Here is a 56,680-nt window from a genome sequence, read left to right on the forward strand (position 1 = left end):
ACGGACCTGTGACAGAAATTACGGCGTTGTTTCTATCATCTGTGACGTCACGGACCTGTGACAGAAATTACGGCGTTGTTTCGACCATCTGTGACGTCACAGATCTATTAGAGCCGTTACTGCGTTGTTTTTCTATCATCAGTGACGTCACGGACCTGTGACAGAAATTACGGCGTTGTTTCGACCATCTGTGACGTCACAGATCTATTAGAGCCGTTACTGCGTTGTTTTTCTATCATCTGTGACGTCACGGACCTGTGACAGAAATTACGGCGTTGTTTCTATCATCTGTGACGTCACGGACCTGTGACAGAAATTACGGCGTTGTTTCTATCATCTGTGACGTCACGGACCTGTGACAGAAATTACGGCGTTTTTTCGACCATCTGTGACGTCACAGATCTATTAGAGCCGTTACTGCGTTGTTTTTCTATCATCTGTGACGTCACGGACCTGTGACAGCAATTACGGCGTTGTTTCTATCATTTGTGACGTCACGGACCTGTGACAGAAATTACGGCGTTGTTTCTATCATCTGTGACGTCACGGACCTGTGACAGAAATTACGGCGTTGTTTCTATCATCTGTGACGTCACGGACCTGTGACAGAAATTACGGCGTTTTTTCGACCATCTGTGACGTCACAGATCTATTAGAGCCGTTACTGCGTTGTTTTTCTATCATCTGTGACGTCACGGACCTGTGACAGCAATTACGGCGTTGTTTCTATCATTTGTGACGTCACGGACCTGTGACAGAAATTACGGCGTTGTTTCGACCATCTGTGACGTCACAGATCTATTAGAGCCGTTACTGCGTTGTTTTTCTATCATCTGTGACGTCACGGACCTGTGACAGAAATTACGGCGTTGTTTCTATCATCTGTGACGTCACGGACCTGTGACAGAAATTACGGCGTTGTTTCTATCATCTGTGACGTCACGGATATGTGACAGAAATTACGGCGTTGTTTCTATCATCTGTGACGTCACGGACATGTGACAGAAATTACGGCGTTGTTTCTACCATCTGTGACGTCACAGATCTATTAGAGATGTTACGGCGTTGTTTTTCTATCATCTGCGACGTCACGGACCTGTGACAGAATTTACGGCGTTGTTTCTATCATCTATGACGTCACGGACCTGTGACAGAAATTATTGGCGTTGTTTCTATCATCTGTGACGTCACGGACCTGTGACAGAAATTACGGCGTTGTTTCTATCATCTGTGACGTCACGGACCTGTGACAGAAATTACGGCGTTGTTTCGACCATCCGTGACGTCACAGATCTATTAGAGCCGTTACGGCGTTGTTTTTCTATCATCTGTGACGTCACGGACCTGTGACAGAAACTACGGCGTTGTTTCTATCATCTGTGACGTCACGGACATGTGACAGAAATTACGGCGTTGTTTCTATCATCTGTGACGTCACGGACCTGTGACAGAAATTACGGCGTTGTTTCGACCATCTGTGACGTCACGGACCTGTGACAGAAATTACGGCGTTGTTTCTATCATCTGTGACGTCACGGACATGTGACAGAAATTACGGCGTTGTTTCTATCATCTGTGACGTCACGGACCTGTGACAGAATTTACGGCGTTGTTTCTATCATCTCTGACGTCACGGACCTGTGACAGAAGTTACAGCGTTGTTTATATCATCTGTGACGTCACAGATCTATTAGAGACGCTACGGCGTTGTTTTTCTATCATCTGTGACGTCACGGACCTGTGACAGAAATTACGGCGTTGTTTCGACCATCTGTGACGTCACGGACCTGTGACAGAAATTACGGCGTTGTTTCGACCATCTGTGACGTCACAGATCTCTGAGTGACATTACGGCGTTGTTTCTATCATCTGTGACGTCACGGACCTGTGACAGAATTTACGGCGTTGTTTCTATCATCTATGACGTCACGGACCTGTGACAGAAGTTACGGCGTTGTTTATATCATCTGTGACGTCACAGATCTATTAGAGACGCTACGGCGTTGTTTTTCTATCATCTGTGACGTCACGGACCTGTGACAGAAATTACGGCGTTGTTTCGACCATCTGTGACGTCACGGACCTGTGACAGAAATTACGGCGTTGTTTCGACCATCTGTGACGTCACAGATCTCTGAGTGACATTACGGCGTTGTTTCTATCATCTGTGACGTCACGGACCTGTGACAGAAATTACGGCGTTGTTTCGACCATCTGTGACGTCACGGACCTGTGACAGAAATTACGGCGTTGTTTCGACCATCTGTGACGTCACAGATCTCTGAGTGACATTACGGCCTTGTTTCTATCATCTGTGACGTCACGGACCTGTGACAGAAATTACGGCGCTGTTTCGACCATCTGTGACGTCACGGACCTGTGACAGAAATTACGGCGTTGTTTCTATCATCTGTGACGTCACGGACTTGTGACAGGAATTACGGCGTTGTTTCGACCATCTGTGACGTCACGGACCTGTTACAGAAATTACGGCGTTGTTTCGACCATCTGTGACGTCACAGATCTATTAGAGCCGTTACGGCGTTGTTTTTCTGTCATCTGTGACGTCACGGACCTGTGACAAAAATTACGGCGTTGTTTCTATCATCTGTGACGTCACAGATCTATTAGAGCCGTTACGGCGTTGTTTTTCTATCATCTGTGACGTCACGGACCTGTGACAGAAATTACGGCGTTGTTTCTATCATCTGTGACGTCAATGATCTATTAGAGACGTTACGGCGTTGTATCTATCATTTGTGACGTCACGGACCAGTGACAGAAATTACGACGTTGTTTCGACCATCTGTGACGTCACGGACCTGTGACAGAAATTACGGCGTTGTTTCTATCATCTGTGACGTCACCGATCTATTAGAGACGTTACGGCGTTGTTTTTCTATCATCTGTGACGTCACGGACCTGTGACAGAAATTACGGCGTTGTTTCTATCATCTGTGACGTCACAGATCTATTAGAGACGTTACGGCGTTGTTTCTATCATTTGTGACGTCACGGACCAGTGACAGAAATTACGGCGTTGTTTCTATCATCTGTGACGTCACAGATCTATTAGAGCCGTTACTGCGTTGTTTTTCTATCATCTGTGACGTCACGGACCTGTGACAGAAATTACGGCGTTGTTTCTATCATCTGTGACGTCACGGACTTGTGACAGAAATTACGGCGTTGTTTCGACCATCTGTGACGTCACGGACTTGTGACAGAAATTACGGCGTTGTTTCTATCATCTGTGACGTCACAGATCTATTAGAGACGTTACGGCGTTGTTTCTATCATTTGTGACGTCACGGACATGTGACAGAAATTACGGCGTTTTTTCTATCATCTGTGACGTCACAGATCTATTAGAGACGTTACGGCGTGGTCTTTCTATCATCTGTGACGTCACGGACCTGTGACAGAAATTACGGCGTTGTTTCTATCATCTGTGACGTCACGGACCTGTGACAGAAATTACGGCGTTGTTTCTATCATCTGTGACGTCACAGATCTATTAGATACGTTACGGCGTTGTTTCTATCATTTGTGACGTCACGGACATGTGACAGAAATTACGGCGTTTTTTCTATCATCTGTGACGTCACAGATCTATTAGATACGTTACGGCGTTGTTTTTCTATCATCTGTGACGTCACGGACCTGTAACAGAAATTACGGCGTTGTTTCTATCATCTGTGACGTCACGGACCTGTGACAGAAATTACGGCGTTGTTTCTATCATCTGTGACGTCACGGACCTGTGACAGAAGTTACGGCGTTGTTTCTATCATCTGTGACGTCACGGACCTGTGACAGAAATTACGGTGTTGTTTCTATCATCTGTGACGTCACAGATCTATTAGATACGTTACGGCGTTGTTTTTCTATCATCTGTGACGTCACGGACTTGTGACAGAAATTACGGCGTTGTTTCTATCATCTGTGACGTCACGGACCTGTGACAGAAATTACGGCGTTGTTTCTATCATCTGTGACGTCACCGATCTATTAGAGACGTTACGGCGTTGTTTTTCTATCATCTGTGACGTCACGGACCTGTGACAGAAGTTACGGCGTTGTTTCTATCATCTGTGACGTCACAGATCTATTAGAGACGTTACGGCGTTGTTTTTATATCATCTGTGACGTCACGGACCTGTGACAGAAATTACGGCGTTGTTTCTATCATCTGTGACGTCACGGACCTGTGACAGAAATTACGGCGTTGTTTCTATCATCTGTGACGTCACCGATCTATTAGAGACGTTACGGCGTTGTTTTTCTATCATCTGTGACGTCACGGACCTGTGACAGAAGTTACGGCGTTGTTTCTATCATCTGTGACGTCACAGATCTATTAGAGACGTTACGGCGTTGTTTTTCTATCATCTGTGAAGTCACGGACCTGTTACAGAAGTTACGGCCTTGTTTCGATCATCTCTGACGTCACGGACCTGTGTCAGGAGTTACGGCGTTGTTTTTCTATCATCTGTGACGTCACAGATCTCTGAGAGACGTTACGGCCTTGTTTCTATCATCTGTGACGTCACGGACCTGTGACAGAAGTTACGGCGTTGTATCTATCATCTGTGACGTCACGGACCTGTGACAGAAATTACGGCGTTGTTTCTATCATCTGTGACGTCACAGATCTATTAGAGACGTTACGGCGTTGTTTTTCTGTCATCTGTGACGTCACGGACCTGTGACAGAAATTACGGCGTTGTTTCTATCATCTGTGACGTCACGGACCTGTGACAGAAATTACGGCGTTGTTTCTATCATCTGTGACGTCACGGATCTATTAGAGACGTGACGGCGTTGTTTTTCTATCATCTGTGACGTCACGGACCTGTGACAGAAATTACGGCGTTGTTTCTATCATCTGTGACGTCACCGATCCATTAGAGACGTGACGGCGTTGTTTTTCTATCATCTGTGACGTCACGGACCTGTGACAGAAATTACGGCGTTGTTTCTATCATCTGTGACGTCACCGATCCATTAGAGACGTTACGGTGTTGTTTTTCTATCATCTGTGACGTCACGGACCTTTGACAGGAATTACGGCGTTGTTTCCACCATCTGTGACGTCACAGATCTATTAGAGCCGTTACGGCATTGTTTTTCTATCATCTGTGACGTCACGGACCTGTAACAGAAATTACGGCGTTGTTCCTATCATCTGTGACGTCACGGACCTGTGACAGAAATTACGGCGTTGTTTCTATCATCTGTGACGTCACGGACCTGTGACAGGAGTTACGGCGTTGTTTTTCTATCATCTGTGACGTCACAGATCTCTGAGATAAGTTACAGCGTTGTTTCTATCATCTGTGACGTCACCGATCTATTTGAGACGTTACGGCGTTGTTTTTCTATCATCTGTGACGTCACGGACCTGTGACAGAAGTTACGGCGTTGTTTCTATCATCTGTGACGTCACGGACCTGTGACAGAAATTACGGCGTTGTTTCTATCATCTGTGACGTCACGGACCTGTGACAGAAATTACGGCGTTGTTTCTATCATCTGTGACGTCACAGATCTATTAGAGACGTTACGGCGTTGTTTTTCTATCATCTGTGACGTCACGGACCTGTAACAGAAATTACGGCGTTGTTTCTATCATCTGTGACGTCACGGACCTGTGACAGAAATTACGGCGTTGTTTCTATCATCTGTGACGTCACGGACCTGTGACAGGAGTTACGGCGTTGTTTTTCTATCATCTGTGACGTCACAGATCTCTGAGATAAGTTACAGCGTTGTTTCGATCATCTATGACGTCACGGACCTGTGACAGAAATTACGGCGTTGTTTCTATCATCTGTGACGTCACCGATCTATTAGAGACGTTACGGCGTTGTTTTTCTATCATCTGTGACGTCACGGACCTGTGACAGAAGCTACGGCGTTGTTTCTATCATCTGTGACGACACCGATCTATTTGAGACGTTACGGCGTTGTTTTTCTATCATCTGTGACGTCACGGACCTGTGACAGAAGTTACGGCGTTGTTTCTATCATCTGTGACGTCACGGACCTGTGACAGAAATTACGGCGTTGTTTCTATCATCTGTGACGTCACGGACCTGTGACAGAAATTACGGCGTTGTTTCTATCATCTGTGACGTCACAGATCTATTAGAGACGTTACGGCGTTGTTTTTCTATCATCTGTGACGTCACGGACCTGTGACAGAAATTACGGCGATGTTTCTATCATCTGTGACGTCACGGACCTGTTACAGAAGTTACGGCCTTGTTTCGATCATCTGTGACGTCACGGACCTGTGACAGGAGTTACGGCGTTGTTTTTCTATCATCTGTGACGTCACAGATCTCTGAGAGACGTTACAGCGTTGTTTCGATCATCTATGACGTCACGGTCCTGTGACAGAAGTTACGGCCTTGTTTCGATCATCTGTGACGTCACGGACCTGTGACAGACTTTACGGCGTTGTTTCCATCATATGTGACGTCGCGGACCTGTGACAGACGTTACGGCGTTGTTTCGATCATCTGTGACGTCACGGACCTGTGACAGACGTTACGGCGTTGTTACGGACGTTACGGCGTTGTTTCCAGCATCTGTGACGTCACGGACCTGTGACAGACGTTAAGGTGTTGTTATGGACGTCAGGGACTTCAGACGGACATTACGGCGTTGTTACGGTCGTCACGGACGTGTGACAGACGTTACGGCGTTATTTCGATCATCTGTGATGTCTCGGAGCTGTGACAGACGTTACGGCGATGTTACGGACGTTACGGATGTTCGACAGACGTTTCGGATGTTCGAGTGAGGTTACGGCACTCTTACGGACGTAAGACAGACGTTATGCATGTTCGAGTGATGTTACGGCACTTTTACGGACGTTAGGTAGTTGCGGCGATATTACGGACGTTATGGAAGTTCGAGTGAGGTTAGAGCACTCTTACGGACGTTACAGCGGTTTACTGAAACTATAGCACCTAGAAGAACGGGACCGGACTCATGGGTGAGCTCTCGTTGCGCCCTCTAGGCGGATTTTTTTTTGTCCAGATCGGACCAATCATGTACGAGTGAAGTCTACAAACGATCTATATATAGTTTGGAAATTCTTCAGTCAACGCCATCTATGAGTCAATGGAAAATCTTTCCAATCAACTACTTGTACGCTAATGGCGTAATGTATAATTGGAATTGAATTATTTCTGGATTTACAAAGAAAAACAGCAAGACTTGCCGCAGCCAAAAGTATATCAACCGCTTTTATAGCTTCGCAAAAGAAAGAATCATCATCCTGGACAATCAAGAACCAATGGATCAGATTTTTTTCACCAAAACATTTTTGTATGCATTGAAAAAGGTCAGTTTTTATTTCACGTTGCATGACACACATAGCTATAACTTTTATTAATTTCTTTTTATTGTAGAAGTCAAAGTTACTTCTATGAAAGAATTACGAAACTTCTTAATTTCTGTTATCGTATTTTGTTGGAGATAGTTCTTGATCGATAAAAAAAGAGGCTATACGCGAAGCGTGTGACGTACAGTATGAAGAAAAGAATTGTGAAGCTGTGACAGATGAATGTCCAAAAAATAATCTTTTATAGGACCAAATCTTTCTGTAATAATTGGAGCATTTAAACCCGCAAAAATTGTCGGTATGTTTCCATCGTATATATTTCCATTTTAAACTATGCATTAACTTTCAAAAACCAGAAATAGCTACGTTACTTATTAGGTATTCCCAGAGGTTTGAAAAAACTTGTTTCCTCAAAAATGAAGAGTCTACGGTACACAGAACTTATATATTATATTATATAGAAATCCTTGGAATGCGCCACTTCTGAGTCTATTAAAAGTCTTTACAATCAATTACTTACCATACATGGCAGTAGTGTAATATAAATTTGAATGGAATTATTTCAGGACTTAGAAAGGTATCATAATCGGATATATGTGTAATCGTCTTTAATATGAATGGGTTTTTGATATAATTGTACTTTGGACGGCTCATGCTTCCTTATCGAGTGCCTCTTTGTCAAGAGTTAACAAAGTTTCATTTCAATTTAATCTCGATATCGTTCTTTGTTTTATTTCAATAATCGATTCGTTTACCCTTTCTCTCTCTCTCTCTCTCTCTATATATATATATATAGTATATAATACATAACAGAAATGAGTAACTAAGGGTTTACAAAAAAACATTATCATATACATATTCATATACGCCTCAATGCAATTACGACTTACATCTTGCATCGAAAAATGACAATAGTCGACTATAATTAGTGAATTTCTTAATCAGTGGTATTACATCTTACGTTGATACATTTATGAAGAGTTTTGTTATCTACGGCCAGTTGAAAGGCATTTTAACTATTAACCGAAGTATTGAAATCTTTTATCAAAAGTCTTAACGTTAACGACAAACGAATAAAAGATTGTATTAGAGTTTAATTCGATATCTTCCATTGTATCTTCCAATATAATAATGTAAAGTTTATTAACGAGAAGTAGAATCATATATCTAATTAAAAATAAACAACTAATAGATTTCGTTCCATTACACAAATGTATATACATACATTTATGCGTACACATTAAAAGTATTGCTAATAAAAAATCAATGGAATTATAGAAAACATTTCATTGTAAATTGATGCCGAAAATAACAAATACCCTTCAATAATGTGTAATTTTTTCTTTTTCTATCAAGTATTAATTTCTTTTTAATCAATTTAAACATTTTTAGTTCATAATGTATCAATAACAATATCAGATATTTAATTTTGGCTCATTGCAGAACAAAGGTTGCTCGTTACTGTCCATACAATATAAGAAAATCTCAAGCAATACCCAAGAGAAAGACTACTGTATACTTTGCATATGTGTGTGTGGGTGTGTATATTATGTATCTAGTTACGTACATATGTACATATACACATATGTATCTATTTACAAATGTATGTTTGTATGGGATCTTCCAACATTCCACCTCGGTGGTTGCCGAAAGACTGATCTCATACGATATTCGACAGAAAGTAAATAACATAAGTTGTATTTAGATATTTCAGCTTATATAGAAACATATAAACATTGTAATAAGATTTGCTTTGTATACGTCAGCTAGTAAATGGTATAAACATTCTCTTTTTCTTTCAGTGTAATAATATTATATATATATATATATATATATATATATATATATTAAAATTTTTATAATTTAATTAGTTAATTAATCAAAATCAAAAAATAAAAGAAAGCAACAGGAATACAAAAATACGAGACCTCATCGAAAACTCCGTTTGTTAGGACAGACGTCCTTCCTCGTAAACAATGAACTTTCATCTCTCTCTCTCTCTCTCTCTTCCTCGCTCTATTTTGCTATTTTTTTCTTAATTTTTTTGTATGCACGTGTACGCGTATGTACGTAATACGTATATGCCTTTCAACAAATGTAATATCGTTTGGTATCGATATATTTTATATATAGAAAGATCGTCGACGATCGAACGTGATGCGTGTACCTGATCGTGACACCCTTATTTCAATATTGTAAATTTAATTTGTCAACGAGGTATAAATTCTATATTCATTTAAATACACATACATTGATATGTGTATGAATAATGCATATTAATCATAATACGCATTAAATGACACGTTTAAATAAAATCCCACATTAAAATTTACATTGTACTAGATACATATACTACATAAGAACAAGAAAGCAAAATTGAATATACCAAGATACTTTATTCTTCTTCTTCTTCTTCTTCTGCATATTATTGTTGTTGTTATTATTGTTATTATTATCCTTATTGTATTTAGAAATCTATCATAATTGAAGATATTGGGAAATAAAGATGAGATTTCTTTCTTATTCTTCTTAACTGTTTTTTTTTTTCTTTTTCTTTTCTTTTATATGAATAATAAGAAATATAAGGTATCATAATCAGATACATATGTAATCTTCTTTAATTTGAATGGGTTTTTGATATAATTGTACTTTGGACGCCTAATGCTTCCTTATCGAATGCCTTTTTGTCAAGAGCTAACAAAGTTTCTTTTCAATTTAATCTCGATATCGTTCTTTGTTTTATTCAAATTCTCGATTCGTTTACCCTTTCTTTCTCTCTCTCTCTCTCTCTCTGTATATATATATACATATTATATATAATATATATATATATATATATATATCTGTATATATCTCAATCTGTATCAGAAATAAACTCAGGGTTTATAAAAAAACATTATCATATACGTATTCATCTGCGTATCAATGCAAATACGACTTACATCTTGCATCGAAAAATGACAATAGTCGACTATAATTAGTGAATTTCTTAATCAGTGGTATTACATCTTACGTTGATACATTTGTGAAGAGCTTTGTTATCTACGGCCAGTTGAAAGGCACTTTAACTATTAACCGAGGTATTGAAATCTTTTATGAAAAGTCTTAACGTTAACGACAAACGAATAAAAGATTGTATTAGAGTTTAATTCGATATCTTCCATTGTATCTTCCAATATAATAATGTAAAGTTTATTAACGAGAAGTAGAATCATATATCTAATTAAAAATAAACAACTAATAGATTTCGTTCCATTACACAAATGTATATACATACATTTATGCGTACACATTAAAAGTATTGCTAATAAAAAATCAATGGAATTATAGAAAACATTTCATTGTAAATTGATGCCGACAATAACAAATACCCTTCAATAATGTGTAATTTTTTCTTTTTCTATTAAGTATTAATTTCTTTGTTAATCACTTTAAACATTTTTAGTTCATAATGAATTCTATCAATAACAATATCAGATATTTAATTTTGGCTCATTGCAGAAGAAAGGTTGCTCATTACTGTCTACACAATATAATAAACCTCAAGCAATACCCAAGGAAAGACTACTATATACTTTGTGTATGTGTGCGTGGGTGTGTATATTATGTATCTAGTTATGTACATATGTATCTATTTACAAACGTATGTTTATATGGGATCTTCCAACATTCCACCTTGGTGGTTGCCGAAAGACTGATCTCATACGATATTCGACAGAAAGTACATAACATAAGGTGTATTTAGATATTTCACCTTATATAGAAACATATAAACATTGTAATAATTTTTGCTTTGTATATGTCAGCTAGTAAATGGTATAAACATTCTCTTTTTCTTTCAGTGTAATAATATTATATATATATATATATATATATATATATATTAAAATTTTTATAATTTAATTAGTTAATTAATCAAAATCAAAAAATAAAAGAAAGCAACAGGAATAGAAAAATACGAGACCTCATCGAAAACTCCGTTTGTTAGAAAACAATGTACTTTCATCTCTCTCTATCTCTCTCTCTCTCTTCCTCGCTCTGTTTTGCTATTTTTTTCTTAATTTTTCTGTATGCACGTGTACGCGTATGTACGTAATACGTATATGCCTTTTAACAAATGTAATATCGTTTGGTATCGATATATTTTATATATAGAAAGATCGTCGACGATCGAACGTGATGCGTGTACCTGATCGTGACACCCTTATTTCAATATTGTAAATTTAATTTGTCAACGAGGTATAAATTCTATATTCATTTAAATACACATACCTTGATATGTGTATGAATAATGCATATTAATCATAATACGCATTAAATGACACGTTTAAATGAAATCCCACATTAAAATTTACATTGTACTAGATACATATACTACATAAGAACAAGAAAGCAAAATTGAATATACCAAGATACTTTATTCTTCTTCTTCTTCTTCTTCTGCATATTATTGTTGTTGTTATTATTGTTATTATTATCCTTATTGTATTTAGAAATCTATCATAATTGAAGATATTGGGAAATAAAGATGAGATTTCTTTCTTATTCTTCTTATCTGTTTTTTTTTTCTTTTTCTTTTCTTTTATATGAATAATAAGAAATATAAGGTATCATAATCAGATACATATGTAATCTTCTTTAATTTGAATGGGTTTTTGATATAATTGTACTTTGGACGCCTAATGCTTCCTTATCGAATGCCTTTTTGTCAAGAGCTAACAAAGTTTCTTTTCAATTTAATCTCGATATCGTTCTTTGTTTTATTCAAATTCTCGATTCGTTTACCCTTTCTTTCTCTCTCTCTCTCTCTCTCTCTCTGTATATATATATACATATTATATATAATATATATATATATATATATATATCTGTATATATCTCAATCTGTATCAGAAATAAACTCAGGGTTTATAAAAAAACATTATCATATACGTATTCATCTGCGTATCAATGCAAATACGACTTACATCTTGCATCGAAAAATGACAATAGTCGACTATAATTAGTGAATTTCTTAATCAGTGGTATTACATCTTACGTTGATACATTTGTGAAGAGCTTTGTTATCTACGGCCAGTTGAAAGGCATTTTAACTATTAACCGAAGTATTGAAATCTTTTATCAAAAGTCTTAACGTTAACGACAAACGAATAAAAGATTGTATTAGAGTTTAATTCGATATCTTCCATTGTATCTTCCAATATAATAATGTAAAGTTTATTAACGAGAAGTAGAATCATATATCTAATTAAAAATAAACAACTAATAGATTTCGTTCCATTACAAAGATATATATACATACATTTATGCGTACACATTAAAAGTATTGCTAATAAAAAATCAATAGGATTATAGAAAACATTTCATTGTAAATTGATGCCGAAAATAACAAATACCCTTCAATAATGTGTAATTTTTTCTTTTTCTATCAAGTATTAATTTCTTTTTAATCAATTTAAACATTTTTAGTTCATAATGTATCAATAACAATATCAGATATTTAATTTTGGCTCATTGCAGAACAAAGGTTGCTCGTTACTGTCCATACAATATAAGAAAATCTCAAGCAATACCCAAGAGAAAGACTACTGTATACTTTGTGTATGTGTGTGTGGGTGTGTATATTATGTATCTAGTTACGTACATATGTACATATACACATATGTATCTATTTACAAATGTATGTTTGTATGGGATCTTCCAACATTCCACCTCGGTGGTTGCCGAAAGACTGATCTCATACGATATTCGACAGAAAGTAAATAACATAAGTTGTATTTAGATATTTCAGCTTATATAGAAACATATAAACATTGTAATAAGATTTGCTTTGTATACGTCAGCTAGTAAATGGTATAAACATTCTCTTTTTCTTTCAGTGTAATAATATTATATATATATATATATATATATATATATATATATATATATTAAAATTTTTATAATTTAATTAGTCAATTAATCAAAATCAAAAAATAAAAGAAAGCAACAGGAATAGAAAAATACGAGACCTCATCGAATACTCCGTTCGTTAGGACAGACGTCCTTCCTCGTAAACAATGAACTTTCATCTCTCTCTCTCTCTCTCTCTTCCTCGCTCTATTTTGCTATTTTTTTCTTAATTTTTTTGTATGCACGTGTACGCGTATGTACGTAATACGTATATGCCTTTCAACAAATGTAATATCGTTTGGTATCGATATATTTTATATATAGAAAGATCGTCGACGATCGAACGTGATGCGTGTACCTGATCGTGACACCCTTATTTCAATATTGTAAATTTAATTTGTCAACGAGGTATAAAGTCTATATTCATTTAAATACACATACATTGATATGTGTATGAATAATGCATATTAATCATAATACGCATTAAATGACACGTTTAAATAAAATCCCACATTAAAATTTACATTGTACTAGATACATATACTACATAAGAACAAGAAAGCAAAATTGAATATACCAAGATACTTTATTCTTCTTCTTCTTCTTCTTCTGACTATTATTGTTGTTGTTATTATTGTTATTATTATCCTTATTGTATTTAGAAATCTATCATAATTGAAGATATTGGGAAATAAAGATGAGATTTCTTTCTTATTCTTCTTAACTGTTTTTTTTTTTCTTTTTCTTTTCGTTTATATGAATAATAAGAAATATAAGGTATCATAATCAGATACATATGTAATCTTCTTTAATTTGAATGGGTTTTTGATATAATTGTACTTTGGACGCCTAATGCTTCCTTATCGAATGCCTTTTTGTCAAGAGCTAACAAAGTTTCTTTTCAATTTAATCTCGATATCGTTCTTTGTTTTATTCAAATTCTCGATTCGTTTACCCTTTCTTTCTCTCTCTCTCTCTCTCTCTCTCTTTCTCTCTCTGTATATATATATATACATATTATATATATATATATATATATATATATATATATATATATATCTGTATATATCTCAATCTGTATCATAAATAAACTCAGGGTTTATAAAAAAACATTATCATATACGTATTCATCTGCGTATCAATGCAAATACGACTTACATCTTGCATCGAAAAATGACAATAGTCGACTATAATTAGTGAATTTCTTAATCAGTGGTATTACATCTTACGTTGATATATTTGTGAAGAGCGTTGTTATCTACGGCCATTTGAAAGGCATTTTAACTATTAACCGAAGAATTGAAATCTTTTATCAAAATTCTTAACGTTAACGACAAACGAATAAAAGATTGTATTAGAGTTTAATTCGATATCTTCCATTGTGTCTTCCAATATAATAATGAAAAGTTTATTATCGAGAAGTAGAATCATATATCTAATTAAAAATAAACAACTAATAGATTTCGGTCCATTACAAAAATATATATACATACATTTATGCGTACACATTAAAAGTATTGCTAATAAAAAATCAATGGTATTATAGAAAACATTTCATTGAAAATTGATGCCGAATATAACAAATACCCTTCAATAATGTGTAATTTTTTCTTTTTCTACCAAGTATTAATTTCTTTTTAATCAACTTAAACATTTTTAGTTCATAATGTATCAATAACAATATCAGATATTTAATTTTGGCTCATTGCAGAAGAAAGGTTGCTCGTTACTGTCTGTACAATATAATAAATCTCAAGCAATACCCAAGGAAAGACTACTATATACTTTGTGTATGTGTGTGTGGGTGTGTATATTATGTATCTAGTTATGTACATATGTACATATATACATATGTATCTATTTACAAACGTATGTTTATATGGGATCTTCCAACATTCCACCTCGGTGGTTGCGGAAAGACTGATATCATACGATATTCGACCAAAAGTAAATAAGATAAGGTGTATTTAGATACATCAGCTTATAAAGAAACATATAAACATTGTAATAAGATTTGCTTTGTATACGCCCGCTAGTAAATGCTATAAACATTCTCTTTTTCTTTCAGGGTAATAATATTATATATATATATATATATATTAAAATTTTTATAATTTAATTAGTTAAATAATCAAAATCAAAAAATAAAAGAAAGCAAGAGGAATAGAAAAATACGAGACCTCATCGAAAACTCCGTTTGTTAGGACAGACGTCCTTCCTCGTAAACAATGAACTTTCATCTCTCTCTCTCTCTCTTCCTCGCTCTATTTTGCTATTTTTTTCTTAATTTTTCTGTATGCACGTGTACGCGTATGTACGTAATACGTATATGCCTTTTAACAAATGTAATATCGTCTGGTATCGATATACTTTATATATTGAAAGATCGTCGACGATCGAACGTGATGCGTGTACCTGATCGTGACACCCTTATTTCAATATTGTAAATTTAATTTGTCAACGAGGTATAAATTCTATATTCATTTAAATACACATACATTGATATGTGTTTGAATAATGCATATTAATCATAATACGCATTAAATGACGTTTAATTGAAATCCCACATTAAAATTTACATTGTACTAGCTACATATACCACATAAGAACAAGAAAGCAAAATTGAATATACCAAGATACTTTGTTCTTCTTCTTCTTTTTCATATTATTGTTGTTATTATTATTGTTATTATTATTCTTATTGTCTTTATAAATCAATCATAATTGAAGATATTGGGAAATAAACATGAAATTTCTTTCTTAATCTTCTTAACTGTTTTTTTTCTTCTTTTTTTCTTTTATATGAATAATAAGAAGTATAAGGTATCATAATAGGATACCTATGTAATCGTCTTTCCTTTGAATAGGTCTTTGATATAATTGTACTTTGGACGGCTAATGCTTCCTTATCGAATGCCTTTTTGTCAAGAGCTAACAAAGTTTCCTTTCAATTTAATCTTGATATCGTTCTATGTTTTATTCAAAATTCTCGATTCGTTTACCCTTCCTCTTTCTCTCTCTCTTTCTCTCTCTGTATTTATATATACATAATATATAATATATAATATATATATATATATCTGTATATATCTCAATCTGTATCAGAAATGAGTAACTCAGGGTTTATAAAAAAACATTATCATATACGTATTCATGTACGTATCAATGCAATTACAACTTACATTTTGCATCGAAGAATGACAATAGTCGACTATAATTAGTGAATTTCTTAATCAGTGGTATTGCATCTTACGTTGATACATTAGTGAAGAGCTTTGTTATCTACGGCCAGTTGAAAGGCATTTTAACTATTAACCGAAGTACTGAAATCTTTTATCAAAAGTCTTAACGTTAACGACAAACGAATAAAACATTGTATTAGAGTTTAATTCGATATCTTCCATTGTATCTTCCAATATAATAATGTAAAGTTTATTAACCAGAAGTAGAATCATATATCTAATTAAAAATAAACAACTAATAGATTTCGTTCCATTACAAAAATATATATACATACACTTATGCGTACACATTAAAAGTATTGCTAATAGAAAATCAATGGAATTATAGAAAACATTTCATTGTAAATTGATGCAGAAAATAACAAATACCCTTCAATAATGTAAAATTTTTTCTTTTTCTATCAAGTTTTAATTTCTTTTCTAATCAATTTAAACATTTTTAGTTCATAATGAATTGTATCAATAACAATATCAGACATGTAATTTTGGCTCCTTGCAGCACAAAGGTTGCTCGTTACTGTCTATACAATATAATAAAATCTCAAGTAATACCCAAGAGAAAGACTACTATATACTTTGTGTATGTGTGTGTGGGTGTGTATATTATGTATCTAGTTATGTACATATGTACATATATACATATGTATCTATTTACAAACGTATGTTTATATGGGATCTTCCAACATTCCACCTCGGTGGTTGCGGAAAGACTGATATCATACGATATTCGACCAAAAGTAAATAAGATAAGGTGTATTTAGATACATCAGCTTATAAAGAAACATATAAACATTGTAATAAGATTTGCTTTGTATACGCCCGCTAGTAAATGCTATAAACATTCTCTTTTTCTTTCAGGGTAATAATATTATATATATATATATATATATATATATATATATATATATGTATATATATATATTAAAATTTTTATAATTTAATTAGTTAAATAATCAAAATCAAAAAATAAAAGAAAGCAACAGGAATAGAAAAATACGAGACCTCATCGAAAACTCCCTTTGTTAGGACAGACGTCCTTCCTCGTAAACAATGAACTTTCATCTCTCTCTCTCTCTCTTCCTCGCTCTATTTTGCTATTTTTTTCTCAATTTTTCTGTATTCACGTGTACGCGTATGTACGTAATACGTATATGCCTTTTAACAAATGTAATATCGTTTGGTATCGATATATTTTATATATTGAAAGATCGTCGACGATCGAACGTGATGCGTGTACCTGATCGTGACACCCTTATTTCAATATTGTAAATTTAATTTGTCAACGAGGTATAAATTCTATATTCATTTAAATACACATACATTGATATGTGTATGAATAATGCATATAAATCATAATACGCATTAAATGACACGTTTAAATAAAATCCCACATTAAAATTTACATTGTACTAGCTACATATACCACATAAGAACAAGAAAGCAAAATTGAATATACCAAGATACTTTGTTCTTCTTCTTCTTCTTCATATTATTGTTGTTATTATTATTGTTATTATTATTCTTATTGTCTTTATAAATCAATCATAATTGAAGATATTGGGAAATAAACATGAAATTTCTTTATTAATCTTCTTAACTGTTTTTTTTCTTCTTCTTTTCTTTTATATGAATAATAAGAAGTATAAGGTATCATAATAGGATACCTATGTAATCGTCTTTCATTTGAATAGGTCTTTGATATAATTGTACTTTGGACGGCTAATGCTTCCTTATCGAATGCCTTTTTGTCAAGAGCTAACAAAGTTTCTTTTCAATTTAATCTCGATATCGTTCTTTGTTTCATTCAAATTCTCGATTCGTTTACCATTTCTTTCTCTCTCTCTCTCTCTCTCTCTGTATATATATATACATATTATATATAATATATAATACATATATATATATGTATATATCTGAATCTGTATCAGAAATGAGTAACTCAGGGTTTATAAAAAAACATTATCATATACGTATTCATGTACGTATCAATGCAATTACAACTTACATTTTGCATCGAAAAATGACAATAGTCGACTCTAATTAGTGAATTTCTTAATCACTGGTATTACATCTTACGTTGATACATTTGTGAAGAGCTTTGTTATCTACGGCCAGTTGAAACGCATTTTAACTATTAACCGAAGTATCGAAATCATTTATCAAAACTCGTAACTTTAACGACAAACGATTAAAAGATTGTATTAGAGTTTATTTCAATATCTTCCAATGTATCTTCCAATATAATAATGTAAAGTTTATTAACGAGAAATAGAATCATATATCTAATTAAAAATAAACAACTAATAGATTTCGTTCCATTACAAAAATATATATACATACATTTATGCGTACACATTAAAAGTATTGCTAATAAAAAATCAATGGAATTATAGAAAACATTTCATTGTAAATTGATGCCGAAAATAACAAATACCCTTCAATAATGTGTAATTTTTTCTTTTTCTATCAAGCATTAATTCCTTTTTTAATCAATATAAGCATTTTTAGTTCATAATGAATTCTATCAATAACAATATCAGATATTTAATTTTGGCTCATTGCAGAACAAAGGTTGCTCGTTACTGTCTATACAATATAATAAAATTTCAAGCAATACCCAAGAGAAAGACTACTATATACTTTGTGTATGAGTGTGTGGGTGTGTATATTGTGACTAGTTATGTACATATGTACATATATACATATCTATCTATTTACAAACGTATGTTTATATGGGATCTTCCAACATTCCACCTTGGTGGTTGCCGAAAGACTGATCTCATACGATATTCGACAGAAAGTAAATAACATAAGGTGGATTTAGATATTTCAGCTTATAGAGAAACATATAAACATTGTAATAAGATTTGCTTTGTATACGTCAGCTAGTATATGGTATAAACATTCTCTTTTTCTTTCAGTGTAATAATATTATATATATATATATATATATATATATATATATATATATATGAATATATATATATATTAAAATTTTTATAATTTAATTAGTTAATTAATCAAAATCAAAAAATAAAAGAAAGCAACAGGAATATAAAAATACGAGACCTCATCGAAAACTCCGTTTGTTAGGACAGACGTCCTTCCTCGTAAACAATGAACTTCCATCTCTCTCTCTCTCTCTCTCTTCCTCGCTCTATTTTGCTATTTTTTTCTTAATTTTTCTGTATGCACGTGTACGCGTATGTACGTAATACGTATATGCCTTTTAACAAAAGTAATATCGTTTGGTATCGATATATTTTATATATAGAAAGATCGTCGACGATCGAACGTGATGCGTGTACCTGATCGTGACACCCTTATTTCAATATTGTAAATTTAATTTAACGAGGTATAAAATCTATATTCATTTAAATACACATACATTGATATGTGTATGAATAATGCATATTAATCATAATACGAATTAAATGACACGTTTAATTGAAATCCCACATTAAAATTTACATTGTACTAGATACATATACCACATAAGAACAAGAAAGCAAAATTGAATATACCAAGATACTTTATTCTTCTTCTTCTTTTTCATATTATTGTTGTTATTGTTGTTCTTATTATTGTTATTATTATTCTTATTGTCTTTAGAAATGAATCATAATTGAAGATATTGGGAAATAAAGATGAGATTTCTTTCTTAATCTTCTTAACTGTTTTTTTTCTTCTTCTTTTCTTTTATATGAATAATAAGAAGAATAAGGTATCATAATCGGATACATATGTAATCGTCTTTCATTTGAATGGGTCTTTGATATAATTGTACTTTGGATGGCTGATCTTTCCTAATCCAGTGCCTCTTTGTCAAGATCTAACAAAGTTTCTTTTCAATTTAATCTCGATATCGTTCTTCGTTCTATTCAAATTCTCGATTCCTTTATCCTTTTTCTTTCTCTCTCTCTCACACTCTCACTCTCTGTATATACATTTATATATATATATATATATATATATATATATTATTTTATATGTATATATCTGAATCTGTATCAGAAATGAGTAACTCAGGGTTTATAAAAAAACATTATCATATACGTATTTATCCCCGTATCAATGCAAATACGACTTACATCTTGCATTGAAAAATGACAATTGTCGACTATAATTAGTGAATTTCTTAATCAGTGGTATTACATCTTACGTTGATACATTTGTGAAGAGCTTTGTTATCTACGGCCAGTTGAAAGGCATTTTAACTATTAACCGAAGTATTGAAATCTTTTATCAAAAGTCGTCACGTTAACGACAAACGAATAAAAGATTGTATTAGAGTTTATTTCCAATTTTCCAGCTCGGTGGTTGCCGAAAGACTGATCTCATACGATATTCAACAGAAAGTAAATAACGTAAAGTGTATTTAGATATTTCAGCTTATATAGAAACAAATAAACATTGTAATAAGATTTGCTGTGTATACGTCAGCTAGTAAATGGTATAAACATTATCTTTTTCTTTCAGTGTAATAATATTATATATATATATATATATATGTATATTAAAATTTTTATAGTTTAATTAGTTAATTAATCAAAATCAAAAAATAAAAGAAAGCAACAGGAATAGAAAAATACGATACCTCATCGAAAACTCCGTTTGTTAGGACAGATGTCCTTCCTCGTAAACAATGAACTTTCATCTCTCTCTCTCTCTCTCTTCCTCGCTCTATTTTGCTATTTTATTCTTAATTTTTCTGTATGCACGTGTACGCGTATGTACGTAATACGTATATGCATTTTAACAAATGTAATATCGTTTGGTATCGATATATTTTATATATAGAAAGATCGTCGACGATCGAACGTGATGCGTGTACCTGATCGTGACACCCTTATTTCAATATTGTAAATTTAATTTGTCAACGAGGTATAAATTCTATATTCATTTAAATACACATACATTGATATGTGTATGAATAATGCATATAAATCATAATACGCATTAAATGACACGTTTAAATAAAATCCCACATTAAAATTTACATTGTACTAGCTACATATACGACATAAGAACAAGAAAGCAAAATTGAATATACCAAGATACTTTGTTCTTCTTCTTCTTCTTCATATTATTGTTGTTATTATTATTTTTATTATTATTCTTATTGTCTTTATAAATCAATCATAATTGAAGATATTGGGAAATAAACATGAAATTTCTTTATTAATCTTCTTAACTGTTTTTTTTCTTCTTCTTTTCTTTTATATGAATAATAAGAAGTATAAGGTATCATAATAGGATACCTATGTAATCGTCTTTCATTTGAATAGGTCTTTGATATAATTGTACTTTGGACGGCTAATGCTTCCTTATCGAATGCCTTTTTGTCAAGAGCTAACAAAGTTTCTTTTCAATTTAATCTCGATATCGTTCTTTGTTTCATTCAAATTCTCGATTCGTTTACCATTTCTTTCTCTCTCTCTCTCTCTCTCTCTGTATATATATATACATATTATATATAATATATAATACATATATATATCTGTATATATCTGAATCTGTATCAGAAATGAGTAACTCAGGGTTTATAAAAAAACATTATCATATACGTATTCATGTACGTATCAATGCAATTACAACTTACATTTTGCATCGAAAAATGACAATAGTCGACTCTAATTAGTGAATTTCTTAATCACTGGTATTACATCTTACGTTGATACATTTGTGAAGAGCTTTGTTATCTACGGCCAGTTGAAACGCATTTTAACTATTAACCGAAGTATCGAAATCATTTATCAAAACTCGTAACTTTAACGACAAACGATTAAAAGATTGTATTAGAGTTTATTTCAATATCTTCCAATGTATCTTCCAATATAATAATGTAAAGTTTATTAACGAGAAATAGAATCATATATCTAATTAAAAATAAACAACTAATAGATTTCGTTCCATTACAAAAATATATATACATACATTTATGCGTACACATTAAAAGTATTGCTAATAAAAAATCAATGGAATTATAGAAAACATTTCATTGTAAATTGATGCCGAAAATAACAAATACCCTTCAATAATGTGTAATTTTTTCTTTTTCTATCAAGCATTAATTTCTTTTTTAATCAATATAAGCATTTTTAGTTCATAATGAATTCTATCAATAACAATATCAGATATTTAATTTTGGCTCATTGCAGAACAAAGGTTGCTCGTTACTGTCTATACAATATAATAAAATCTCAAGCAATACCCAAGAGAAAGACTACTATATACTTTGTGTATGAGTGTGTGGGTGTGTATATTGTGACTAGTTATGTACATATGTACATATATACATATCTATCTATTTACAAACGTATGTTTATATGGGATCTTCCAACATTCCACCTTGGTGGTTGCCGAAAGACTGATCTCATACGATATTCGACAGAAAGTAAATAACATAAGGTGGATTTAGATATTTCAGCTTATAGAGAAACATATAAACATTGTAATAAGATTTGCTTTGTATACGTCAGCTAGTATATGGTATAAACATTATCTTTTTCTTTCAGTGTAATAATATTATATATATATATATATATATATGTATATTAAAATTTTTATAATTTAATTAGTTAATTAATCAAAATCAAAAAATAAAAGAAAGCAACAGGAATAGAAAAATACGATACCTCATCGAAAACTCCGTTTGTTAGGACAGATGTCCTTCCTCGTAAACAATGAACTTTCATCTCTCTCTCTCTCTCTCTTCCTCGCTCTATTTTGCTATTTTATTCTTAATTTTTCTGTATGCACGTGTACGCGTATGTACGTAATACGTATATGCATTTTAACAAATGTAATATCGTTTGGTATCGATATATTTTATATATAGAAAGATCGTCGACGATCGAACGTGATGCGTGTACCTGATCGTGACACCCTTATTTCAATATTGTAAATTTAATTTTTCAACGAGGTATAAATTCGATATCCATTTAAATACACATACATTCATATGTGTATGAATAATGCATATTAATCGTAATACGCATTAAATGACACGTTTAAATGAAATCCCACATTAAAATTTACATTGTACTAGATACATATACTACATAAGAACAAGAAAGCAAAATTGAATATACCAAGATACTTTATTCTTCTTCTTCTTCTTCTTCTTCATATTTTTGTTGTTGTTATTATTGTTATTATTATCCTTATTGTATTTAGAAATCTATCATAATTGAAGATATTGGGAAATAAAGATGAGATTTCTTTCTTATTCTTCATAACTGTTTTTTTTTCTTTTTCTTTTATTTTATATGAATAATAAGAAATATAAGGTATCATAATCAGATACATATGTAATCTTCTTTAATTTGAATGGGTTTTTGATATAATTGTACTTTGGTGGGCTAATGCTTCCTTATCGAATGCCTTTTTGTCAAGAGCTAACAAAGTTTCTTTTCAATTTAATCTCGATATCGTTCTTTGTTTTATTCAAATTCTCGATTCCTTTCCCCGTTTTCTTTCTCTCTCTCTCTCTTTCTCTCTCTGTATATATATTTATATATATATAATATATAATATATAATATATATAGATATCTGTATATATCTGAATCTGTATCAGAAATGAGTAACTCAGGGTTTATAAAAAAACATTATCATATACGTATTCATCTGCCTATCAATGCAAATACGACTTACACCTTGCATCGAAAAATGACAATAGTCGACTATAATTAATGAATTACTTAGTCAGTGGTATTACATCTTACGTTGATACATTTGTTAAGAGCTTTGTTATCTACGGCCAGTTGAAAGGCATTTTAACTATTATCCGAAGTATTGAAATCTTTTATCAAAATCGTAACGTTAACGACAAACGAATAAAAGATTGTATTAGAGTTTATTTCCAATTTTCCAGCACGGTGGTTGCCGAAAGACTGATCTCATACGATATTCGACAGAAAGTAAATAACGTAAAGTGTATTTAGATATTTCAGCTTATATAGAAACAAATAAACATTGTAATAAGATTTGCTTTGTATACGTCAGCTAATAAATGGTATAAACATTCTCTTTTTCTTTCAGTGTAATATATATATATATATATATATATATATATATATATATATATATTAAAATTTTTATAATTTAATTAGTCAATTAATCAAAATCAAAAAATAAAAGAAAGCAACAGGAATAGAAAAATACGAGACCTCATCGAAAACTCCGTTCGTTAGGATAGACGCCCTTCCTTGAAAACAATGTACTTTCACCTCTCTCTCTCTCTTTGTCTCTTCCTCGCACTGTTTTGCTATTTTTTTCTTAATTTTTCTGTATGCACGTGTACGCGTATGTACGTAATACGTATATGCATTTTAACAAATGTAATATCGTTTGGTATCGATATATTTTATATATAGAATGATCGTCGACGATCGAACGTGATGCGTGTACCTGATCGTGACACCCTTATTTCAATATTGTAAATTTAATTTGTCAACGAGGTATAAATTCTATATTCATTTAAATACACATACATTGATATGTGTATGAATAATGCATATTAATCATAATACGCATTAAATGACACGTTTAAATAAAATCCCACATTAAAATTTACATTGTAGTAGATACATATACTACATAAGAACAAGAAAGCAAAATTGAATATAACAAGATACTTTATTCTTCTTCTTCTTCTTCTTCTTCATATTATTGTTGTTGTTATTATTGTTATTATTATCCTTATAGTATTTAGAAATCTATCATAATTGAAGATATTGGGAAATAAAGATGAGATTTCTTTCTTATTTTTCTTGACTGTTTTTTTTTCTTTTTCTTTTCTTTTATAGGAATAATAAGAAATATATGGTATCATAATCGGATACATATGTAATCGTCTTTAATTTGAATGGGTTTTTGATATAATTGTACTTTGGATGGCTGATGTTTCCCTTATAGAGTGCCTTTTTGTCAAGAAGCTAACAAAGTTTCCTTTCAATTTAATCTCGATATCGTTCTATGTTTTATTCAAAATTCTCGATTTGTTTACCCTTCCTCTTTCTCTCTCTCTCTCTCTCTCTCTCTGTATTTATATATACATAATATATAATATATATATATATATATATATATATATATATATATATATATATCTGTATATATCTCAATCTGTATCAGAAATGAGTAACTCAGGGTTTATAAAAAAACATTATCATATACGTATTCATCTGCGTATCAATGCAAATACGACTTACACCTTGCATCGAAAAATGACAATAGTCGACTATAATTAGTGAATTTCTTAATCAGTGGTATTACATCTTACGTTGATACATTTGTGAAGAGCGTTGTTATCTACGGCCAGTTGAAAGGCATTTTAACTATTAACCGAAGTATTGAAATCTTTTATCAAAAGTCGTCACGTTAACGACAAACGAATAAAAGATTGTATTAGAGTTTATTTCCAATTTTCCAGCTCGGTGGTTGCCGAAAGACTGATCTCATACGATATTCAACAGAAAGTAAATAACGTAAAGTGTATTTAGATATTTCAGCTTATATAGAAACAAATAAACATTGTAATAAGATTTGCTTTGTATACGTCAGCTAGTAAATGGTATAAACATTATCTTTTTCTTTCAGTGTAATAATATTATATATATATATATATATATGTATATTAAAATTTTTATAATTTAATTAGTTAATTAATCAAAATCAAAAAATAAAAGAAAGCAACAGGAATAGAAAAATACGAGACCTCATCGAAAACTCCGTTTGTTAGGACAGATGTCCTTCCTCGTAAACAATGAACTTTCATCTCTCTCTCTCTCTCTCTTCCTCGCTCTATTTTGCTATTTTATTCTTAATTTTTCTGTATGCACGTGTACGCGTATGTACGTAATACGTATATGCATTTTAACAAATGTAATATCGTTTGGTATCGATATATTTTATATATAGAAAGATCGTCGACGATCGAACGTGATGCGTGTACCTGATCGTGACACCCTTATTTCAATATTGTAAATTTAATTTTTCAACGAGGTATAAATTCGATATCCATTTAAATACACATACATTCATATGTGTATGAATAATGCATATTAATCGTAATACGCATTAAATGACACGTTTAAATGAAATCCCACATTAAAATTTACATTGTACTAGATACATATACTACATAAGAACAAGAAAGCAAAATTGAATATACCAAGATACTTTATTCTTCTTCTTCTTCTTCTTCTTCATATTTTTGTTGTTGTTATTATTGTTATTATTATCCTTATTGTATTTAGAAATCTATCATAATTGAAGATATTGGGAAATAAAGATGAGATTTCTTTCTTATTCTTCATAACTGTTTTTTTTTCTTTTTCTTTTATTTTATATGAATAATAAGAAATATAAGGTATCATAATCACATACATATGTAATCTTCTTTAATTTGAATGGGTTTTTGATATAATTGTACTTTGGTGGGCTAATGCTTCCTTATCGAATGCCTTTTTGTCAAGAGCTAACAAAGTTTCTTTTCAATTTAATCTCGATATCGTTCTTTGTTTTATTCAAATTCTCGATTCCTTTCCCCGTTTTCTTTCTCTCTCTCTCTCTTTCTCTCTCTGTATATATATTTATATATATATATAATATATAATATATAATATATATAGATATCTGTATATATCTGAATCTGTATCAGAAATGAGTAACTCAGGGTTTATAAAAAAACATTATCATATACGTATTCATCTGCCTATCAATGCAAATACGACTTACACCTTGCATCGAAAAATGACAATAGTCGACTATAATTAATGAATTTCTTAGTCAGTGGTATTACATCTTACGTTGATACATTTGTTAAGAGCTTTGTTATCTACGGCCAGTTGAAAGGCATTTTAACTATTATCCGAAGTATTGAAATCTTTTATCAAAAGTCGTAACGTTAACGACAAACGAATAAAAGATTGTATTAGAGTTTATTTCCAATTTTCCAGCACGGTGGTTGCCGAAAGACTGATCTCATACGATATTCGACAGAAAGTAAATAACGTAAAGTGTATTTAGATATTTCAGCTTATATAGAAACAAATAAACATTGTAATAAGATTTGCTTTGTATACGTCAGCTAATAAATGGTATAAACATTCTCTTTTTCTTTCAGTGTAATATATATATATATATATATATATATATATATATATATATATATATATTAAAATTTTTATAATTTAATTAGTCAATTAATCAAAATCAAAAAATAAAAGAAAGCAACAGGAATAGAAAAATACGAGACCTCATCGAAAACTCCGTTCGTTAGGACAGACGCCCTTCCTTGAAAACAATGTACTTTCACCTCTCTCTCTCTCTTTGTCTCTTCCTCGCACTGTTTTGCTATTTTTTTCTTAATTTTTCTGTATGCACGTGTACGCGTATGTACGTAATACGTATATGCATTTTAACAAATGTAATATCGTTTGGTATCGATATATTTTATATATAGAATGATCGTCGACGATCGAACGTGATGCGTGTACCTGATCGTGACACCCTTATTTCAATATTGTAAATTTAATTTGTCAACGAGGTATAAATTCTATATTCATTTAAATACACATACATTGATATGTGTATGAATAATGCATATTAATCATAATAAGCATTAAATGACACGTTTAAATAAAATCCCACATTAAAATTTACATTGTAGTAGATACATATACTACATAAGAACAAGAAAGCAAAATTGAATATAACAAGATACTTTATTCTTCTTCTTCTTCTTCTTCTTCATATTATTGTTGTTGTTATTATTGTTATTATTATCCTTATAGTATTTAGAAATCTATCATAATTGAAGATATTGGGAAATAAAGATGAGATTTCTTTCTTATTTTTCTTGACTGTTTTTTTTTCTTTTTCTTTTCTTTTATAGGAATAATAAGAAATATATGGTATCATAATCGGATACATATGTAATCGTCTTTAATTTGAATGGGTTTTTGATATAATTGTACTTTGGATGGCTGATGTTTCCCTTATAGAGTGCCTTTTTGTCAAGAAGCTAACAAAGTTTCCTTTCAATTTAATCTCGATATCGTTCTATGTTTTATTCAAAATTCTCGATTTGTTTACCCTTCCTCTTTCTCTCTCTCTCTCTCTCTCTCTCTGTATTTATATATACATAATATATAATATATAATATATATATATATATATATATATATATATATATATATATATATATATATATCTGTATATATCTCAATCTGTATCAGAAATGAGTAACTCAGGGTTTATAAAAAAACATTATCATATACGTATTCATCTGCGTATCAATGCAAATACGACTTACACCTTGCATCGAAAAATGACAATAGTCGACTATAATTAGTGAATTTCTTAATCAGTGGTATTACATCTTACGTTGATACATTTGTGAAGAGCGTTGTTATCTACGGCCATTTTAAAGGCATTTTAACTATTAACCGAAGAATTGAAATCTTTTATCAAAATTCTTAACGTTAACGACAAACGAATAAAAGATTGTATTAGAGTTTAATTCGATATCTTCCATTGTGTCTTCCAATATAATAATGAAAAGTTTATTATCGAGAAGTAGAATCATATATCTAATTAAAAATAAACAACTAATAGATTTCGGTCCATTACAAAAATATATATACATACATTTATGCGTACACATTAAAAGTATTGCTAATAAAAAATCAATGGTATTATAGAAAACATTTCATTGTAAATTGATGCCGAATATAACAAATACCCTTCAATAATGTGTAATTTTTTCTTTTTCTACCAAGTATTAATTTCTTTTTAATCAACTTAAACATTTTTAGTTCATAATGTATCAATAACAATATCAGATATTTAATTTTGGCTCATTGCAGAAGAAAGGTTGCTCGTTACTGTCTACACAATATAATAAATCTCAAGCAATACCCAAGGAAAGACTACTATATACTTTGTGTATGTGTGCGTGGGTGTGTATATTATGTATCTAGTTATGTACATATGTATCTATTTACAAACGTATGTTTATATGGGATCTTCCAACATTCCACCTTGGTGGTTGCCGAAAGACTGATCTCATACGATATTCGACAGAAAGTAAATAACATAAGGTGGATTTAGATATTTCAGCTTATAGAGAAACATATAAACATTGTAATAAGATTTGCTTTGTATACGTCAGCTAGTATATGGTATAAACATTCTCTTTTTCTTTCAGTGTAATAATATTATATATATATATATATATATATATATATATATATATATATATATGAATATATATATATATTAAAATTTTTATAATTTAATTAGTTAATTAATCAAAATCAAAAAATAAAAGAAAGCAACAGGAATATAAAAATACGAGACCTCATCGAAAACTCCGTTTGTTAGGACAGACGTCCTTCCTCGTAAACAATGAACTTCCATCTCTCTCTCTCTCTCTCTCTCTTCCTCGCTCTATTTTGCTATTTTTTTCTTAATTTTTCTGTATGCACGTGTACGCGTATGTACGTAATACGTATATGCCTTTTAACAAAAGTAATATCGTTTGGTATCGATATATTTTATATATAGAAAGATCGTCGACGATCGAACGTGATGCGTGTACCTGATCGTGACAGCCTTATTTCAATATTGTAAATTTAATTTGTCAACGAGGTATAAACTCTATATTCATTTAAATACACATACATTGATATGTGTATGAATAATGCATATTAATCATAATACGAATTAAATGACACGTTTAATTGAAATCCCACATTAAAATTTACATTGTACTAGATACATATACCACATAAGAACAAGAAAGCAAAATTGAATATACCAAGATACTTTATTCTTCTTCTTCTTTTTCATATTATTGTTGTTATTGTTGTTCTTATTATTGTTATTATTATTCTTATTGTCTTTAGAAATCAATCATAATTGAAGATATTGGGAAATAAAGATGAGATTTCTTTCTTAATCTTCTTAACTGTTTTTTTTCTTCTTCTTTTCTTTTATATGAATAATAAGAAGAATAAGGTATCATAATCGGATACATATGTAATCGTCTTTCATTTGAATGGGTCTTTGATATAATTGTACTTTGGATGGCTGATCTTTCCTAATCCAGTGCCTCTTTGTCAAGATCTAACAAAGTTTCTTTTCAATTTAATCTCGATATCGTTCTTCGTTCTATTCAAATTCTCGATTCCTTTATCCTTTTTCTTTCTCTCTCTCTCACACTCTCACTCTCTGTATATACATTTATATATATATATATATATATATATATATATATATATTATTTTATATGTATATATCTGAATCTGTATCAGAAATGAGTAACTCAGGGTTTATAAAAAAACATTATCATATACGTATTTATCCCCGTATCAATGCAAATACGACTTACATCTTGCATTGAAAAATGACAATTGTCGACTATAATTAGTGAATTTCTTAATCAGTGGTATTACATCTTACGTTGATACATTTGTGAAGAGCTTTGTTATCTACGGCCAGTTGAAAGGCATTTTAACTATTAACCGAAGTATTGAAATCTTTTATCAAAAGTCGTCACGTTAACGACAAACGAATAAAAGATTGTATTAGAGTTTATTTCCAATTTTCCAGCTCGGTGGTTGCCGAAAGACTGATCTCATACGATATTCAACAGAAAGTAAATAACGTAAAGTGTATTTAGATATTTCAGCTTATATAGAAACAAATAAACATTGTAATAAGATTTGCTTTGTATACGTCAGCTAGTAAATGGTATAAACATTATCTTTTTCTTTCAGTGTAATAATATTATATATATATATATATATATATATATATATATATATATTAAAATTTTTATAATTTAATTAGTTAATTAATCAAAATCAAAAAATAAAAGAAAGCAACAGGAATAGAAAAATACGAGACCTCATCGAAAACTCCGTTTGTTAGGACAGATGTCCTTCCTCGTAAACAATGAACTTTCATCTCTCTCTCTCTCTCTCTTCCTCGCTCTATTTTGCTATTTTATTCTTAATTTTTCTGTATGCACGTGTACGCGTATGTACGTAATACGTATATGCATTTTAACAAATGTAATATCGTTTGGTATCGATATATTTTATATATAGAAAGATCGTCGACGATCGAACGTGATGCGTGTACCTGATCGTGACACCCTTATTTCAATATTGTAAATTTAATTTTTCAACGAGGTATAAATTCGATATCCATTTAAATACACATACATTCATATGTGTATGAATAATGCATATTAATCGTAATACGCATTAAATGACACGTTTAAATGAAATCCCACATTAAAATTTACATTGTACTAGATACATATACTACATAAGAACAAGAAAGCAAAATTGAATATACCAAGATACTTTATTCTTCTTCTTCTTCTTCTTCTTCATATTTTTGTTGTTGTTATTATTGTTATTATTATCCTTATTGTATTTAGAAATCTATCATAATTGAAGATATTGGGAAATAAAGATGAGATTTCTTTCTTATTCTTCATAACTGTTTTTTTTTCTTTTTCTTTTATTTTATATGAATAATAAGAAATATAAGGTATCATAATCACATACATATGTAATCTTCTTTAATTTGAATGGGTTTTTGATATAATTGTACTTTGGTGGGCTAATGCTTCCTTATCGAATGCCTTTTTGTCAAGAGCTAACAAAGTTTCTTTTCAATTTAATCTCGATATCGTTCTTTGTTTTATTCAAATTCTCGATTCCTTTCCCCGTTTTCTTTCTCTCTCTCTCTCTTTCTCTCTCTGTATATATATTTATATATATATATAATATATAATATATAATATATATAGATATCTGTATATATCTGAATCTGTATCAGAAATGAGTAACTCAGGGTTTATAAAAAAACATTATCATATACGTATTCATCTGCCTATCAATGCAAATACGACTTACACCTTGCATCGAAAAATGACAATAGTCGACTATAATTAATGAATTTCTTAGTCAGTGGTATTACATCTTACGTTGATACATTTGTTAAGAGCTTTGTTATCTACGGCCAGTTGAAAGGCATTTTAACTATTATCCGAAGTATTGAAATCTTTTATCAAAAGTCGTAACGTTAACGACAAATGAATAAAAGATTGTATTAGAGTTTATTTCCAATTTTCCAGCACGGTGGTTGCCGAAAGACTGATCTCATACGATATTCGACAGAAAGTAAATAACGTAAAGTGTATTTAGATATTTCAGCTTATATAGAAACAAATAAACATTGTAATAAGATTTGCTTTGTATACGTCAGCTAATAAATGGTATAAACATTCTCTTTTTCTTTCAGTGTAATATATATATATATATATATATATATATATATATATTAAAATTTTTATAATTTAATTAGTCAATTAATCAAAATCAAAAAATAAAAGAAAGCAACAGGAATAGAAAAATACGAGACCTCATCGAAAACTCCGTTCGTTAGGACAGACGCCCTTCCTTGAAAACAATGTACTTTCACCTCTCTCTCTCTCTTTGTCTCTTCCTCGCACTGTTTTGCTATTTTTTTCTTAATTTTTCTGTATGCACGTGTACGCGTACGTACGTAATACGTATATGCATTTTAACGAATGTAATATCGTTTGGTATCGATATATTTTATATACAGAAAGATCGTCGAGGATCGAACGTGATACGTGTACCTGATCGTGACACCCTTATTTCAATATTGTAAATTTAATTTGTCAACGAGGTATAAATTCGATATTCATTTAAATATATATACATTCATATGTGTATGAATAATGCATATTAATCATAATACGCATTAAATGACGTTTAATTGAAATCCCACATTAAAATTTACATTGTACTAGCTACATATACCACATAAGAACAAGAAAGCAAAATTGAATATACCAAGATACTTTGTTCTTCTTCTTCTTTTTCATATTATTGTTGTTATTATTATTGTTATTATTATTCTTATTGTTTTTATAAATCAATCATAATTGAAGATATTGGGAAATAAACATGAAATTTCTTTCTTAATCTTCTTAACTGTTTTTTTTCTTCTTCTTTTCTTTTATATGAATAATAAGAAGTATAAGGTATCATAATAGGATACCTATGTAATCGTCTTTCCTTTGAATAGGTCTTTGATATAATTGTACTTTGGACGGCTAATGCTTCCTTATCGAATGCCTTTTTGTCAAGAGCTAACAAAGTTTCTTTTCAATTTAATCTCGATATCGTTCTTTGTTTCATTCAAATTCTCGATTCGTTTACCCTTTCTTTCTCTCTCTCTCTCTCTCTCCCTCTCTCTCTCTCTCTCTCTCTCTGTATATATATATACATATTATATATAATATATAATACATATATATATCTGTATATATCTGAATCTGTATCAGAAATGAGTAACTCAGGGTTTATAAAAAAACATTATCATATACGTATTCATGTACGTATCAATGCAATTACAACTTACATTTTGCATCGAAAAACGACAATAGTCGACTCTAATTAGTGAATTTCTTAATCACTGGTATTACATCTTACGTTGATACATTTGTGAAGAGCTTTGTTATCTACGGCCAGTTGAAACGCATTTTAACTATTAACCGAAGTATCGAAATCATTTATCAAAACTCGTAACTTTAACGACAAACGAATAAAAGATTGTATTAGAGTTTATTTCAATATCTTCCAATGTATCTTCCAATATAATAATGTAAAGTTTATTAACGAGAAGTAGAATCATATATCTAATTAAAAATAAACAACTAATAGATTTCGTTCCATTACAAAAATATATATACATACATTTATGCGTACACATTAAAAGTATTGCTAATAAAAAATCAATGGAATTATAGAAAACATTTCATTGTAAATTGATGCCGAAAATAACAAATACCCTTCAATAATGTGTAATTTTTTCTTTCTCTATCAAGTTTTAATTTCTTTTCTAATCAATTTAAACATTTTTAGTTCATAATGAATTGTATCAATAACAATATCAGACATGTAATTTTGGCTCCTTGCAGCACAAAGGTTGCTCGTTACTGTCTATACAATATAATAAAATCTCAAGTAATACCCAAGAGAAAGACTACTATATACTTTGTGTATGTGTGTGTGGGTGTGTATATTATGTATCTAGTTATGTACATATGTACATATATACATATCTATCTATTTACAAACGTATGTTTAAACGGGATCTTTCAAGTTTCCAACTCCGTGGTTGCGGAAAGACTGATATCATACGATATTCGACCAAAAGTAAATAAGATAAGGTGTATTTAGATACATCAGCTGATAAAGAAACATATAAACATTGTAATAAGATTTGCTTTGTATACGCCCGCTAGTAAATGCTATTAACATTCTCTTTTTCTTTCAGGGTAATAATATTATATATATATATTTAAATTTTTATAATTTAATTAATTAATTAATCAAAATCAAAAAAAGAAAAGAAAGCAACAGGAATAGAAAAATACGAGACATCATCGAAAACTTCGTTCGTTAGGACAGACGTCCTTCCTCGAAAACAATGAACTTTCATCTATCTCTCTCTCTCTGTCTCTTCCTCGCTCTATTTTGCTATTTTTTTCTTAATTTTTCTGTATGCACGTGTACGCGTACGTACGTAATACGTATATGCATTTTAACGAATGTAATATCGTTTGGTATCGATATATTTTATATATAGAAAGATCGTCGACGATCGAACGTGATGCGTGTACCTGATCGTGACACCCTTATTTCAATATTGTAAATTTAATCTGTCAACGAGGTATAAATTCGATATTCATTTAAATATATATACATTCATATGTGTATGAATAATGCATATTAATCATAATACGCATTAAATGACGTTTAATTGAAATCCCACATTAAAATTTACATTGTACTAGCTACATATACCACATAAGAACAAGAAAGCAAAATTGAATATACCAAGATACTTTGTTCTTCTTCTTCTTTTTCATATTATTGTTGTTATTATTATTGTTATTATTATTCTTATTGTCTTTATAAATCAATCATAATTGAAGATATTGGGAAATAAACATGAAATTTCTTTCTTAATCTTCTTAACTGTTTTTTTTCTTCTTCTTTTCTTTTATATGAATAATAAGAAGTATAAGGTATCATAATAGGATACCTATGTAATCGTCTTTCCTTTGAATAGGTCTTTGATATAATTGTACTTTGGACGGCTAATGCTTCCTTATCGAATGCCTTTTTGTCAAGAGCTAACAAAGTTTCTTTTCAATTTAATCTCGATATCGTTCTTTGTTTCATTCAAATTCTCGATTCGTTTACCCTTTCTTTCTCTCTCTCTCTCTCTCTCTCTGTATATATATATACATATTATATATAATATATATATATATATATATATATATATATATCTGTATATATCTCAATCTGTATCAGAAATAAACTCAGGGTTTATAAAAAAACATTATCATATACGTATTCATCTGCGTATCAATGCAAATACGACTTACATCTTGCATCGAAAAATGACAATAGTCGACTATAATTAGTGAATTTCTTAATCAGTGGTATTACATCTTACGTTGATACATTTGTGAAGAGCTTTGTTATCTACGGCCAGTTGAAAGGCACTTTAACTATTAACCGAGGTATTGAAATCTTTTATCAAAAGTCTTAACGTTAACGACAAACGAATAAAAGATTGTATTAGAGTTTAATTCGATATCTTCCATTGTATCTTCCAATATAATAATGTAAAGTTTATTAACGAGAAGTAGAATCATATATCTAATTAAAAATAAACAACTAATAGATTTCGTTCCATTACACAAATGTATATACATACATTTATGCGTACACATTAAAAGTATTGCTAATAAAAAATCAATGGAATTATAGAAAACATTTCATTGTAAATTGATGCCGACAATAACAAATACCCTTCAATAATGTGTAATTTTTTCTTTTTCTATTAAGTATTAATTTCTTTGTTAATCAATTTAAACATTTTTAGTTCATAATGAATTCTATCAATAACAATATCAGATATTTAATTTTGGCTCATTGCAGAAGAAAGGTTGCTCATTACTGTCTACACAATATAATAAACCTCAAGCAATACCCAAGAAAAGACTACTATATACTTTGTGTATGTGTGCGTGGGTGTGTATATTATGTATCTAGTTATGTACATATGTATCTATTTACAAACGTATGTTTATATGGGATCTTCCAACATTCCACCTTGGTGGTTGCCGAAAGACTGATCTCATACGATATTCGACAGAAAGTAAATAACATAAGGTGTATTTAGATATTTCACCTTATATAGAAACATATAAACATTGTAATAATTTTTGCTTTGTATATGTCAGCTAGTAAATGGTATAAACATTCTCTTTTTCTTTCAGTGTAATAATATTATATATATATATATATATATATATATATATATATATATATATATTAAAATTTTTATAATTTAATTAGTTAATTAATCAAAATCAAAAAATAAAAGAAAGCAACAGGAATAGAAAAATACGAGACCTCATCGAAAACTCCGTTTGTTAGAAAACAATGTACTTTCATCTCTCTCTCTCTCTCTCTCTCTCTCTTCCTCGCTCTGTTTTGCTATTTTTTTCTTAATTTTTCTGTATGCACGTGTACGCGTATGTACGTAATACGTATATGCCTTTTAACAAATGTAATATCGTTTGGTATCGATATATTTTATATATAGAAAGATCGTCGACGATCGAACGTGATGCGTGTACCTGATCGTGACACCCTTATTTCAATATTGTAAATTTAATTTGTCAACGAGGTATAAATTCTATATTCATTTAAATACACATACCTTGATATGTGTATGAATAATGCATATTAATCATAATACGCATTAAATGACACGTTTAAATGAAATCCCACATTAAAATTTACATTGTACTAGATACATATACTACATAAGAACAAGAAAGCAAAATTGAATATACCAAGATACTTTATTCTTCTTCTTCTTCTTCTTCTGCATATTATTGTTGTTGTTATTATTGTTATTATTATCCTTATTGTATTTAGAAATCTATCATAATTGAAGATATTGGGAAATAAAGATGAGATTTCTTTCTTATTCTTCTTATCTGTTTTTTTTTTCTTTTTCTTTTCTTTTATATGAATAATAAGAAATATAAGGTATCATAATCAGATACATATGTAATCTTCTTTAATTTGAATGGGTTTTTGATATAATTGTACTTTGGACGCCTAATGCTTCCTTATCGAATGCCTTTTTGTCAAGAGCTAACAAAGTTTCTTTTCAATTTAATCTCGATATCGTTCTTTGTTTTATTCAAATTCTCGATTCGTTTACCCTTTCTTTCTCTCTCTCTCTCTCTCTCTCTGTATATATATATACATATTATATATAATATATATATATATATATATCTGTATATATCTCAATCTGTATCAGAAATAAACTCAGGGTTTATAAAAAAACATTATCATATACGTATTCATCTGCGTATCAATGCAAATACGACTTACATCTTGCATCGAAAAATGACAATAGTCGACTATAATTAGTGAATTTCTTAATCAGTGGTATTACATCTTACGTTGATACATTTGTGAAGAGCTTTGTTATCTACGGCCAGTTGAAAGGCACTTTAACTATTAACCGAGGTATTGAAATCTTTTATCAAAAGTCTTAACGTTGCCGACAAACGAATAAAAGATTGTATTAGAGTTTAATTCGATATCTTCCATTGTATCTTCCAATATAATAATGTAAAGTTTATTAACGAGAAGTAGAATCATATATCTAATTAAAAATAAACAACTAATAGATTTCGTTCCATTCCAAAGATATATATACATACATTTATGCGTACACATTAAAAGTATTGCTAATAAAAAATCAATAGGATTATAGAAAACATTTCATTGTAAATTGATGCCGAAAATAACAAATACCCTTCAATAATGTGTAATTTTTTCTTTTTCTATCAAGTATTAATTTCTATTTAATCAATTTAAACATTTTTAGTTCATAATGAATTCTATCAATAACAATATCAGATATTTAAGTTTGGCTCATTGCAGAAGAAAGGTTGCTCGTTACTGTCTACACAATATAATAAATCTCAAGCAATACCCAAGGAAAGACTACTATATACTTTGTGTATGTGTGCGTGGGTGTGTATATTATGTATCTAGTTATGTACATATGTATCTATTTACAAACGTATGTTTATATGGGATCTTCCAACATTCCACCTTGGTGGTTGCCGAAAGACTGATCTCATACGATATTCGACAGAAAGTAAATAACATAAGGTGGATTTAGATATTTCAGCTTATAGAGAAACATATAAACATTGTAATAAGATTTGCTTTGTATACGTCAGCTAGTATATGGTATAAACATTCTCTTTTTCTTTCAGTGTAATAATATTATATATATATATATATATGAATATATATATATATTAAAATTTTTATAATTTAATTAGTTAATTAATCAAAATCAAAAAATAAAAGAAAGCAACAGGAATAGAAAAATACGAGACCTCATCGAAAACTCCGTTTGTTAGGACAGACGTCCTTCCTCGTAAACAATGAACTTTCATCTCTCTCTCTCTCTCTCTCTCTTCCTCGCTCTATTTTGCTATTTTTTTCTTAATTTTTCTGTATGCACGTGTACGCGTATGTACGTAATACGTATATGCCTTTCAACAAATGTAATATCGTTTGGTCTCGATATATTTTATATATAGAAAGATCGTCGACGATCGAACGTGATGCGTGTACCTGATCGTGACACCCTTATTTCAATATTGTAAATTTAATTTGTCAACGAGGTATAAATTCTATATTCATTTAAATACACATACATTGATATGTGTATGAATAATGCATATTAATCATAATACGCATTAAATGACACGTTTAAATAAAATCCCACATTAAAATTTACATTGTACTAGATACATATACTACATAAGAACAAGAAAGCAAAATTGAATATACCAAGATACTTTATTCTTCTTCTTCTTCTTCTTCTGCATATTATTGTTGTTGTTATTATTGTTATTATTATCCTTATTGTATTTAGAAATCTATCATAATTGAAGATATTGGGAAATAAAGATGAGATTTCTTTCTTATTCTTCTTATCTGTTTTTTTTTCTTTTTCTTTTATTTTATATGAATAATAAGAAATATAAGGTATCATAATCAGATACATATGTAATCTTCTTTAATTTGAATGGGTTTTTGATATAATTGTACTTTGGAGGGCTAATGCTTCCTTATCGAATGCCTTTTTGTCAAGAGCTAACAAAGTTTCTTTTCAATTTAATCTCGATATCGTTCTTTGTTTTATTCAAATTCTCGATTCCTTTACCCTTTTTCTTTCTCTCTCTCTCTCTCTCTCTCTCTGTATTTATATATACATAATATATAATATATAATATATATATATATATATATATATATATATATATATATATATATATCTGTATATATCTCAATCTGTATCAGAAATGAGTAACTCAGGGTTTATAAAAAAACATTATCATATACGTATTCATCTGCGTATCAATGCAAATACGACTTACACCTTGCATCGAAAAATGACAATAGTCGACTATAATTAGTGAATTTCTTAATCAGTGGTATTACATCTTACGTTGATACATTTGTGAAGAGCGTTGTTATCTACGGCCATTTGAAAGGCATTTTAACTATTAACCGAAGAATTGAAATCTTTTATCAAAATTCTTAACGTTAACGACAAACGAATAAAAGATTGTATTAGAGTTTAATTCGATATCTTCCATTGTGTCTTCCAATATAATAATGAAAAGTTTATTATCGAGAAGTAGAATCATATATCTAATTAAAAATAAACAACTAATAGATTTCGGTCCATTACAAAAATATATATACATACATTTATGCGTACACATTAAAAGTATTGCTAATAAAAAATCAATGGTATTATAGAAAACATTTCATTGAAAATTGATGCCGAATATAACAAATACCCTTCAATAATGTGTAATTTTTTCTTTTTCTACCAAGTATTAATTTCTTTTTAATCAACTTAAACATTTTTAGTTCATAATGTATCAATAACAATATCAGATATTTAATTTTGGCTCATTGCAGAAGAAAGGTTGCTCGTTACTGTCTGTACAATATAATAAATCTCAAGCAATACCCAAGGAAAGACTACTATATACTTTGTGTATGTGTGCGTGGGTGTGTATATTATGTATCTAGTTATGTACATATGTATCTATTTACAAACGTATGTTTATATGGGATCTTCCAACATTCCACCTTGGTGGTTGCCGAAAGACTGATCTCATACGATATTCGACAGAAAGTAAATAACATAAGGTGGATTTAGATATTTCAGCTTATAGAGAAACATATAAACATTGTAATAAGATTTGCTTTGTATACGTCAGCTAGTATATGGTATAAACATTCTCTTTTTCTTTCAGTGTAATAATATTATATATATATATATATATGAATATATATATATATTAAAATTTTTATAATTTAATTAGTTAATTAATCAAAATCAAAAAATAAAAGAAAGCAACAGGAATAGAAAAATACGAGACCTCATCGAAAACTCCGTTTGTTAGGACAGACGTCCTTCCTCGTAAACAATGAACTTTCATCTCTCTCTCTCTCTCTCTCTCTTCCTCGCTCTATTTTGCTATTTTTTTCTTAATTTTTCTGTATGCACGTGTACGCGTATGTACGTAATACGTATATGCCTTTCAACAAATGTAATATCGTTTGGTCTCGATATATTTTATATATAGAAAGATCGTCGACGATCGAACGTGATGCGTGTACCTGATCGTGACACCCTTATTTCAATATTGTAAATTTAATTTGTCAACGAGGTATAAATTCTATATTCATTTAAATACACATACATTGATATGTGTATGAATAATGCATATTAATCATAATACGCATTAAATGACACGTTTAAATAAAATCCCACATTAAAATTTACATTGTACTAGATACATATACTACATAAGAACAAGAAAGCAAAATTGAATATACCAAGATACTTTATTCTTCTTCTTCTTCTTCTTCTGCATATTATTGTTGTTGTTATTATTGTTATTATTATCCTTATTGTATTTAGAAATCTATCATAATTGAAGATATTGGGAAATAAAGATGAGATTTCTTTCTTATTCTTCTTATCTGTTTTTTTTTCTTTTTCTTTTATTTTATATGAATAATAAGAAATATAAGGTATCATAATCAGATACATATGTAATCTTCTTTAATTTGAATGGGTTTTTGATATAATTGTACTTTGGAGGGCTAATGCTTCCTTATCGAATGCCTTTTTGTCAAGAGCTAACAAAGTTTCTTTTCAATTTAATCTCGATATCGTTCTTTGTTTTATTCAAATTCTCGATTCCTTTACCCTTTTTCTTTCTCTCTCTCTCTCTCTCTCTCTCTGTATTTATATATACATAATATATAATATATAATATATATATATATATATATATATATATATATATATATATATCTGTATATATCTCAATCTGTATCAGAAATGAGTAACTCAGGGTTTATAAAAAAACATTATCATATACGTATTCATCTGCGTATCAATGCAAATACGACTTACACCTTGCATCGAAAAATGACAATAGTCGACTATAATTAGTGAATTTCTTAATCAGTGGTATTACATCTTACGTTGATACATTTGTGAAGAGCGTTGTTATCTACGGCCATTTGAAAGGCATTTTAACTATTAACCGAAGAATTGAAATCTTTTATCAAAATTCTTAACGTTAACGACAAACGAATAAAAGATTGTATTAGAGTTTAATTCGATATCTTCCATTGTGTCTTCCAATATAATAATGAAAAGTTTATTATCGAGAAGTAGAATCATATATCTAATTAAAAATAAACAACTAATAGATTTCGGTCCATTACAAAAATATATATACATACATTTATGCGTACACATTAAAAGTATTGCTAATAAAAAATCAATGGTATTATAGAAAACATTTCATTGTAAATTGATGCCGAATATAACAAATACCCTTCAATAATGTGTAATTTTTTCTTTTTCTACCAAGTATTAATTTCTTTTTAATCAACTTAAACATTTTTAGTTCATAATGTATCAATAACAATATCAGATATTTAATTTTGGCTCATTGCAGAAGAAAGGTTGCTCGTTACTGTCTGTACAATATAATAAATCTCAAGCAATACCCAAGGAAAGACTACTATATACTTTGTGTATGTGTGCGTGGGTGTGTATATTCTGTATCTAGTTATGTACATATGTATCTACTTACAAACGTATGTTTATACGGGATCTTCCAACATTCCACCTCGGTGGTTGCCGAAAGACTGATCTCATACGATATTCGATAGAAAGTAAATAACATAAGGTGGATTTAGATATTTCAGCTTATAGAGAAGCATATAAACATTGTAATAAGATTTGCTTTGTATACGTCAGCTAGTAAATGGTATAAACATTATCTTTTTCTTTCAGGGTAATAATATTATATATATATTATTAAAATTTTTATAATTTAATTAGTTAATTAATCAAAATCAAAAAATAAAAGAAAGCAACAGGAATAGAAAAATACGAAACCTCATCGAAAACTCCGTTTGTTAGGACAGACGTCCTTCCTCGTAAACAATGAACTTTCATCTCTCTCTTTCTCTCTCTTCCTCGCTCTATTTTGCTATTTTTTTCTTAATTTTTCTGTATGCACGTGTACGCGTATGTACGTAATACGTATATGCCTTTTAACAAATGTAATATCGTTTGGTATCGATATATTTTATATATAGAAAGATCGTCGACGATCGAACGTGATGCGTGTACCTGATCGTGACACCCTTATTTCAATATTGTAAATTTAATTTGTCAACGAGGTATAAACTCTATATTCATTTAAATACACATACATTGATATGTGTATGAATAATGCATATTAATCATAATACGAATTAAATGACACGTTTAATTGAAATCCCACATTAAAATTTACATTGTACTAGATACATATACCACATAAGAACAAGAAAGCAAAATTGAATATACCAAGATACTTTATTCTTCTTCTTCTTTTTCATATTATTGATGTTATTGTTGTTCTTATTATTGTTATTATTATTCTTATTGTCTTTAGAAATCTATCATAATTGAAGATATTGGGAAATAAAGATGAGATTTCTTTCTTATTCTTCATAACTGTTTTTTTTTCTTTTTCTTTTATTTTATATGAATAATAAGAAATATAAGGTATCATAATCAGATACATATGTAATCTTCTTTAATTTGAATGGGTTTTTGATATAATTGTACTTTGGAGGGCTAATGCTTCCTTATCGAATGCCTTTTTGTCAAGAGCTAACAAAGTTTCTTTTCAATTTAATCTCGATATCGTTCTTTGTTTTATTCAAATTCTCGATTCGTTTACCCTTTCTCTCTCTCTCTCTCTCTCTCTCTCTCTCTCTCTCTCTCTCTCTCTCTCTGTATATATATATACATATTATATATAATATATATATATATATATATCTGTATATATCTCAATCTGTATCAGAAATGAGTAACTCAGGGTTTATAAAAAAACATTATCATATACGTATTCATCTGCCTATCAATGCAAATACGACTTACATCTTGCATCGAAAAATGACAATAGTCGACTATAATTAATGAATTTCTTAGTCAGTGGTATTACATCTTACGTTGATACATTTGTTAAGAGCTTTGTTATCTACGGCCAGTTGAAAGGCATTTTAACTATTATCCGAAGTATTGAAATCTTTTATCAAAAGTCGTAACTTTAACGACAAACGAATAAAAGATTGTATTAGAGTTTATTTCCAATTTTCCAGCTCGGTGGTTGCCGAAAGACTGATCTCATACGATATTCGACAGAAAGTAAATAACGTAAAGTGTATTTAGATATTTCAGCTTATATAGAAACAAACAAACATTGTAATAAGATTTGCTTTCTATACGTCAGCTAATAAATGGTATAAACATTCTCTTTTTCTTTCAGTGTAATATATATATATATATATATATATATATATATATATATATATATATATTAAAATTTTTATAATTTAATTAGTCAATTAATCAAAATCAAAAAATAAAAGAAAGCAACAGGAATAGAAAAATACGAGACCTCATCGAAAACTCCGTTCGTTAGGCCAGACGCCCTTCCTTGAAAACAATGTACTTTCATCTCTCTCTCTCTCTTTGTCTCTTCCTCGCACTGTTTTGCTATTTTTTTCTTAATTTTTCTGTATGCACGTGTACGCGTATGTACGTAATACGTATATGCATTTTAACAAATGTAATATCGTTTGGTATCGATATATTTTATATATAGAAAGATCGTCGACGATCGAACGTGATGCGTGTACCTGATCGTGACACCCTTATTTCAATATTGTAAATTTAATTTGTCAACGAGGTATAAACTCTATATTCATTTAAATACACATACATTGATATGTGTATGAATAATGCATATTAATCATAATACGAATTAAATGACACGTTTAATTGAAATCCCACATTAAAATTTACATTGTACTAGATACATATACCACATAAGAACAAGAAAGCAAAATTGAATATACCAAGATACTTTATTCTTCTTCTTCTTTTTCATATTATTGTTGTTATTGTTGTTCTTATTATTGTTATTATTATTCTTATTGTCTTTAGAAATCAATCATAATTGAAGATATTGGGAAATAAAGATGAGATTTCTTTCTTAATCTTCTTAACTGTTTTTTTTCTTCTTCTTTTCTTTTATATGAATAATAAGAAGTATAAGGTATCATAATCGGAAACCTATGTAATCGTCTTTCATTTGAATGGGTCTTTGATATAATTGTACTTTGGATAGCTGATCTTTCCTAATCCAGTGCCTCTTTGTCAAGATCTAACAAAGTTTCTTTTCAATTTAATCTCGATATCGTTCTTTGTTCTATTCAAATTCTCGTTTCCTTTACCCTTTTTCTTTCTCTCTCTCTCACACTCTCACTCTCTGTATATACATATATATATATATATATATATATATATATATATATATATATATATATATTATTTTATACGTATATATCTGAATCTGTATCAGAAATGAGTAACTCAGGGTTTATAAAAAAACATTATCATATACGTATTTATCCCCGTATCAATGCAAATACGACTTACATCTGGCATTGAAAAATGACAATAGCCGACTATAATTAATGAATTTCTTAGTCAGTGGTATTACATCTTACGTTGATACATTTGTTAAGAGCTTTGTTATCTACGGCCAGTTGAAAGGCATTTTAACTATTATCCGAAGTATTGAAATCTTTTATCAAAAGTCGTAACGTTAACGACAAACGAATAAAAGATTGTATTAGAGTTTATTTCCAATTTTCCAGCTCGGTGGTTGCCGAAAGACTGATCTCATACGATATTCGATAGAAAGTAAATAACATAAGTTGTATTTAGATATTTCAGCTTATATAGAAACATATAAACATTGTAATAAGATTTGCTTTGTATACGTCAGCTAGTAAATGGTATAAACATTCTCTTTTTCTTTCAGTGTAATAATATTATATATATATATATATATATATATTTAAATTTTTATAATTTAATTAGTTAATTAATCAAAATCAAAAAAAAAAAGAAAGGAACAGGAATAGAAAAATACGAAACCTCATCGAAAACTCCGTTTGTTAGGACAGACGTCCTTCCTCGTAAACAATGAACTTTCATCTCTCTCTTTCTCTCTCTTCCTCGCTCTATTTTGCTATTTTTTTCTTAATTTTTCTGTATGCACGTGTACGCGTATGTACGTAATACGTATATGCCTTTCAACAAATGTAATATCGTTTGGTCTCGATATATTTTATATATAGAAAGATCGTCGACGATCGAACGTGATGCGTGTACCTGATCGTGACACCCTTATTTCAATATTGTAAATTTAATTTGTCAACGAGGTATAAATTCTATATTCATTTAAATACACATACATTGATATGTGTATGAATAATGCATATTAATCATAATACGCATTAAATGACACGTTTAAATAAAATCCCACATTAAAATTTACATTGTACTAGATACATATACTACATAAGAACAAGAAAGCAAAATTGAATATACCAAGATACTTTATTCTTCTTCTTCTTCTTCTTCTGCATATTATTGTTGTTGTTATTATTGTTATTATTATCCTTATTGTATTTAGAAATCTATCATAATTGAAGATATTGGGAAATAAAGATGAGATTTCTTTCTTATTCTTCTTATCTGTTTTTTTTTCTTTTTCTTTTATTTTATATGAATAATAAGAAATATAAGGTATCATAATCAGATACATATGTAATCTTCTTTAATTTGAATGGGTTTTTGATATAATTGTACTTTGGAGGGCTAATGCTTCCTTATCGAATGCCTTTTTGTCAAGAGCTAACAAAGTTTCTTTTCAATTTAATCTCGATATCGTTCTTTGTTTTATTCAAATTCTCGATTCCTTTACCCTTTTTCTTTCTCTCTCTCTCTCTCTCTCTCTGTATTTATATATACATAATATATAATATATAATATATATATATATATATATATATATATATATATATATATATATATATATATATATATATCTGTATATATCTCAATCTGTATCAGAAATGAGTAACTCAGGGTTTATAAAAAAACATTATCATATACGTATTCATCTGCGTATCAATGCAAATACGACTTACACCTCGCATCGAAAAATGACAATAGTCGACTATAATTAGTGAATTTCTTAATCAGTGGTATTACATCTTACGTTGATACATTTGTGAAGAGCGTTGTTATCTACGGCCATTTGAAAGGCATTTTAACTATTAACCGAAGAATTGAAATCTTTTATCAAAATTCTTAACGTTAACGACAAACGAATAAAAGATTGTATTAGAGTTTAATTCGATATCTTCCATTGTGTCTTCCAATATAATAATGAAAAGTTTATTATCGAGAAGTAGAATCATATATCTAATTAAAAATAAACAACTAATAGATTTCGGTCCATTACAAAAATATATATACATACATTTATGCGTACACATTAAAAGTATTGCTAATAAAAAATCAATGGTATTATAGAAAACATTTCATTGAAAATTGATGCCGAATATAACAAATACCCTTCAATAATGTGTAATTTTTTCTTTTTCTACCAAGTATTAATTTCTTTTTAATCAACTTAAACATTTTTAGTTCATAATGTATCAATAACAATATCAGATATTTAATTTTGGCTCATTGCAGAAGAAAGGTTGCTCGTTACTGTCTGTACAATATAATAAATCTCAAGCAATACCCAAGGAAAGACTACTATATACTTTGTGTATGTGTGCGTGGGTGTGTATATTCTGTATCTAGTTATGTACATATGTATCTACTTACAAACGTATGTTTATACGGGATCTTCCAACATTCCACCTCGGTGGTTGCCGAAAGACTGATCTCATACGATATTCGATAGAAAGTAAATAACATAAGGTGGATTTAGATATTTCAGCTTATAGAGAAGCATATAAACATTGTAATAAGATTTGCTTTGTATACGTCAGCTAGTAAATGGTATAAACATTATCTTTTTCTTTCAGGGTAATAATATTATATATATATTATTAAAATTTTTATAATTTAATTAGTTAATTAATCAAAATCAAAAAATAAAAGAAAGCAACAGGAATAGAAAAATACGAAACCTCATCGAAAACTCCGTTTGTTAGGACAGACGTCCTTCCTCGTAAACAATGAACTTTCATCTCTCTCTTTCTCTCTCTTCCTCGCTCTATTTTGCTATTTTTTTCTTAATTTTTCTGTATGCACGTGTACGCGTATGTACGTAATACGTATATGCCTTTTAACAAATGTAATATCGTTTGGTATCGATATATTTTATATATAGAAAGATCGTCGACGATCGAACGTGATGCGTGTACCTGATCGTGACACCCTTATTTCAATATTGTAAATTTAATTTGTCAACGAGGTATAAACTCTATATTCATTTAAATACACATACATTGATATGTGTATGAATAATGCATATTAATCATAATACGAATTAAATGACACGATTAATTGAAATCCCACATTAAAATTTACATTGTACTAGATACATATACCACATAAGAACAAGAAAGCAAAATTGAATATACCAAGATACTTTATTCTTCTTCTTCTTTTTCATATTATTGATGTTATTGTTGTTCTTATTATTGTTATTATTATTCTTATTGTCTTTAGAAATCTATCATAATTGAAGATATTGGGAAATAAAGATGAGATTTCTTTCTTATTCTTCATAACTGTTTTTTTTTCTTTTTCTTTTATTTTATATGAATAATAAGAAATATAAGGTATCATAATCAGATACATGTAATCTTCTTTAATTTGAATGGGTTTTTGATATAATTGTACTTTGGAGGGCTAATGCTTCCTTATCGAATGCCTTTTTGTCAAGAGCTAACAAAGTTTCTTTTCAATTTAATCTCGATATCGTTCTTTGTTTTATTCAAATTCTCGATTCGTTTACCCTTTCTTTCTCTCTCTCTCTCTCTCTCTCTCTCTCTCTCTCTCTCTCTCTCTGTATATATATATACATATTATATATAATATATATATATATATATATCTGTATATATCTCAATCTGTATCAGAAATGAGTAACTCAGGGTTTATAAAAAAACATTATCATATACGTATTCATCTGCCTATCAATGCAAATACGACTTACATCTTGCATCGAAAAATGACAATAGTCGACTATAATTAATGAATTTCTTAGTCAGTGGTATTACATCTTACGTTGATACATTTGTTAAGAGCTTTGTTATCTACGGCCAGTTGAAAGGCATTTTAACTATTATCCGAAGTATTGAAATCTTTTATCAAAAGTCGTAACTTTAACGACAAACGAATAAAAGATTGTATTAGAGTTTATTTCCAATTTTCCAGCTCGGTGGTTGCCGAAAGACTGATCTCATACGATATTCGACAGAAAGTAAATAACGTAAAGTGTATTTAGATATTTCAGCTTATATAGAAACAAACAAACATTGTAATAAGATTTGCTTTCTATACGTCAGCTAATAAATGGTATAAACATTCTCTTTTTCTTTCAGTGTAATATATATATATATATATATATATATATATATATATATATATATTAAAATTTTTATAATTTAATTAGTCAATTAATCAAAATCAAAAAATAAAAGAAAGCAACAGGAATAGAAAAATACGAGACCTCATCGAAAACTCCGTTCGTTAGGCCAGACGCCCTTCCTTGAAAACAATGTACTTTCATCTCTCTCTCTCTCTTTGTCTCTTCCTCGCACTGTTTTGCTATTTTTTTCTTAATGTATGCACGTGTACGCGTATGTACGTAATACGTATATGCATTTTAACAAATGTAATATCGTTTGGTATCGATATATTTTATATATAGAAAGATCGTCGACGATCGAACGTGATGCGTGTACCTGATCGTGACACCCTTATTTCAATATTGTAAATTTAATTTGTCAACGAGGTATAAACTCTATATTCATTTAAATACACATACATTGATATGTGTATGAATAATGCATATTAATCATAATACGAATTAAATGACACGTTTAATTGAAATCCCACATTAAAATTTACATTGTACTAGATACATATACCACATAAGAACAAGAAAGCAAAATTGAATATACCAAGATACTTTATTCTTCTTCTTCTTTTTCATATTATTGTTGTTATTGTTGTTCTTATTATTGTTATTATTATTCTTATTGTCTTTAGAAATCAATCATAATTGAAGATATTGGGAAATAAAGATGAGATTTCTTTCTTAATCTTCTTAACTGTTTTTTTTCTTCTTCTTTTCTTTTATATGAATAATAAGAAGTATAAGGTATCATAATCGGAAACCTATGTAATCGTCTTTCATTTGAATGGGTCTTTGATATAATTGTACTTTGGATAGCTGATCTTTCCTAATCCAGTGCCTCTTTGTCAAGATCTAACAAAGTTTCTTTTCAATTTAATCTCGATATCGTTCTTTGTTCTATTCAAATTCTCGTTTCCTTTACCCTTTTTCTTTCTCTCTCTCTCACACTCTCACTCTCTGTATATACATTTATATATATATATATATATATATATATATATATATATATATATATATATTATTTTATACGTATATATCTGAATCTGTATCAGAAATGAGTAACTCAGGGTTTATAAAAAAACATTATCATATACGTATTTATCCCCGTATCAATGCAAATACGACTTACATCTGGCATTGAAAAATGACAATAGTCGACTATAATTAATGAATTTCTTAGTCAGTGGTATTACATCTTACGTTGATACATTTGTTAAGAGCTTTGTTATCTACGGCCAGTTGAAAGGCATTTTAACTATTATCCGAAGTATTGAAATCTTTTATCAAAAGTCGTAACGTTAACGACAAACGAATAAAAGATTGTATTAGAGTTTATTTCCAATTTTCCAGCTCGGTGGTTGCCGAAAGACTGATCTCATACGATATTCGATAGAAAGTAAATAACATAAGTTGTATTTAGATATTTCAGCTTATATAGAAACATATAAACATTGTAATAAGATTTGCTTTGTATACGTCAGCTAGTAAATGGTATAAACATTCTCTTTTTCTTTCAGTGTAATAATATTATATATATATATATATATATATATTTAAATTTTTATAATTTAATTAGTTAATTAATCAAAATCAAAAAAAAAAAGAAAGGAACAGGAATAGAAAAATACGAAACCTCATCGAAAACTCCGTTTGTTAGGACAGACGTCCTTCCTCGTAAACAATGAACTTTCATCTCTCTCTTTCTCTCTCTTCCTCGCTCTATTTTGCTATTTTTTTCTTAATTTTTCTGTATGCACGTGTACGCGTATGTACGTAATACGTATATGCCTTTCAACAAATGTAATATCGTTTGGTCTCGATATATTTTATATATAGAAAGATCGTCGACGATCGAACGTGATGCGTGTACCTGATCGTGACACCCTTATTTCAATATTGTAAATTTAATTTGTCAACGAGGTATAAATTCTATATTCATTTAAATACACATACATTGATATGTGTATGAATAATGCATATTAATCATAATACGCATTAAATGACACGTTTAAATAAAATCCCACATTAAAATTTACATTGTACTAGATACATATACTACATAAGAACAAGAAAGCAAAATTGAATATACCAAGATACTTTATTCTTCTTCTTCTTCTTCTTCTGCATATTATTGTTGTTGTTATTATTGTTATTATTATCCTTATTGTATTTAGAAATCTATCATAATTGAAGATATTGGGAAATAAAGATGAGATTTCTTTCTTATTCTTCTTATCTGTTTTTTTTTCTTTTTCTTTTATTTTATATGAATAATAAGAAATATAAGGTATCATAATCAGATACATATGTAATCTTCTTTAATTTGAATGGGTTTTTGATATAATTGTACTTTGACTTTGGAGGGCTAATGCTTCCTTATCGAATGCCTTTTTGTCAAGAGCTAACAAAGTTTCTTTTCAATTTAATCTCGATATCGTTCTTTGTTTTATTCAAATTCTCGATTCCTTTACCCTTTTTCTTTCTCTCTCTCTCTCTCTCTCTCTGTATTTATATATACATAATATATAATATATAATATATATATATATATATATATATATATATATATATATATATATATATATGTCTGTATATATCTCAATCTGTATCAGAAATGAGTAACTCAGGGTTTATAAAAAAACATTATCATATACGTATTCATCTGCGTATCAATGCAAATACGACTTACACCTCGCATCGAAAAATGACAATAGTCGACTATAATTAGTGAATTTCTTAATCAGTGGTATTACATCTTACGTTGATACATTTGTGAAGAGCGTTGTTATCTACGGCCATTTGAAAGGCATTTTAACTATTAACCGAAGAATTGAAATCTTTTATCAAAATTCTTAACGTTAACGACAAACGAATAAAAGATTGTATTAGAGTTTAATTCGATATCTTCCATTGTGTCTTCCAATATAATAATGAAAAGTTTATTATCGAGAAGTAGAATCATATATCTAATTAAAAATAAACAACTAATAGATTTCGGTCCATTACAAAAATATATATACATACATTTATGCGTACACATTAAAAGTATTGCTAATAAAAAATCAATGGTATTATAGAAAACATTTCATTGAAAATTGATGCCGAATATAACAAATACCCTTCAATAATGTGTAATTTTTTCTTTTTCTACCAAGTATTAATTTCTTTTTAATCAACTTAAACATTTTTAGTTCATAATGTATCAATAACAATATCAGATATTTAATTTTGGCTCATTGCAGAAGAAAGGTTGCTCGTTACTGTCTGTACAATATAATAAATCTCAAGCAATACCCAAGGAAAGACTACTATATACTTTGTGTATGTGTGCGTGGGTGTGTATATTCTGTATCTAGTTATGTACATATGTATCTACTTACAAACGTATGTTTATACGGGATCTTCCAACATTCCACCTCGGTGGTTGCCGAAAGACTGATCTCATACGATATTCGATAGAAAGTAAATAACATAAGGTGGATTTAGATATTTCAGCTTATAGAGAAGCATATAAACATTGTAATAAGATTTGCTTTGTATACGTCAGCTAGTAAATGGTATAAACATTATCTTTTTCTTTCAGGGTAATAATATTATATATATATTATTAAAATTTTTATAATTTAATTAGTTAATTAATCAAAATCAAAAAATAAAAGAAAGCAACAGGAATAGAAAAATACGAAACCTCATCGAAAACTCCGTTTGTTAGGACAGACGTCCTTCCTCGTAAACAATGAACTTTCATCTCTCTCTTTCTCTCTCTTCCTCGCTCTATTTTGCTATTTTTTTCTTAATTTTTCTGTATGCACGTGTACGCGTATGTACGTAATACGTATATGCCTTTTAACAAATGTAATATCGTTTGGTATCGATATATTTTATATATAGAAAGATCGTCGACGATCGAACGTGATGCGTGTACCTGATCGTGACACCCTTATTTCAATATTGTAAATTTAATTTGTCAACGAGGTATAAACTCTATATTCATTTAAATACACATACATTGATATGTGTATGAATAATGCATATTAATCATAATACGAATTAAATGACACGATTAATTGAAATCCCACATTAAAATTTACATTGTACTAGATACATATACCACATAAGAACAAGAAAGCAAAATTGAATATACCAAGATACTTTATTCTTCTTCTTCTTTTTCATATTATTGATGTTATTGTTGTTCTTATTATTGTTATTATTATTCTTATTGTCTTTAGAAATCTATCATAATTGAAGATATTGGGAAATAAAGATGAGATTTCTTTCTTATTCTTCATAACTGTTTTTTTTTCTTTTTCTTTTATTTTATATGAATAATAAGAAATATAAGGTATCATAATCAGATACATATGTAATCTTCTTTAATTTGAATGGGTTTTTGATATAATTGTACTTTGGAGGGCTAATGCTTCCTTATCGAATGCCTTTTTGTCAAGAGCTAACAAAGTTTCTTTTCAATTTAATCTCGATATCGTTCTTTGTTTTATTCAAATTCTCGATTCGTTTACCCTTTCTTTCTCTCTCTCTCTCTCTCTCTCTCTCTCTCTCTCTCTCTCTCTCTCTGTATATATATATACATATTATATATAATATATATATATATATATATCTGTATATATCTCAATCTGTATCAGAAATGAGTAACTCAGGGTTTATAAAAAAACATTATCATATACGTATTCATCTGCCTATCAATGCAAATACGACTTACATCTTGCATCGAAAAATGACAATAGTCGACTATAATTAATGAATTTCTTAGTCAGTGGTATTACATCTTACGTTGATACATTTGTTAAGAGCTTTGTTATCTACGGCCAGTTGAAAGGCATTTTAACTATTATCCGAAGTATTGAAATCTTTTATCAAAAGTCGTAACTTTAACGACAAACGAATAAAAGATTGTATTAGAGTTTATTTCCAATTTTCCAGCTCGGTGGTTGCCGAAAGACTGATCTCATACGATATTCGACAGAAAGTAAATAACGTAAAGTGTATTTAGATATTTCAGCTTATATAGAAACAAACAAACATTGTAATAAGATTTGCTTTCTATACGTCAGCTAATAAATGGTATAAACATTCTCTTTTTCTTTCAGTGTAATATATATATATATATATATATATATATATATATATTAAAATTTTTATAATTTAATTAGTCAATTAATCAAAATCAAAAAATAAAAGAAAGCAACAGGAATAGAAAAATACGAGACCTCATCGAAAACTCCGTTCGTTAGGCCAGACGCCCTTCCTTGAAAACAATGTACTTTCATCTCTCTCTCTCTCTTTGTCTCTTCCTCGCACTGTTTTGCTATTTTTTTCTTAATTTTTCTGTATGCACGTGTACGCGTATGTACGTAATACGTATATGCATTTTAACAAATGTAATATCGTTTGGTATCGATATATTTTATATATAGAAAGATCGTCGACGATCGAACGTGATGCGTGTACCTGATCGTGACACCCTTATTTCAATATTGTAAATTTAATTTGTCAACGAGGTATAAACTCTATATTCATTTAAATACACATACATTGATATGTGTATGAATAATGCATATTAATCATAATACGAATTAAATGACACGTTTAATTGAAATCCCACATTAAAATTTACATTGTACTAGATACATATACCACATAAGAACAAGAAAGCAAAATTGAATATACCAAGATACTTTATTCTTCTTCTTCTTTTTCATATTATTGTTGTTATTGTTGTTCTTATTATTGTTATTATTATTCTTATTGTCTTTAGAAATGAATCATAATTGAAGATATTGGGAAATAAAGATGAGATTTCTTTCTTAATCTTCTTAACTGTTTTTTTTCTTCTTCTTTTCTTTTATATGAATAATAAGAAGTATAAGGTATCATAATCGGAAACCTATGTAATCGTCTTTCATTTGAATGGGTCTTTGATATAATTGTACTTTGGATAGCTGATCTTTCCTAATCCAGTGCCTCTTTGTCAAGATCTAACAAAGTTTCTTTTCAATTTAATCTCGATATCGTTCTTTGTTCTATTCAAATTCTCGTTTCCTTTACCCTTTTTCTTTCTCTCTCTCTCACACTCTCACTCTCTGTATATACATTAATATATATATATATATATATATATATATATATATATATTATTTTATACGTATATATCTGAATCTGTATCAGAAATGAGTAACTCAGGGTTTATAAAAAAACATTATCATATACGTATTTATCCCCGTATCAATGCAAATACGACTTACATCTGGCATTGAAAAATGACAATAGTCGACTATAATTAATGAATTTCTTAGTCAGTGGTATTACATCTTACGTTGATACATTTGTTAAGAGCTTTGTTATCTACGGCCAGTTGAAAGGCATTTTAACTATTATCCGAAGTATTGAAATCTTTTATCAAAAGTCGTAACGTTAACGACAAACGAATAAAAGATTGTATTAGAGTTTATTTCCAATTTTCCAGCTCGGTGGTTGCCGAAAGACTGATCTCATACGATATTCGATAGAAAGTAAATAACATAAGTTGTATTTAGATATTTCAGCTTATATAGAAACATATAAACATTGTAATAAGATTTGCTTTGTATACGTCAGCTAGTAAATGGTATAAACATTCTCTTTTTCTTTCAGTGTAATAATATTATATATATATATATATATATATATTTAAATTTTTATAATTTAATTAGTTAATTAATCAAAATCAAAAAAAAAAAGAAAGGAACAGGAATAGAAAAATACGAAACCTCATCGAAAACTCCGTTTGTTAGGACAGACGTCCTTCCTCGTAAACAATGAACTTTCATCTCTCTCTTTCTCTCTCTTCCTCGCTCTATTTTGCTATTTT

The 56,680-nt window shown here is 29.7% G+C and overlaps 1 long non-coding RNA gene across 1 annotated transcript; it reads right to left on the reverse strand.

The window, feature by feature from the left end:
- Positions 1-1,206: 1,206 nt before the first annotated feature.
- LOC127066499 (uncharacterized) lies at positions 1,207-38,411 on the reverse strand. The gene is made up of 6 exons (XR_007782413.1): positions 37,046-38,411; positions 6,693-9,285; positions 6,001-6,612; positions 5,205-5,900; positions 3,811-3,959; positions 1,207-1,344 (listed from the first exon to the last, which is right to left on the reverse strand). It is a non-coding gene; the product is annotated as an uncharacterized LOC127066499 (long non-coding RNA).
- Positions 38,412-56,680: the final 18,269 nt, after the last annotated feature.

Source organism: Vespula vulgaris, chromosome 9 (assembly GCF_905475345.1).
Source record: "Vespula vulgaris chromosome 9, iyVesVulg1.1, whole genome shotgun sequence".
Taxonomy (NCBI): Eukaryota; Metazoa; Arthropoda; class Insecta; order Hymenoptera; family Vespidae; genus Vespula; species Vespula vulgaris.